Consider the following 72,089-nt stretch of genomic DNA (forward strand, 5'->3'; position numbering starts at 1 on the left):
ACATTTGGAACTTTAATCAGTCATAGTAAAATAAGAAAATGAGGGAGACAAAGAAGAAAGAGAGATAGAGAGGGAAACAAAAATTGTTGGCACCTCACTCAAATATACCAGTTTACTACCACTCAAGTTTTATGCATACCTTTCTTACAAGATACCACCTGACAGTCAGAAGACTTGCCCGAGGTTTGTCCGAGATCTGCCCGGGGCTTTCCAGAATCGAAATAGACTGAGTTATGTGTGCAGGCGAATGGGAAATCTTTTTACTAGGTCTTTAGAGGATGCATGAACATGCATAATATATCAATTTGATTGCAGTTATAGTAAAATGTCTCATTACATTATGATTGACATTACAGCTATTTGAGATGCACAGCTGTAAATTCCAATTTTTATACATTGAATGTTTCTGAAATTTGAGTGATTTATGTAAAAACAGGTATGTGAAACGGAGTTTACTGTAACCTCCTCACTTTATAATTGCCAAAATTGCACATTAAAAAAAAAATCACTAAAATCGCTTGGATAGTTAAAATTATCTAGGCTTGCATGATATGCCCCTTTTTTCCTCTACAAAGTCCCGCAAACACTGTCCGAAAGGAGGATGGATATTGATATTATTTCTTAGGAGAATAATTCATAGTTCAGTTGGAAGATATTTCTTTTTCTGATTACATAATTTATTGCCACAAAAAGTCAAGACGCTATGAGGGAAGGATAAGATCCGGCTTCCGTATAACGATGGGTGCATGGATATAGACGTTGATATTGCGGTACATGTGTAAATCTATGTATTTATGGTACGTTTTATTTTCCTTCCATACCTCCCACATGTTTGTTATATTTAGTTTTGACGGCAACTTGTTTTAAGTGACTGAGCTTTCGGGAATTTGGGGTGTAGATAATATCTTAAGATGGAGAATACCTACAAGAGATTCGCGTTGGTGTACGCTGCATAACGTTACGCAATTATTACGATGTTAATATACTCGTTGCTGTTATATTGTTTCGGGATTTTGTTATTGATTTATTCTCCTATACGTGCACTGTGAAACTATCAGACAGAATTCATGGTCGAAATGTGTATTCATGGAATGTACTTTAAAAAAATGAATAGTATTTTGCAAATGACTATAAAAATTATACCGTGCATAGCCTGCATTTTAGAGGTCGATATGGTAAAATCTTCCTTTTCATGATTAATGCCCAGACTATGATTTTTTAACGTTTTCATAGAAGCATACAATTATCATGCTCATTATGTAGAGCAGGGTGTCAATATTGCATAATTTTATTCTATATTGTATTTGTTTGTGTATCAATATCATAAGAGCAATATATACACGAGGAGGTTATAATCACTAGAATAAAATTGTAGGTGCTTTTTCATCATTGTTCATTGTTCTTCTTAGTCTCGTTATGAACAACTGTTGTTAGTAATTATATTATTATCATCTTTGCTATCATCCTTATTTTTTTTCCCATTTTCAATTTGAATTCAGTTGATAGTATAATACTTTGTTTCAACTCAACAACATGTAATACATATTTTGACAAATTAAGTATATTGTGTAACAATTTGTAATAAGTAGGTCCTATGTCATAAAATATTATACAAACAGTAATATGCACGAATTTATATAATAAATGAAAGAAACAATGCACGCATTCTATTATCATCACATCATCACATCATCATCATCATCTTTATCATTATTATCATCATCATCATCATCATCATCATCATCATCATCTTTCTTTTTTATAACAAGAGCAAAGTTCATCTAATCCGGTAATAATTGTTAGATAAGACAGTGCTACAGTCACAGGTGGATTGTTGCGTAATTCTATTTCATCTTGATTGTATTGTAATAAGGGGTTATGAAATATTTACCACTGGATGAATTGATAACTTTGTTGGCATGACATTGTTAATCTATGAATTTATCTACTGAAATAAGACCAAAAAACAAACAAACAAACACACACACACACACACACACATACACACACACACACACAAACGATTGTACCATGCACGGGCAATATTCTTCAACTTTACCCTATACACCAAACAAGTGAAAACTGTAAAAGAAAGAAAAAAAATGAAATGGGCATAGAGCATGTCAAAAACATATGATTAGAGAATAAAAGTAGGTATTACAGAGCTAGGAGATTCTGATTGCGTCTTATAACGCCTTTGAACTTCAAAGCTATTATGCTTCTGTTCATATCATAATTATTCAATAATAGTGAGCTTTTGTGTTTTTGCTTTCTTTTTCTTCTTTTTCTTTTTTATGTCTGGATTGGACGACAATTCATCATCATTGTAAACAAAAATATTTCAGTGCAAATTAAGGGTCGTGCTTGCAGACGTGCGATGTAGATACATTATATAATATATGTATTGATTTTCATTATTCATTCATCAATTCACTCATTTATTCTCACCCGCTTAACATAGACACACGCTACACGTCGTACATGCAGAAATTGTCAAGAAATTATTATACTCAGCTTATTGAGTAATTAAAAAAAAAAAAGAGAGTAAATGAAGTGTCCGTTAATCTATTAATAATCATTGATAAGAGGATGTACGGATGCATGAGGTATACCAAGTGTATAGCATGCTTAATCGAACACATGAAAATAAAATAATTTCTTATTGTGTTGTTACGCCAAGGGCAACATGAAAAGAACACACAAATAGAGATTGATATAAAGGGATCGAGTAGCAACAGACAAGCTAGAGAGGTGAAATGGAGAAAATAAATTGACCTCAAGCTGGTACGACAGAAAAGTACGAGAAGAATCACTTCTCTTGGCTTCAGGCGCTCGCATCGTTTTCATTCCACCGTCGGCTCTTGGCCATCCTTTCCCGAGATACCTCAAACAATCAATGTTCACCTTAGGCTATCTTTGTTTCCCTTTCCTCCGTTTCTCATTCGGCCTCTCACATATCATACCGTATTTCCGTCTCCCAGAATTAAACAGGAAAAATTACCGGTATGAAGTTCCTTTTTGGCTTCCCCTGGGATAAAGAACTGCTCGTAAAGTGCGATATCCATTGAACGAGACCATTGATATTCACTAGCTTTCCCCCTCTCTTTCCCGCACTCACGTTCTTGTTCACTCTCCCAATCAAAAGAAAACAATCGACTTGTACACTTCAGAGGCAAAGGAGGAGGAGAAGGAGGATGAGGGGAAATCCATCTAGCTTCTTGCGATCTTCGAGGCATGCGGGCGTGCGATCTTATCGGGTGTCCCCTGGGAAGGGACAGCGGCGGAGATCGGCGGGGAGAAAAAAAAAATGGGAAGAAAGACCGTTCACTTCTGTTGCGCCAGATATATGATGTATGGCTGTACATGCGTGTATGGTTAATAAAGAAGAAAAAATAAGTAAACTTGTCTTCTTGAGTCAAGAGTACTCCAAGAATCAAGTGAGGATAGTTACTCGAGATGGGGTCTTTGACGCGGGGCTCTTGGGTGGTTCTTCGATGCACCACGAGCCGCCATGCCCATAGAGGTGTAAATGGAAAGCAGTTCAAAAATGCACATTGTATGTACAAAGAGGAGGAAGGAGAGGGGGTAGTGTAATGTTATAAACGATTACTGTTCGTATGCTGCGTGATAAGGAAAATTATCAGAATTGAAATTCGACATCAACACGTGCTTTTAAGGGCATTCCGGACCAGTTAATATTAGTCTTTAAAAAAGAATAAAATTTTATATTCACAACACTGACAATTTGATCAAATCAGATAAAAAGTAGTGAAGTCGTGAAATTGTGAACTTTTGCTAATTTTTACAAGACAATTCAATTGAACAGTTGATATGAATATATCATTGAGTGAACTGATCATGTCATTATCTCACAATTTTCCATTGATCGTGTATAAAGAGAAATAACGATTTTTTAAAAAACACTCTTCATTAATTTTTCTCGTTCTTTTTTGTTTGTTATAAAAGTGTAAAGCATACATTTGGCTAAATGACCTCAAAATAATGATCATTCACGTTCATTATTAGTATTTAACTAATAATAGGGCATAATTGTATTTGAAATTTAAAAAAAATAGAAATTTCAAGAGTTTGTGTACAAACTATATGGCAATTAGTGAGTCGATGACGTCAGTCACTGATTTACATATTGACTGTTAAAGAAAGTGTTTTGTGAAATTCCAGGAACTTCAAAATTTCATAACTTCCTTGATTTTTATCCGATTCTGATCAAATTATAACTGCTGTGCTCAAGAATGTTTACTCTTTCTTACCAGACATTTCTTATTGACACTTTAAACTGGTCCGGATTCCCCTTTAACCATTCCAGATAAGATATTTTCTAGGGAAAAACAAACAAACAAACAAACAAACAAACAAACACAAAAACAGTTTCGTAACCATTAGATACATTGCTCTACGCTTCATGAGAAAACATTTAATGCACACACACAAGCACACACACACACGCACACATACTAGCACACACACATAATATATACGTGAATCATATATACATACATGTTGTTTACATCTTTCATCATGATTATGACATCCTTTTTTTCCATTATTTTGTTCATCTTAACTCTAATATCTCTTTTTTTTTGTAGAATTTGACTTTACTCAGAAAAATAAGTATTGATTGGTGAAATCAGCAAATTTTGTAACCAAGGTCATTAACATCGTCATGCAAAGAGAGATTTGATTAATAATGATGATTGATAATGATTATTTATGACCCACATAAACACAGGAAACAAAAATAATAACAGTAACACAGCAGGTCTCTGTTTCTCTTTCTATGCGTGTATATAGGTTTGTATGATATCTTATAATGTATATGTACTTATATGTATTTATTATATGATACATTTACGATATATGAATATGTATATATTTACATATATTTTCGTAAACATTTGCACCCATTATGGTAAGTTAAAGTAATGGCAATGATGACTGATATGATGACGAATGCAAATAGAGAATTGTGTCCACAAGGGCTGGAATAAGCAGAAACAGTCGAACGTTAAGGAGACACGATTTATTTAAGATCAGAATGGTGTAAGTTAAACTGTGATTGAAGTTTGACCCTTTAAACTCGTGGCTAAGTAAGGTATAAGGTCTGGTGTAAGACTGGATTCCGGGTGATTTAATCGGACAGAGCCAACACGGGAATCAGAACGACATACATCATGAACATTCGTCTTAATCACATGAATTGGAATGTGTGTAAACAACACAGACTCGCAACAAAAACATGACCTTAAAACGACTGCTTATACCTACAAATCGGAAACGATTCCACTGTTTGAACATCGACTAATTCGGATTTAAGCAACCGTAATGACATCGTCATTAGAATTAGTATACATTTGTTTAGCTATAATCAATGCAAGGGTGTTTTAAGTCCGCTGCATTCGTGTGGGTCAGAGCGACTTAATGGAAAGCAGATTACAAGGCGTAATCGGTCGCCGCGGCTCCAATCCAACCTCGCGCTCTCGCCTCACTCTCGCGGACTATACTGGGCGACTGTCGTTTGCACGCAGCCACGCACGACCTATCATGCTTGCAGCCATCGTAGCCTAGGGTACGTCGTCTTCAAATTGTTGCATTTTCACAGTTGTATACTTTTGCCAAGTAAATCCTTTGCTGTGTTGTTAGGGGCTGCTAGCGCTAAGTGCATTAACCGTACTCATGCAACAGATCAACACGCGTGATTTTGGAGCGCTAATCGCATCAGAGAATTGTCACAATTACCGATATTACGACACGAATCGGGTTGAGTTGAGTTGAGACCCAGTATGCCGCGTAGAAATACCACTGATTTTGTCTGAACAGTGAGCACTTTTTTCCTTTTTTTCTTGAGAAAGCGGAGAAACGGGTCATCCCTTCGAAATCCAGCCGCAGAGAGAGAAAACCGTGGCTGCCAGGCAAGGAAGCAACAGCTCATGCAAAAGTCGCATGACCTTTGTCAAGATTGGAGTTTAGACGTTCGCAGTTTAGGTTTTATTTGAAATCGTTCCTTGTAAATCATCTATGCTTAAAGGACAAAGGAGTTTTTAGATCCATTATCTACTTCGAAAATTCCACATTTTATACGTTATGCAGTTAACAAACTCCAGAGATGACAAAACGAACTTTAAAAAAATTGTGATGCGAATCGTCGCTGCAAATTGCTCTTTAAACTGAAATGAGTTGGTAACAACAAAAGCGAGATCTTATTTTCAAGCTCATTAGAAATCATTCGCATAAATCCCATCTGTATCGTTTCCATTTTTATTGAGCCTTTATTCCCAGCGCAAATGATATAGTTTGGTTTGTAATATGTTAAGGTATCTATTTCTCATGTAATAAAAGTTAACATTTACAAATTTACAGTTGACAAAGACTAGTGTAAAGCATGCGATTGGATAGCCCCACTCAGTGATGATTACATAGTATTTATAGCTAATTGTTTTGTGGTGAGGTTCATTGAAAAATGACATAAATGAGAATACAATTCAATAAATCAGAAAGAACAAAAAAGTAAGTGCTTTTCATTCGCATTTTAGCATTTGTACAAATCTTTGTACAAGAAATTATATTATGCATGTGTGTTTGTCCTTTATGTGTGTGCACGTGTGTTTGTGACAAAAGACGAAGGTCATTGGCAAAAGTGCGTCTAACGTTCCATTCAACAACCATTCGCATATCATTGGGCATTGTTGCATATCATTACTTGTAATCATTGAAAATATATCATCATAAATTGATTTAATGTACCGTTATGTCACGTAAATGAACACATACTCACAACTTGTTTACAGTTTACCCGTCTCTCGTGCTATGGTAAGAGAAAAACACAAAACAAGGATTAATAAACCTAGTTTTCACGTTGTGTCAAATCTTGCTTTTTTGCAGTTCTCATCAAGCTAAAAATATAACTTCATCACCCCAGTCCAGGCGTCGAGGTAACGACAGTCCTGGTGAAAACTGGCTTATTTCTGTCGCAGTTTCCATGAATAATATCGTCACTGATTATTAAAGGAGAGAGAGATAGAGAAGAAGTAATAATGGCTATTCCCCTCGCTCTGGACTTCTTTCTGTATAGGTGGAGGATGGATGCTGGTGGGTGCGTCCGAATTCTCCAGGTTGTACGATGGCTTCTAATGGCAGGGTATCGGCAAAGGCTTAGTCGGCTTTTAGCGTGGATTAGCGATGGGTGACAGAAAGAAAAAAAAACTCGCCGTTTTATATGCAAATGAGGGTTGAGGGAAATTATTTCGACGTTACATGAAATGAAACCGAACCACTCTCACGGTGACAAAATATGACGGGATGGAAGAGAACCTCCGTGCATACTGTCGAGTATAACCAGCATTTCTGGCTTAGAGCAACGCCGTTCAGAAATTATCATCTACCAAGAAGACCTGAGTTGATGTAAATATCAGAAAATGAAAAACAACAACACCAGCCTGATTCTGACTGTACTTGTTGCTTCATTACAACATTGTTTTTTTTTTATTTCTTCTGCAAAACATCCATTTCTTTTTTTTAAGGCAAGAAACAAAAACAAAAACAAACCAAACCAAAAGAGCGCATGAGAGAGGGAAGGAAAAGAGGAAATATACCCAATATATTCCTGCAAGCTATTTCGGTGAGGCAAGCTCGTGTTCGTATATACTGCCAATTAACATTTTCTTTTTCTTTTTTCGTTTTGAATTATGTCATGTATCAGTGCGTATGGTAGTTAGGTTTCCACAAGTTCCTTTCTATACAAACTTGTTATAATACCTGACATTCCAAATCGTCTCCTCTCTACTTCTCCCCGCCGCCATCAAATGAAGATGATTTCTCAACGCTTCGACGGACATCGGGAGCGATCGGTGAAGAACTCAAGCTCGCTGAATGCGCTGTATAAATGCATTTCAATTTGGTCGTAATCTGTCACCGCATCTCGCTCGCGAGTGCTCTCGCTCCACCCAGCCTCACGACGTGTTCTTTCCCCTCAGCGCCCCCATGCTTTCTCGGCAGACGACCGCCAGATTGGCCGCGCTGATTGCCAATACTATATGCAAGAAGTTCAAAGACAGAAAAAAAGGTCTCTGTCTGCACCCTCTTCTTTCTTCGAGGCTTTTTGATAAAAAAAGCACACACACACACGCGCGCGCACACACACACACATACACAAAACAAACAAAACAAACGACAACCCCTTCATTCAACGGTATATTGTTTCACCTTGGCGACGTAAATGGGGAAAAAGTGAGAAACATTGAAGGAATGACACTTTTAGAACCAGTCCTGTGAAGGTCAGATGGAAAGTGTAGGAGGCCACAAAAATAGCCTTGACCTTGCTTGTGGAGGTTTCCTTTACTAGCTCAAAATATAATGTTGGCATGACTGACAATTTGCCATTAGAGTGCGGAGGATGAGTGGGCATCTTCCGCGCTTCTTCTCCGAACATTTTCCTTGTCTGTTTACTTGTGGACGGGAATAGTAGATACTCCCTGTTGTCTCGGCGTCTTCGGGCCAAGATTTCAGTCAGTTATTTCCTGTCGATACGAACAAAGAAAAAAAAGCCTTGTGTGAAGACTGACTGAAAAGAAAAAAGAAAAGATCAACACATACATGATTTCGCACGAACATGAGAAATGTATTTTAAATTACCTCCTGTGTTTCAATCTATATATAGTACAGATGACTGGAATCAAGTCGGCGTGGTGTCTTCCTGGCGCCAAGATTGAAGTCACATAACCTCCCGGGGGATTCTTTGTATGAAATTGCTACGATAAAAAAAATAGAACTTAAGAGACATGTTATGAATGTTTAAAATGACTTTAGTGAAAGGGATTACTATGTCTTTCTGTATCAAACATGACTGAAGATGTCGCCCTATAGCAACAAAACTGAGATCATATTTCCTGCAGAAATGATGTAGCATTCTGACCATAAGTGCATGTAAAATGTTCAAAGTAGCTTGACTGAAATACAAACTTACATGATCCGCAAAGACGCCGATAACGTACTCTCCGCATGTTTTATCTCAAGATTGGTGTCAGATTGATTATTATTGCCCATACGTCTAATGATCGTTATGGAAATTTGTATGCCAAGTGTCTGAAATGGTTCTTTTGCCTCCAAACCACAAAATTGCATAAAGCTCATCCAACGATAAAAAAAAACATAACTTATCAACTATAACTATTCATTTGGAGGTGGTGGCGTCACTGATTATAAAATGACCAATTCGTGACGAAGATTTTAAGAAAAAGAAATGAAAGGGCATCGTTGCACTAAAACTTATATTAGTAATTATTCATGATTTTAAAAAAACTATAATGGCAAGTACATGCAATTTCTATTCATGGTTATAATGCTTATACATAATAGTGACTGGTATTGTTTCAAGTCGTGCATAATCTTTATTCTCTGTCTAGTGCCGAGTAACACATAAGATTCAACTTACCTATACGCTGAATTCACATTACGCCAAGTTCTTCGGAGAAAATTTAATATCAGTGATCCAATAATAGTTCGCTCATAAGCTTTTGACCCTGGTGGCTATGATGTTTTGAACAACTTATGATTAAATAAAAAATACAACAAGAAAAACAGGATTTGATACGTATTACACAGCATTATTGTTTACATAGATTAAGATAGATGCACATCGATCTACGATAACATGTTTCGAAATAACACTGAACTGTCTAGGCACGATAGGGAATAATATATACGTATACATACGTATATATCACATATAACTAAGTATATATATATATATATATATATATATATATATATATACTTTGCGCATTCAGCAAACGTTTCTTACAGCAAGAGGGATGCTCGTATGTCTCGTCTCAAGATCGGAACAATGACCAAAATAACCAATGATCAGCGAGATGAATGAATTTTATGACCTTCACTTTTTCCTCTGAGCTCTTCATGCCATCAGGGTCATATGATTTGTATTCGACCAACATAACAAACAACAGCCACGATGACTAGACGTAGGTAAGCAATCGGCAAATTATCATTTGTAAAGCAGTTTATCCCCACACGTCTACTGCGCTGTAACGTGACTGCAGTATAAATGGTGTAGAATTGAATTGAAGTCGGTATGAAAGTTGTAAACAAGCATTCAATAACAACTATACACGCGCCCGTTATTACGGTCTGCAGACGACTTCATGGCAATGAATAGATTTCTGAAGTGACTGAGAGCAAGAGCTGCATGAAGTGGGGTTATTTTCCCGCCTTAAATCCTAATCTAAATCCACTAACGGTTGTTTTCCGTGTTGACCTCACACATCGAACCATCGCTTAGTCCTTCCGATGGACATTGTCAGGGGTTTAATTTCAATTGTAGATAATCGCAAAGCTTGGTTTAGAGTATATGTCCACTTCTAATGGCGGCAACCTTTTGTGGTGTCTAATCGGCAGACAATCGAAAACACGAATGTAAGCTAGGCAAATCCAGATTCCCACCAGTTAAATCGAAAAGAGGATGTGTAACGAGTGGCGGTCTGGATTAGATTGATGTTTATCTCACCCACGTGGAGAATCGGCCATTTGGACGGGACTTAACATTAATGGCTGGATACTGAGCTTACTGCTGACCGAGGAGGTACTAAACGTTCCTACTGGGCTGACCTATCAAGTTAGGTGTTTTGATTAAGTCAGTCACATTTAATGGCGTGATCAGTTGCCTGTCTCCCTCTCTCTCTCTCCCCTAAGTAATCTTAATGTGAATGACCCAAGCCATTCAAAACAATATCCGTTATTGTTCAACTCTATACAAACCCCTACTAGACCATATAACAGAATAGGTTTTGATAATTTATCATCTTGCTTTATGACTTGACCAGTTTCCTTAGTATTTGTTTGTTAAAATATTTACCTTAATCTTCTGTATGTGTATTTGGCTGTGAGTGTTCGTTGTTGTTTTTTGTTTTTTGTTTTTTGGTTTTTGTTGTGTGTTCTGACGTATACTTGCTTCATGGAATTTAGACAAGTCATAATATGGCAGACAAGAAGTATGTAAACCAATAATGCATGTTATATAGCGATATGCTGTTCGTCTCTAAGAAGGAAAAGCTTTTGTGTGCAAGCGTACGTATGTCCGCATGAATATGTGTGAGAAAAACAGTAGGATGCAAATTGCAAGGTCTTTTAGTAAACACATCATACGAGCATGATACATCAAAAACGGGTAGAGCACACGTGCATGAGTACACGTTCACATTCACGCACCGATAGCTGAAGCCATATCATTCTGCGTTGCATTACACTTTGGCGGGTAGAGGTTCAGAAAACCTGGATAGAATCCCTTCTTGCCTTTCAAGTTTGGATCATTAGTCGTGAGAAATTCCACAACGCCCTACCCTCTCCCCAACCCCCCCCCCCCACTTTTCACTGATTCTCTTTTACACTTCAGCACAACCCACGCATTGTGCTCATTAATACAAGCCGAGTAAAAAAAAAAAAAGGAGCATAGAGTAAAGTGAGAGAGAATGAGTGGGGTGGGGTGGGGTTAAAGCTACACTCTCACTGGTATTAATCCTCGCCCCTTCTTCGGCCGACTTCTAGTGGTTTTGTTGTCTTTCATTTGCAGCCTGGATCCTCTTGGAGGCCTCTTCCCCGCCACATCTCGGCCATTCTCCTCTGCCTTTCGTTGTTTCTCAACCAACCATGCAGGAAACACTTGAAAAGCAGGGCCCACTCGGAACAATGCTGCTCATGGAACCATGAATGCTTGAATACTGACCAATCAAGACAGCACATACAAAAGAGTATATAAGAAAAAAGAAGAGATAAAAGAGGAAAGAGAGAAAGAGAGAGAGAGAAAATCGACTACGGGAAAAGAATTTAAGTTTCAGCGTTTTGGTGGTTTTTTTTTCTGTTTGGGGGTCTAAAAAATCAGGTTTTTAGCTATCACGTTACCACCAAATGGAGCTTAAAGACAAAATTATTTAATTGTAGAAGGTCCACATTCCTTTCATCTTATTTACAACGCTGTGATCAGTTTTCTACTTGATTTGATTGATTTATTCTCTGAATGGCAACACTTTACACATTTTAGCAATACCATCAAACATTATAATGCATATATGATATGGCACCACAACCATAACTATAAATTTCCTGCAACTTTCAAAAATTTTCATTACATGTCCTTCTGTAACATAATGACTGGCATTATATATTTCCATACAGAACGGTGCCGACAATAAGCTTGACCCCTTGGCATTGCTTGGTAACCGATAAAAATCTTACATTAATGCAATAGAACAAGAGTGTCCGACATGATTCCCGTAGAACAGAAGGATAACGAAAGAGACACAGACAGACAGACAGACAGACAAACAAACAAACAAACAGACAGACAGACAGACAGGGGGAGTAAAAAGGGGGATAATAGAAACATCCCAATTCTAGTCTTGCCAGATCAACTCGCGATACATACATGCGATGCCCGATAGTCCCGATAGTCAATATTTTGTCAGATTCTGATTCTACATTCTGGGAAATCCATTACTGTTTACAGAATTCTCTTTTTTATCATTGACGTTTATTTATAAGTTTAGTTCAGAGGATTGTAGTTGTCTACAGTTATTGTTGCAAATATTGCTATACTTCGCTTGTATGCTAATGCTAATGGCTGAACTGCAGAAGTTAGTGCATTGTGTAGTGACATAATCATAGAATCATAAGTCAATTGAAGTAGTAAATCATACAGTTATCAATATCAAATATTAGAGAGGAAGATACAATCGAATTGAGACAATTAATTTTCTCATATTGTTTACGACGACCTCAGCGTTGAACTTTATACTGCTTGGATCATCGAAAAAACGGCACTGTTGCATTCAAATTATTTCCGGCGATGTACTGCGAGTTAGAAATGTCTTTGCAAAATTGTGTTGGAGTTTATTGTAAGAACAATGATAATATTATGGTCAATTCTTGTGTATGTGAGAATATTTTCTTTTTCAACTGACATAGTGTTTCAAGTCTCAATGAGATGATTTTTGGAAGCAGATTGCACAGTTTGCGAGATTGGAGGATATGGTAATTGGACACACGTGATGAATTTCGTGACACATTACCTTCCTGTATATACCTTGGAGCAAAGTTCATAACGGATTGCAATAGAGTACTCTATTTTCTCTTCCAATGATGAGAAAGCTGTTTAATGAGAACAATACATCCCAAGTATATGTACCAGCGTTTACCACGAAAGGAGCAACGTTGCCAAAGGGACAATTTCCAATAGTATTATAGTCTGGTCTCTATCTTATTTCATTTGTACTTTTTTCGCCAGCGAAATTTCAACCTACAATTTGATTTGTATTTCTTCTTCTTCTTTTATCAGCAGTGGAGCCTACGTTGAGTCAAACTGGTGTAGAAGTCGAGCGCGCTAATTCATCACGATGGTCCATTAAATTGGATTTCCCGCCGGTACAGCGCGATGATACGTCTGGCAACGCCACTGGCCATGGCGCGTTGGTGCATCCGCCGAATGCTTTTCGCGCCAAGACTCGGGTACTGCGTAGCAACCGTCTACGGTAGAAAGTGAATTACTGGAACGATCGGGTTTGGGCAAACTTTACTTCTTCTGTTTTTTTTTTCCTCGCATGCGACATCATCAACACACATCGATCATAGTAATATGAAGAAAGCATAAAATATTGCGCACTTTTTTTTTTTCATACTGACACAATGACTCATGGGAAATCATGCTGTTGTTTTGCCCTATGATGCATTCGGGCGAATCATGGGTTGAAATACGTGATTCTTTTTGCGGATAAGAAAGAGAACATGTAATGAAAAACGTCTGGGTCAGTTGACAATGTCCTGGACGTGCCAACGCACCATTTCATTAATTTCAGAAAAGAAAAGCGCATAACCCACTCAGTGCACATGAAACAATGTCTAAAGAATATTTTGCTTGTAACATTGATTCCATGTGGGTTTCGCCCCATTCTCTTTTGACGCTTTCATGACACTTCTTATCACACTGGCAGTTATACTATGTTAAAGTATAATGTATTTTGTCCGTTGTCTAACACCCTGTCCAATATGGTTTGATGTAGGGTGCCTACAAACAAAAAACACATTTTAAAAGAAGTGTCAGCGAAGGAAAATAAACGCACACACACACACACACACACACACACACACACACACACACAAACAAACAAAAATCCGTAATCTATATGATTATCTCATTATCATCAGTGAGATCATGGCCCCTTTTGTAATTTCAAGCAATTAAATGTAACCATACAGGATCACTAGGGCCTATAATAATATTGTGCCTCTCTGGCCCCATCCAATTTACTTTTTCTTATAAATGTAACTTTTTTCGTGCGTGTGTGTGTGTGTGTGTGCATGTGCATGTGTGTATCATGTTTGCGTAGCTATGTTCATATATTTGTGTATATGTCCTTGTACACCTATACACCTTCCAAGGTAAATCGATTTATCAGGTGCACATAACCGAGAAAGCGCTTAAAGAGATTGGTAAAGCTCTAAACAAGAGAAATCATGGTTTCTTTTCTCTCTCCCTCTATCTCTCTCCATCACTCCCTTTCTCTCCTTCTGTCTCTCTTTCTCTTTATATCTCTCCCTTTCCCTTTCTCATTGCCACCACTGGCTACTCGAAATTTTCTAGAAGAAGAAGAAGAAGACAGCAGTTATTGTCCCCTGCCTGATCGGACCAGGGATTTAATTAGCCTTCACCTCCCGATTTCTTTTCATCAATGGTTTTTCACGGCCTGAGAATAGACAGGACGAAGACACAACGCCAACCTTAATCACCTCTTTCATTCTCCAGTCGGGCTGGGCTGGGATTTTCTCGTTCTTTTTCACAGAGAGAGGTTTACCGTGGATTCTTCTTGTGCGTTGACTCGGGAAAAAGGGAATGAAAAGAAGGCATATCGATGGAAAGATAGTTTGGAACTTCTTTCAAATCTGTTCCTTTCAACCTTTTCTTTCTTTCTTTCTTTCTTTCTTCCCAAGGCAATCGATTTCTCTTTTCCACCAGCCCGCGAGTGTTCCTGGCATCTTCCTATGAGAGTCTCTTCTTTTGTCTTCTTTTCACATGCCTTCACACACCATTCCTGGGAGATGGAAGCAATTAGTAGACCATCCAGTACGATAGATTTGACCATCTACAGTAGCCTATACAAGCAGAACCATTCCTTCCACGTATCACCGTAAACAAGTCAATATAGGCCAGTTTCCGTTCCCAGAACCCCCTGACCTATGTATGGGCTCATAAGGGGCGATCAGTGGGGAAAAAAAAATAAACTTCTTCCTTTCATTATCTGTATCACTTGATTTCAGTCCATATCGAAATGTTTTCTGATATGATGATAATATATTCATATATTATATATTTATATTATACATAATGTATTGTTAAATATGGCTTGCATTCTATGTCTGGTCACCGTACACACGGGCTGTTGCGACTATCTTTAAACAAATATATGAATCACTTTCGCGTCCACACATACAAACAGACAAAATCACACACAATATATAAACGTACACGAAAACAAACATTTCTTCCGTTCCTGTGTATGGGATGATTCATCTCGAATGCACATTACAGTGTATTTTCATTTAAGGTTACGATATTCAGCAGGCACTTATATAGAATGGTAAGACTGGAAGGAGTAAAATTACGTGGAACTAATCAGCAATAATAAAAAGTGGACTTCTCACCAGATTCCGATGTTTTAATTTCATTTGGCTTGTGAAATGTGCTCTCCGTTAATATGCTGCGCTTTTAACTGCTCTTTAACTGCTACTTCTTTGGCTGTTACCTCAAAGAAAGTCCATATTATAGTGAGTTTCAGGTACTGCAAAAAGTTTTGTGGAGCAAACACTTGGTTCTCATCATCAAACTTATATATCCCTCTACGTGTAAACTAGATTTCAAACCTGCAGCGTGGTATTGATTTCTATTGTTGTTTTAACTTATCAAGCATTTATCATGATCGACTTAGCAAAACAAAAATGAATTCATTATGGATACAAAAGAATGATAATACACATCCAATGCTAGTTTTTTTTTTTCATATCACATACTGGTATATTTTCACTTTGTATTCATTAACGGATACGTGTGTATTTCCAGATGATTTTTGTTTTGCTGCAATCACCTCAATTCGCTGACTGGAATTTAGCAACGTCCTCGGAAAAATAATAACATATTTTTAAACGTATCTGTGTGGGGTTGTGTTTGTGCTCGCATATTTGATGGCACATGCATTACTCACCAACTCTAGGCAGAAGCCGTCCTCTTCTGGAAATATTGTGAAAAGCGGAGGGAATTCATGCCAAATCAACCCTATATATATATATATATATATATATATATATATATATATATATATATATATATATACATATATATATAACATATAGTGTTTATACATATATATATATATATATATAATGATATACATGTATACACATACATAATATTTCATATGCAACTCTTGCCTCAGCGGATGCCACGTACATCAAGCCCAAGTCATATATCATTTGATATTTTTGCTTAAGTGCTTGTTGTTTTATTCTTTTCATTTGTATTCTTGAGTGCCTGCACTGTAGGGGCAGGAATGCCACGGAATTCCACTGCAGTATAACAGCGAAGGGACGGACCAATTGAACTTGCTGTTGAGCACGAAGCCAGAGGGTGTAATCTGTGGCCCACTGAATGGACTTCTACCCGCGATTGGGACTGATTCTCACTTCCTGCTTGGGTCCCCCATTCATATTCACCTCTTGCCCCAGTGCCCAAATTCAATAGACGCTATGGGGAGTGAGGGGGGGGGGGGGGGGAGAGGGGGTTCTTACAACACAAATGGGAGAGAACAAGAATTGTAGACTTTTTTGGGGGGAGGAGGAGGAGAGCACACGGAGAGTAAGTATGAAAGTGAAGGTGAATATATGCATGTGTTTATGTTTTTTAAGCGCATGCATTTATCACAAGAGAGAGAGAGAGAGAGAGACGAGGGAAGTGATTGGATGATTTAAGCAACACTTTAAATTGTCAATGTTTTGCGTAATTCTTGGTTATTGGAAAAGCCGCGCACTTTGACTTTAAACGGACAATTTTCATCTGGACCATGCACCTTGCCTTCCATTGAAAGGACATAATAACGTCAAAAAATAGTGGTAAAAAGATAAACACAAATTGTAATAAGCTTCTCAAAGTATCAATCTACAGTAGGCACCTATTAGTAATTCCGAACTACGATAACACCTTTTCAATCTCTCACTACATACAGTACAAATACATTATATATCACTTATATACATTAAGCATGATAAGCATGCCTTCTTCAGTTGATGACGATTGAATCGGACACTACTGAAGGAAGGCCATTTAATTCGAGAAGCCGGGTTGTTGTTTTTTCATTTTTTTTTCTCGCAAATTCGGCTTCGTTAGGATTCTTCTCCTTTCAAAAGTTAAGTTTGTTTAATCGGAAAAAAAAATAATCAGCGGAAAATATGGATGTGTCGTCGTAACCAAAATGTCATGGCCTTGGTGAGACGACTCTCCGTGTGACGATCATCCTACTGGTTGGTATTTGCGTCTCTGAATACATGAACAAGTTCGATCTGTTTTTCAAGACATTCATATACAAATAAATCCCTTACATCTGTAAGCCTACCTACTTGTTTTCATTAGTACACTACATAGTAACAATACCATGGAGGGGATTATCAGCTTGTCGCATGATACATTGTTGTTTTCTAGACCAAAAACTCTGCCATTACATTATTTTGTTGACTGTTCCTAACATCGATTACTTCTCGCCATTTATACAACAATATTCCTCTCTTCACGATGTCTTGATAGTGTGCATGGTTTTCTGATAACAAAATATCCACCTTGTCATACTGCAACTGGTGTCTTTTAAAGGATTGTACAGCAGTAAAATATATTGATGGATGATCTTCCCGCTGTGTCCTCGATCAAGAACAGTTCTCGAAGAGGATCGCTCTTAACAAGAACAAAATGTTAGCTTATGTTTTGGCTTTGACATGTTTGAGAAGCTCGTTTCAAAGCTGACACAGTTGTGACCAGACATTAATCCCCGTCTATTGATTACAATGGTGTGCTGAAAAAAATATATCTGTAAGCCAAAAAATCTTTTGAATGTCTTCTACACTAGGATCTAATGTTTCCTTCTATCTGCCAATGCATTATTTTTTCCTCTTCAATTCGAGCGTGTGTGTTTGTTATGAAAGACACTTCTCCCAAGTTGTGTCTCAAGTTTACATACGGATCACCAGCCGTTCAGATCGGAATATTGAAAATAACGCCTCGGATTCCGACAATTTATGCGTCGCAGATTGTCATGTCATGAAAGGGAGCGCGTTGAGCCTTTGTAATTCCGAGACAAAAGTGATTGTATTACCAGGCTTTTTTCTTGAATTTTCTTTTTTCTCTCTTCCTTTTCCGTTTTTTTTCTTCCCTATAAAAAAAAAATGTGGAAAAGACTGAGGTTTGGAGTTGACAACTGGGAAGAATGAAAGGGTGCCAAAGTAAACGCGGTCTGGGGTTCACAGGTGCGCTAGAGTTGGCTTGGCAGCGTCGATACCGCCGTGCTAACCCCATTTGATGAAAGGCGAAATTTGATAGAAAGTCCCGTTCTAAAGGCGTTACTATTATGATACGTCAGCCGACCACAAGTAAGAGAATTCTTGGGCCACAATAACCAGTGTGCAGCAACTTAAAGGGTGTAAACATGGGGGTAGCCAGTTTGAACTCGTCCAAGCGCCCGGAGCAATGAGGGGCATAAAAAGAGGAAAAATAAGGAAAAATGTCATCTTAAAAAAAAAAATGGCAAAAGGCTGACATGAGTCGGGGTTATAGGAGGCCCTGTTGAACGCCGTGGTTAGAGTTTGGTAGAGTGGTTATTCAAGACGTGGTTAGGGAAAGTTCGATGTCCTCATGATAGCTGATGAGAGTGGCACTGCCTTTGAATGTCTTATACATGAAGCATCTGAGCTTAACTAAAAGTAAATAATTCCTTTGAACAATGATGACACCATCAATCAACTAAATTGTCCTGATACTGGAATACTGTCTCTAATTATCATCATTCTTGCTACTCATCAAACTATACCATAATCAGCGAAAGATAACTTTTACGACATTACTCTGCATATTGTACACGGCAAACCGCTATGTTCTGGCAAAGGCGATCTATAGTACGCGACACCTGATTGGCGGATGTATTCCCGACTCAATGAATACATGCCGCGGGCATACCGAGAAGCTGAAAAGTGAGAGAAAGAGAGAGAGAGAAGTGGAGAGGGAGAGAGAGAAAAAAAGGTGCTCGTTGATGTGCCATATAGACCACCAGCCCGTGCCATACTTACATGGGTTCAGAAGTACACCCGTTAAGACCACTGGTCCTATGAGCGAAACGCGGTAGGAATTCTCAAGTCTTTTTATCATCAAGTAAAAGGTAAGGACTTAGAATTAACGTGGGACCAACATAATCTATCTACATCACTAATCACAGTTATCATATGCAGTGGATGCTCCTTACTAACGTTGTCTAAAGCTTAACAAGATTCTTCTAATATTTTTTTTCACTCCTGCTGGTGTGTCATACCAGGCTTATCGTCTGTCAAGCGGGTGCGAATGCCTGTCACCACCAGAGCTACGGCGCTCTAACCCCGAGCGTGGCGTGTCTGGGACCTGGTAGCCAAACGGAGGCGATTGAATCTCGTCGACCCGACGCCGAAGTGACCACTTAAACACCAAAACAAAAATCACCTCATATTGACTAGCCAGATGATTCTGACTTATTGTCGCACAATTCAATCGTGCTTCGCTAATGTACTGCTCATACATATGCGTGGTGCAATGTACATTAAAAACAACCACGAACACATAATTATTTCCAATGTTGTCTTAAGATTATGCGTAGTAATCCTATTTCTTCCATCGATCGTCTCTCAGTCATTTGATTTAATTGCTTCTCTATAGGAACCGGAACGTCTCTTGCACCATCTGCATGGTTTTTGGTAAAGTGCTGCAAGTAATAGTGTGCCTGGACAACCGGCAAACAAACAACTGGAAAACCGTCGGAATCTTAACTACTGAGGTGACAGCAACTTCACAAGTGGAGTGCAGGTAGGAACATAGAATATCTTCCTTTTTTTTTAATCAAGCATAATATCTAAGAAAAGTAATATTAAGGTTCAATACGGTGGTTTGATAAACACTGATAAAACAGAATAAGCCTAGAATAATTGATTTAGAGTTTACTTCGTTTGGAACTCGGAACGTTGTTTGGCACATTTCATGTTTCAAGTAGAAGTACATAATGTGCAAGACACACCAAAGTCTTTTAGCGACCGAGTCCGCCAGAAATTCTGGAAGCATTGAAGTATTTCATAAAGGAGATCAACAGGAAGACATATCCTTCTCTAGACTGTGAATTGTGCGTAAACATTTCTCGTCGTGACAGTGTACTGATGACGTTTATATTTTCGCTAATCCCCCCTGTCACGAGTTGTCCATAGTCACAAACCGTAAATACCGAAGAGGCATATGATGATATCAAAGTATTTTGATGATGGGCAAACTTCCATCGCTTTTGTGACAGAGCAAGAGGAAAAGGCTACCCTAGAGCATGAAAAGAAGTGATCTATTGCCCATAATTGGTCCCATTCATCTCGTTGATATCTGTTTTGATTATGACGTATTAGTCGCTCGTGAACCTCGATTGTCGACCGAACTAGCTGGCTGGAAAATTACTCTGTCAATAAGAAATGGAGTAATCTCCGGATAATCCAGCTTAAGTAGATTAAAATGCTTTGTGTAGCTCGCCTAGCTATTGAGGCTAACTTTTCATTGACAAGTAGCAGAGTATCGCACACAGTTGCTGAAAGGGGGTTACATGAGAACACAAACGTAGTAATTCTTGGCTGGATGTTTTTCTTTTTCTTTTGACCACCAGCCTTCTAAGATATTCCTGTAAAGGTTATGAAGAATGAAGAAAATGAGCTGTGGTACTGAGCGATCGGCGCGCGTTGGAAGAGTGCATGAGCGTACCAATGACGCGCGCATTTTAACGGTGATCATGCATACACTTACGGCTCATATCGAGAGATATCGTGACCATTGTATTCTCATGTCCCTCAAAAAACGATAAACAGAGACGGCAATTGCCTTGTCTTACATTTTTCAAAACGAAACATAGATAATCCTGTTTCATAATTGATAACAATCTCAGACATCTGTACCTATTCAAAACATGGCGTCGTATGAGCAGAAAAGTCAATTTGTTAATATTTTACCACATGCTATCATTTACGTGTGAGTGAACGCATCTGACGAAACAGTTTATTACGTAACCCTTCGAGCGATAAAGAGACAGATATTCTACCGTGTCTGGCAGTGTTACACATTTTGGTCAATTAAAGGGAAAAAAGTGGTAATGATGTATGCATGATACCAAAAAAATAAAAGCTTGATGTAGTAAAGATAATGGCATTTGTCTTGCAAATCTAAATGCTAATGCAATTAAGTGTTAAGTTCTGGATTCTCTACGGGGAAATCTATAACAGCTACTGATATACAGAAATTATTTCTTTTATGTAATTTTATTCTTATTCTATTATTCTTTTTTACAAAATCGAAGCTTTTCATATCATGTCCATTTTGGCCATTTTACAAAGTTACATTTTCTCCTGAAAATGGGAAATGAGGCTTACATCTCGTGTAACCGCAAATGCTACTTGAATGTGGTAAGCAACCACTATCTTTTTTTTTTCTCCAAGTCTTCTACACTTGCTAATTAGGTAACTGAGCAAATATTTTCTTAGTTCTGAATTAGTGGGTAATCAAGGAAGGCCAGAAATCATTAATTAACCCCGAGCCATTGTCTATGGCATCCCCAAATAGAGAGACCAGATAGTGCAAAGATTGGTGAGATAAGATCTGTGTGTTTCTCCCTGATGCCTTACTGACTGGTAGTTGGTTCCTGGTAACCTTGAAAGATTGGAAATTAACCATCAACGACATGTGAGCTTTCTTTCATAACTTTTGATTTAAAAAAAAATGAAGGAGTACGCGATCAAAATGAGAACAGGTTGACTGACATAAAGAAACGAAATGAAACGTGACCAGAACCGTATTTTCCAAGACTTCACGTTTCCCTTTATCCGTTACATCCCGTCTTAAACTTTATAATTTCGTAATCTCCGATTAGTGACTGCGACAACCAGTAAAATTTCATTTTATATTTTCTTACAATTTTTGTCTTAGAATTGGGATTCCAAGGTGACCGCAAGCTAATTTTTCAGCAGTCATTTTGATGGCATAACATACAGGTTATCAACACGAAATGTACTCAAACCAACTTATCACATTTTCATCTGCTTGATGCATCATGTTTCAACGAAATAACAAAAAGTATTACTCTGAACACTGTCATTTCCTGCCCAAATAGTTGCAATCTGTTTCGGCGACAGAGTGCCAACATAATTTAATCTACTTGTTTCACTGAATATGATAGGTGCACCATTATCACAGTCGTTTATGTAACTTTTCTAAACATAATCATTAGTGGCATATAGCAAGTTATCTTATGTGTCTCTATTTTTCCCCTGGTGGGGTAGGGGAGGGGTTGACGTGTTCGTTTCCTGACTAATTAGTAAAATTTGTTAACTGCGTTTGGCAGTAAACCAATTTTGGTTTGGGAATGAGTTCTACCTGGCAGTAAAATGATTACAAATCGCTTCTTATCGGATCTGTGTGGTTTTACAACTTTATCCAGTCGTGATAATTAGCCACACACTGCCCACCCTTAGAAAAATACCACTAATAGGTATATGGCCTCCACTGTCTGTCGTTCTGCTGACCATACTCGAAATAAATGGTGTCCACGCACCTATTACACTGACCATTGTCTGTTTGGTGAGCATGTGTGTGCGTGTGTGCGTGTGTGTGCTGTCCATTTGTGTGCATGTGTGTGCATACTCCTCGTGCAACCTCGTTGTCAATGTACACAAGCCAAGCACAAACGGACCAGAGTGTTTGCGTAATAGGTCCAGAAACTCAAACAAGGCTGTGTGATGCTGCCTCCGACGCCGAGAGAACACACAGAGAAAATGAACTGACTTATAACAGGACGCCAGAAAGGACGACACCCCTCCCCCGTTCGTCATCTCTAGATAGAGAGATAGACACATACACACACCCACAAACATACACACCCACCCACACACATACACCCCCCACACACACACTCATATACTTTTCCTCTTCTCAGTCTTGGTTCAATATACTCATTAAAAGAACGTCTCAGTGAAGAAAAGAAAAGAGTAAGAGACCATTTCAATCGCTTCTTTTATGCATGGATGGTGAAATAGGACACGCACCCTTCTTCAACCTTAGTCGCCATTTTTTCCCCTCTGGTCAAACGAGAAAAAGAAAAGGAAAACGAGAAAGTAAGAGTGAGAGAAAAAGAGAAAACTTTCTTCTGCTCGCTTTGTATTGGTGTGATCTTCAAAGGTGCTTTATACGTTATGATGAACACAAACACGCAGGGATCTGTATGAGCACGTTCTATTCACAGCCTGGCGATCTTACGTTGATCAAAAAGTTGCATTCAATCCAGGGGTAGTAGCAAAGTGTGCCTGATGTGTCCGAACGGACCCAAACATGTTAAGTCATCTACCTGAGACATAAAAGACGGCGTATAGGTGCACAACCTTCCTCTATAAAAAGCACTACTCATTTTGCACGTATATATTCAGCCCTGAAAGCATTGATGTAATGTGGAACGCACCTGTTTAATGTTGACACTCCTTTGCTTCTATATTTACCAATTATTCTCACTATCTTGCCACTATGGCATCGCTGAAAACATCCACTGCACTCTATGTGGAAAATGTATACATATCATATACAACACACCACATCATCATGGTTTCTCTCCACATGCAATAAACTAAGCGATGGTGGTTCGCGAATCTACTCCGTGTTTCTTTTAAGCGACTGGCTTTTCACGAGAACTAATTTACCCTTTGCTTTGACTTTGCCGCCAACCTTGCAAGATGCAATCTAATGTGTTTGTCAGCACCCATAGCTCAAAGAGGGTCGAAAGCCACCCCTTAGTTTCTTTTTTTCCATCTCTTTCTCTCTCATTTCCTATTGATGAGGTGGCGGGGAAGGGAGGGGGTGAGGGGTCTGGAATGGGGTTACGGGGCGCTGGTAAAGTATTGCCTTTTGCCGAAACAATTGATCGCGGTGAGGGTGTTTACCAAAGCTAGAAATCTTGCGCAAAATCGGAGGAGAACGAGAAAGTTGTCTCGATGCACTAACTTGGGCAAACACATGCAAATTTCGCTTCTCTGTCGTCGTAATGACGTGTTCGCAGCATAGCATGGACGTTGTGCACATCAGGAAGGCATGATTGACGAAAAAAGTCGAACACAACATATCAGTTTCCATGCCTAATACCGACCAATGTGATGAACGCAATGTTTGTATGCCAGATAAAAGGAAAGCACTTTGATAAATGTCACGCCATCACTTCATATTGATTCATTTCCGTTGTCATGGTTCTTACTCTGGTCAGTATCATCATCATCATCATCATCATCATCACCATCATTATCATCATCACCATCATCATCATCACCATCATCATCATCATTATCATCATCACCACCACCATCATCATCATCATCATCATCATCATCATCACATCATCATCATCATCATCATCATCATCATCATCATCATCACTATCTTCACTTTTTAATTGAAATAGTTGCAGCAGTAGCAGTAGCAGAAGTAGTACCAGAAGAGGTGCTATTATATATTTAGAATATGTAGAATTTCAAAAAACTGACATGCACATGGAACGACCTAAGTGGGAGCGGCAGCTAATGGTAGTTCATCAAAAATTCATTCATAAAGACCTCCCTCTCAAAACTACCACAAATGATATGTCTGCAATCGTATAAAACAAAACATAGGGAGAGGGGAAAATACAGGAGTGGCGAATACTAAGAATGCACAAAGAAGAATAATTGTGCAATCTTGCATGATCGATAACAAATAAAAAGTGAGAAATATGTGATGTCACTTATCCAGTTATCGAAATGAAGTAATTGGTCCCATAAAGTTATATCAAAACTTAATGACGGTCATACAGTTAGGATAACGGTTGACTCCTCCACAACCCGAGCACTTTGTGTGTGTGTGTGTATGTGTGTGTGTGTGTGTGTGTGTGTGAATGTGTCTGTGTGTCTGTGTGTCTGTGTGTCTGTGTGTGTGTTCTGCATAAAAATAGATATTAGGGGATGAAGGGTTATGATTTTAACGTTAAACAAATGCGATTTTCGTTCGATCAAAATTAAGTATAATTATGCTTTATGACAGCCTGTATGAGATTTTAGCTTACTGTAGGCTTCCGACTCTTGCTGTCTTTTCATTGTCTCCTTTGAGTGATTAAGTAGAAGTTTTTGAGCTTGATTAAGTTGAGCAAGGTGAATTTTGTTCTATAAGACTTACATCTAATCATGTTTGGTAATACTATTCAATAGATATAAATTAGTCTTTTATTTGTTTGTTTGTCCGGATCTACATAAAAACATTTATATTTTTGTTTATATTCGTGTCATTGTAAATATTGAACGAAATTCAAATGAAAAACTATAAAAAAAGATTTGTGTGTGTGTGTGTGTGTGTGTATGTGTGTGCGTATGTTTGGATTTTCATGTTGCTCTTGTGTCCATGCAGTAACTTGATACAGACAGTAAGCTGGTAATGAAATGAAAGTAATAATTGTTCCACTTATGAATTATCACGAAGCATACCAGTCGTATAAAATGAGCCACTGAGAAGAATAACTCTATGTGCTACCGATTAAAAGATAACTGCGTTAAATTATGGCGCCATTTTCAGCGCCGCGGTACCCGCTGGTAGAACAGGGAAGCATCACCTTTTGACAAAAAAAACTGACAGTTGATGTAACATTTTTTATATATATATACATATATATATGTATATAATATATGTATGATATTTATATATATATAATATATATTTATGATATAATATGTATATATATGTATATATATATATATATATATACATACATATGTATACATTATCTACAATATACACTAGTGTGTATATTCATAAGAAATAGAGAGAGAGAGAGAGAGAGAGAGAGTGAGAGACGGACAGACAGATAGAAAGATAGATAGATCATCGATAGATAGAATGATAGATATAGCTGTCTGGAAGATTACCCAACTCTAACTGGTTAAGTGTCCGAGAAAGTTCACACCTAGGCCTACTGTTGCATGCAACTAACCACATGTTTGGGTGATTCATTGCAGTACTGGTTGCTCACCTTAACTTATTGCAACAAAACAGCAACTTTAAGGATGAACTCATCTTAGGACAAATGTTATTGTACTTAGTCGTCTTCTTTTTCTGAATCTCCTGAAAAAAAAAGGCACAAAATGCAACAAGTTTATAGAATTTCCACTTGCGTTGGATGTACTAGTACTACCTTCAAGGTGCTTTCAGTTCGTTGCTGAAAATGCTAAAGCTTCGAGCTACGGTGGTGAAGCTTTGTTGTCTGGAAATCTCATGTTTTTTATATTCCTTTCTGTTAGAAGAAACTGAATGCACATAGATACACAAAGTTGATAGTGTGCATCGCATTTACACTGCATTCACAGGGGAAGAAATCGTTCTCTCACGCCTCGCTTGTTCATCAGCATTCGTGCGGAGTGTGAAAACGTTCATAAATAATTCCCACCAAAACTAAGGGCGCTGTCTGATAGACTGTTGCGTTTGTTCCCCGCATTATTAACGGTGCAGAGGACTTGAATTCGGAGAGCAAAACAAGGTATTCCTTTACAGTGGTTAGGTCAGAGAGAGAAAGAGAAAGAAAGAAAGAAAACAGCAGAATGTCGCGCGGAGGCAAAGGCTGTGTTCTACTATTGTTGTCCCCTACGGCCCAATAGGGTTTACACGAGTTAGAACTCTGGTTACATCCTGCAGAATGATAAACTATGCACTGATACGTGTTGGAAGCAGGCAGGCACGGCACACATTATAACCCTCTGCAGATTTGGTATGAAAAAGAGAGACAGACAGTCTAGACCGATCACACATGAAATTATGTGCAGTAGATGTGAATGTACAATATCTAAAGGACACCTTCCGATCTATTTCAAATTTGTCGTTAACTCTGGTGCGAGATAAGTTGCAGACGCGCTTATTCCTTACGAAGAATAATGCAAAACCAACACCTGGGCGAAGTTTTCTGTTGTTGCTTTATATTAGTCGTAACATTCTTCAAACTTTATGGATGATAGTGATTACAAGATTATTCCACCATGCCGTGAATCATTATCGCCTTTGGTAATGATTGCCTTCTTACATGGAAAATCTTACTCTGAGATGAAAAACTATAGTCATAGGTAGGGAGGTGTTGAAGACGAGACCTTTAACATCTATGACATAATGACATAGAGTCATTATATGCATTTGGTCCACTTGTCTTGAGATTGGGATTTAACAAAATCTATTTCAAGACGTAATGTTTTCTCCTCCCCCCCCCCCCCCCTCTCCCTCTCCCTCTCTCCTCTCCTCTCGGTTGGGGTTGGATGAGTTGGTCTGTAATGGTGGATATGTAGTTGTTGTGAACGGGTGAAAATAAATGAAAGACGAGAAACGAAGAAGAGAAATGAAATTCTATCCTCATCGGGAGAGAGAAGCTGGGATGGGAAAAGGCGGGAAAACGCCAGGTGGTCACACATTACAGCCATTTCTTCAGCGTTGAATTTCCAAAATAATCCGAAATATTATCGAGATTTTGGAACAACTCGCGGTACTTCAAAGAATGTCGCGAAGAGACAGGAAAAGGAAGTGACAAGAAGCAAATTTTTCTTGAGCCAAAAAAAAAAATCGAGTTGCACTCCAACAGTTCAAACAATGCGAATAAAGCACAAAGTTAAGTTACTTTGTAAAGGTTGGAGTCTTGTCTGACACCAACGATGCAGGTTAGCATGTTTTTTTTTCTTTTTTTTTTTTCGTTTACCTTCCATAAAGTTAATCGAAATAGTTAGCTATGATTGCAAAAGGAACAGCATAATAGTTATAGACATCAAGAATGTTTTATAGTCCAACAAACGGCGAGCAAACATTGGTAAAGGAGAAAGTGCAGTTTTAACCACGCATATTCAACCTATACATCCATATACAAAGTAAAAGCTACACACTAAAGAGGATAGACACACACAGACACACACGCACACACACGTACACACCTATCACACATAATGATATCATGAGCATCTTCATTTTGGGGATTAAATGCATTGTGTTTACCATAAATACCTTTTTTTTCACCAAAATTATCGGATTTTGCGTTACGAACACTGGCGTCTTCTTGGTCTATTTAAACGCGGAATTAATAACTCTTGCATATCAAAGTACATCATATGAACAATTATTTGTGTCAAATAATAGATTTCATGATAAGTAATTTTATTCTGTAGTATCATATTTACGATTGTTACAGCTATTGGCTATAAGAGAATGTGTTAGAACTTTAGAATGACAAATGAGACATGTACAAAACAAGGAATTGAACGTTGTTACATAATCATGTAAGAAATGAGACAACCAGCCTTTTGGAGGTATAGCATCGATGACCCATCCGCGTGCCAGATCATTTCGGTCTCGAGTTGAAAATTTGATGGGCTGGATTTATTTGTGTGTTTTAGTATTCATTGCGCCTCTCTCCTCAGATTGGTGATGTTGTCAGAAGTACGCGTTCATGCTCACGCATGTTATAATGTAAGACGTTTCTCATTGATACCGTGATTGTGATGTTGCCAAGAGCTAAACACACACGGAGACAGAAAAGGGGGGTGGACGGGAAAAGGAGGGAAGCAGAGAGAAAGGAGGAAAAAACGCTTGTCCGTTTGGGAAATGAGCTGACATTTTAGTAAAGTAGATCATCTGTCACGAAATCTCGTGAGGGGTACCGGTGGGACGGCCTGATACCCCGGTGAGGGCCCGCCTCGTACCCGCTTCAACGACCACTCGGCGCTCAGCCATCTAGAGCTTGATTAAAATCTCTGCTGTCCGAGCTTTCACGAGTCGGACTGAGGCAGGCATCTCTATCGCCCCGCGCACGCTGTGTGATGGAAGGCGTATCACGGGGTGATAGAAATAGAGAGCTGAAAAAAAAAAAGAAATAGAAAGAGGGAGAGAGGGAAAAAATGAGAGAAAGAGAAAAAAAAGGATGGAAAAGATGGTAGGGTGCAGGGAAGGGGTTTGTATCTTGGATAATTAATTGAAGTTGCTTGGCTCTCTCACGATTGATTTGACTGCCGACGGTGAGGGAGAAACCATGGAACGCCCTCCCTAGATATGAATCGTCCATAGTCCCATATGCTCCGTCCGATCATTGCGACTACTGACTAGTACCTATGACACCTAATTGAATTAATTGTTAACGAGCTAGCGGTGTTTATACCTGATTACTGGGGATTGATGATTAATTAATTGGGTTAGGGTCCCATGCACAAGAAAGGGGCGAATCGCTCTTCGAAGGGGAGGAACGATATGGAAATTAATTTTACACCTGATGAGATATTCGAATAACAACTCCAGCGACCGACAAAAATCAAGTGAAGATGAAGGAAGGGCGATATAAGGGAAAGAACGAACAGACGCAGGAAGAATCTGGCCTGACTTTGAATGAAACTGGCTGGAATCTATGTGAGACAAATCAACCGGAAAAGGCTTTTACCCTGTGAGTGAGCATTTAGGCATTTAAGCAACGGTGTCTGCGGGGATATAGTGGGCCTCATTTATACAAGTTTTCCCCAGAGTGAGAGGGAAATCGGGGGACTAAACATATAAAACGAAAAAAAAATCACAGCTCTTTTTTTTGGGGGGGGGGGGGGCAAGAGAACTAACATGAATTCGCTTCTAGTAAGAGACCATAAACAAGAAGACCAATTGAAATGGACGGTTAGCACGCACCGCAAAGGTGATGACAAAGTTCATTTTGTTGTATTTTGTTTGATTTTTTTTTTTTAGTTGGGATGACGTCATTCCCCTCTCAGTCGTTTACTTCGTCGACTCCACATTACGCTCTTTGTTGTGTAATCATCTCAATTTCAAGCACTAATATCATTTTTCATGATTATATGGATATGCCACAGATTGCCAGATGAATCCATGCTGAAGTGGAATAAAAATGACCGAGGCTTAGAATCTTAACTGTTAAAAGATATAAAGTGGTCTAAAGATTAGGATTATACCCTGCCATGTACTGTCTGACTAGTACGTCAAGTATGTGTGTGTTAGTGTGGATGTGTTTATGTTAAAAAAAAATCCATGGTGAAGTCGATCTATTGATAAGTCATTACACACACTGATGAACGCTCATGCAAATGCAGACACAATAAGCCCTCGAATATTTTGGCGTACCTGGTAAAAACTCCAAAATATCTCGTATCATACGGAAGATATCATAATGTATTTCAGTATTTCACATTATCATGAAATTACATTTTTACCATGATTAGTGATTTTCATTCTATTCGGGTTGACAGTTTTCGTCGTGCCAAATACTGGCCTGACTCAAATGCCCTTTCTTACCCTCTTCTAGCACCTGAGCAAGTGCTCTGAGTTAAAAACTCAATAACTGGTGATTTTGTTCATCCCATTAGACTAGGATAACATCTGTTCGATAGTGTTAGCATCAAGGCATCAACAAAACAAATTAAAGACTGGTTTTCGAATAACATGATTTTATGAGCCAGACTAGAAGTTCTTTTAGAGATTAGTTGTGGAGAATTCCAAGTTGATTTCCTCTGCTGCCATTTGTTACAGGGACACCTCGCCAAAATTTAACAGCTTAATGTTTACGGCCAAGTCACGTTTTCGCGTACATGGTTATTGATAGAAGAGAGGCTACAATGTGTTATGTGACAATACGTACGGTTGCAAGATTGCCCGTAACTTTGTGTGGGAAATGAAGAGATGTGCGATTCAACACAGTCGGAACATTTAGTTGCATTTATTTGCCATTCATTGGTTAGGGTTAGTTGGGTAAATCTGCCTAAACCGGCTTAGTGCACGGTGATCCCATAAAGACGCTCGAGCCAGCGGCCGCCGCAGGGCGGACTGCACATCTCTCCCTTTCTCGCTCACTTTTCTCTTACAGTCTGTTTGTCTGCTTGTCTGTTTCTCACTCTCTCTCCCTCTCTGCCACTTCTACATTTTCTGTACTTTCTCTCCCTCCCTCTCTGTCTCAACAGCTCGATGAGTTATCTCTATAAAAACGCAGACATACAGAGACTCTGCTTTTTGTACGGTAGCGTGCAGTTTCGCAAAATATGCGTGACGTTGACGCCTTTTGTATAACGTGACAGTTGCGAGCACCAACTACCACCCCTGGTCCCACCTCTCCGCTTTCATCCTACGCTGGTCAGCGATGATAATGATCATAATAATGATCATGATGGTGATTATGATTATGATAATGATACTCATTATCATCATTACCGTCATCACACTAATTACATGAACCAATAACATGGTCTGATTTGCCCATTGCACCCTAATGTTAGCATTCTTTGTGGGTCCTTCATAATCGTTACCTCGGCGCCACTGTGGTACCCATTACCTTACCCTGGTTAATAGGGACATCATGGGTACATACTCGTGTCCAAGGATGTTTGCATTGGGCAAGAATGCCAGTCAGGATCTGTTTAAGTTAAAGGTCCCGAGACTTCTCCAACATGCAACACCACATCATCGTACTCTGTAACCTCCTGAACTTCAAGGGGCCTGACTCGACTGTCATTCATGCTATTTTCTGGTTTCTTATTAGGTGATCCGAGTATCCTCTCGGATCACCCTCTCTATCTATTCTCCTTTACGGGATGGATATATCATGATTTACAAGGATGACTTTTGGAAGTTACTGTAAGCGTGGTCACCATGCCAACGGGTCCTGTGCTTGGAATTGATTGGTAATTGTCTCGCTGCTGCCATAATAACGGTATAGTGTAAATTGACCTTATCACACAGCACTTCACGGACCAGTGCCCAACAGGACTGTAGAATTATTGACATTTTGCATGGGCGCAAAAAAAAAGTGATATGTCATTATGAAAAACAAGACCGCAAAGAGGATGAAAGGGAAACGAGCTACGAGCCGATATGTTCAGCAGGTGGTTCCTTGAAAGATGCGGTGTGTCCACATCTACTCGACTTACCGTGATGCGTTACTGATGAATTCCTATTTTATGAGCGATTATATCCCATACAGAAGGAAAAACGTGAAATTAAAAGGACGAAGTTCATTCATGATGTGCGCACTTTTTTGTGATGTGCCATGTTGGTGATACTAAAATTACATGTACATGTTATAATATAATCTCTGGGCTCAGTTAATGCATAAGATGATACTAACGTGAGATGTAACAAATACGTCAGCTTCCTGTACACGGAAATCATTTCAGTTGACATTGGAACTTAAACAGTCATTCTGAATTGTGTTACGTCAAAATGTTCGAGGACTACATAGGGGACAATGTATATGTGTATATATGTATACATGTGCGTGTGTGTGTCCTCGAGCGCTCATATCACTTCGAGATTGTGTTAGGATCCGACAGTCACACGCATAATTTTTTCATCAAACAATCATACAATGATATGACCTTCTCATTGTTCCAATAACTGTCGGAGGTGACTTTTCTTCCAAATGTGTGCGAAATCGTCGGTGATTTGGTCAGTATGATGTTCAGATGATTAACACATTTCTTCCCCAATGTACTATCATGCTAAGCAAATGTGAAGCCCATGTTGTAATCAATTTACATTTGAAAACTTTTTTCCCTCAGTAACTGCAGCTCACTCGATTCATTTTTCTTGCCTATTCTTAAAGCTCTTGAGCACAGATCTAAGTCGATTAGCTTTGTGTCGTGTCGAGGCGCGACACTTCACTGGTTGCCCCGAAAACCTTTTCCCTCTAAGAAAGCTTTGTTTAAGGCGTCCTTGTCTTTTTGCAGCCACACAACGCAGCCATAGCTGCCTCGAATACCCGAAATGCGCCCATTTTTCTGTGCCTTATCCACGCAGGATTATCTATCCCCTCTCCTATCACTATTCTGTACGCCTGGGTTGTAGGTGCTTCAAGGAGTATTATTAAGGACATTCTCTAAACCCAACGTGTGCTTTCTATGTTTGGATGCGTGTGTGAGAGTTTATTAGTGTGTGTGTGTGTGTGTGTGTGTGTGTCTACGTGAAATGTAGAATTCCCAAAGCGTTTACATCACTTTATCATATGTGAATTATGATAAATTTGTTGAACGTAAAATTCTTCAGCATCTTCTCACTGACTGTGACATAAGCCTGCTATTATATAAGTTAATATTAGTTATTGAAAATGTCTATTATATATTATTACAAAAATCAAGGAACTTTTCAACACTGTCGTAAAATGGAATATACACATAAACCATTATTGACAGCTCTGAAATCTCTATGTTATTGCTCTCTTTTCAAGTTAGTCACTCCACTTCAAAATATAAAAACGAGTTGCAGTTAGTACGTTCTCTGAGAAAATACCACGAGACAAGGCATATTCAAAGGGTTTTTATATAACACATTTCTTGTTTTCAACCAAACCAATTGATTCCTTTTAACATGTCAACGCTTGACCTGCAAGGACCTTTAAGCGTTTAATCAAATTTGGTCGTTCGTGAATTCAAGCTGACATGATTTGATGATCAAGGGTGTGAATTCAAATCTTACTTTAAGGAATTACCAAATTTGGCGAAATAATTTGAACAAACCAAGAACGGTTTATTATTCTCAAACGATCCTTTGCATTTATCTAAATAAGCCGCCAACCATTTACTTGATTAAAAAGATGCTCTACTTATTTTCTGGTTGATTTTGATTTATACCAAAGCTGTTATCATTTTGGATGCCATTGTTTACCATTTGAACTGTCATGTGCCCCCCATGTATGCATAATATTCCGGTGACACTTATAACACAAACCTCTATCCATCAAATACGGCCAATAGATTTAATTCTCCTGTCTATTGTGTTGCTGATCTGAAAGGTATGTGGCTCCTATTTCCTTTTAAGCTTTTTCTCAAAAAGTTATATTTCAATAAAGAGAGAAAGAACTAATATATAAATATAAATATATATATATATATATATATATATATATATATATATATATATATATATTCATATATGTAATATACATTTCTTGTTGATGCTTCCTCTCTCATAGTTCCTTCTATACTTCTCTCTCGTTTACTATCCCTTCACCTCACCTCTTCTCCCCAAGCCTTATTCCGGCTCTTCAACCTTCCTCGAGATGTCGGCCGTTGCAGACGATGGTATTAACCGCCTGAATAATAATTGTGTGAGATGCGTTCCCGCCAATGAGATTAAAGTCGCCGTGAGAGTTCCAATTTGACACAGAGCGCGTGATTGGAACGGAGAGAGAGCCACTTCTCAAACCGACTTATTCACATTCCAATGGGCAGCGGGCGAGATGGCGGGTTTGGTTATATGGACGACATGGAAAGTTGTTAATGAGGGACTACAGTTCGAAGTGATTGATAACCGAATATCGCATCCATGTAGGAAAAATAGAGCTGTAACCGAGGAGAAAACAACGTGAAACATTTCGAATTGAATATTATCTTATTGACTCTGTCAAGACAATATTAAAGGGGAAATTATCAAAGCATAATGATAATACGACATACGGATCACTCGACAATTTGGTTGGGTTGCACACGTTAACAAAAAACAAAAACAAAAACAAGCGAACACCCAAGAAAACATCGCATCCTACAGGTTTATGATGAGAGTGATTAGCACACATGAATTATGATTATCATTCTAAGTGCATAACAATACATTAACTTTTGTACAAGGATAATGTACTCTAAAGGGGGTTCAGATAATATCAATTTCTCTCGGTTGCCCTTCATCGCACTTTCCAAAGTTTTTACATTCTAGCGCCTTACCAAGACAAAATAAGAAAGTCGGTCATAAAACGAAACTAGGGCTAAAAGTCCACAAAGGTTAAAATCAGAGCTCACTCTCTCAGATGAATCATACTGCTTCACTGCATGCGGAGCACCACAACGAAAATATATTTTGCATCTTATCAAATACGTTATTTGCATACACTCTTCGCATCAGTATTTCCAAACCTAGAACAACATGGAAGGCGACTGGGAGAATATTTCAGAGAGTGCAGCAAGAGATGGATACGTGTGATAACAGAAGTCGTGCTGCTATCTCGTCTGAGTCTCTTGCCCTCTTCGGCCCCGATCCCCTCCCGTCGGCTCTCCTCCTCCCCCCGATACTCGCAGCGTCCCGGGCGGGCTCGCTCCCGACTGCTCTCGGGTGACTGAACTTTTAACGATGCGCAAAACATTAATAGGATAAGCTCGAATCGGGAAAGATGGGGGGACGGGAAGAAAGAGAGGGAGAGAGAGAAAAGATGAAGAGGAGCAATTCTAAGATATTTCATCAAATATTTTCACTTGACGGTAGCCTTATTCTAAAGACCGCAATATATGAGTTTATACCCTTAGGTAAGGCACTATTAGGCAAATCAATTTTGCCGAGAACCACAGAATTGGATTAATCATTACTAGGCGGTGGATTTTTTATGTTATTCCCAGGTCATTTTCCCGGTTCTGCAGGGAGCGATGGTCAACGATACCCAACTGATTGTCAAATCCATGTAAGGCTGCAGTTAATGGTGACTACAATTAGGAATATTTATCATTCCCCTCCAAGTTGGCGTCGTCAGAGAGGTAGAAAGTTGTTGAACTGACCAGATGGTGGTTATTGAAACACAATTTTATGGAAGATAAGATTAACCGGTACTACAATTTTGCTCTTCCTTTATTTAAAATATTACAGAGATAACACATTCTATCACAGATAGCAATGTGAGGAAGGACGATGTACGAAAAGATAACACACATCCACGCACGCTGCAATACGGTGTGTTCGTGAATTCGTTTGCTGGAACTCCAACATGTGCAATGTCAAATTAATGTCATGCAAGCAGAAACAAAAACATAGTAGTTGGTACAAGTTGTGATCTACAGAGTTACCCCTGGTGTTTTACACGGATGTGTAACAATTTAAACTTAACTCAATACAAAGAATGTGCCGCGTGCAATTCCGTAATTTGGCAGTTACCGGAAGAAAAAACAAACACACCAAAGGTGTATAATTTGGGCTCTTGACTTGGGAATATATCTGATCTTATCACGCCTGATAGAAAAAGAGGGAATATACAGGAGACCGCAATGAAGCAGTAACAATGACTTCTCCAGTACCTCCTTATTTGACCAGTGTCAAGAGGGAATACTTCATCGTGTTTGATTTTCATAACGAGTCAATATTGCTTGAAATGTCGATAAACGTTCTGCACGCGACAGCCTCGTCTACAGGTTCTCCAATGGAGCTTTTCTCCATGAAACTTCGCACACACACACACACACACACACACGTCTGTATCGGTTCGAATAATCATCAGACATTCTTGTCTAAATCGAATTATAATATGCATAGTATATTATGATATACGTATACATATAAACATAATACAAACGACAAAAAGAGATATATGAAATAAATATATAAGATAAACCATAGAAAATTTATTTTCTCGAATTATCGCTCGAATGCCTTTATCACGTCTGGTGTGTTTATATGTATCAAAGAGTTTGTCAATAAATTTTCCGCTATTTTTATACACACAAACACATACACACACACACACACACACACACACACACACACACACAAAGTATGATATAATAAACATGTATCCCGTTGCTATGGTCTGTACTTATATACGGGGTCATCAAACCGGAACAGACACATGCTGTGTTTGTGTATGGTATTTTATTTGATTTTCATTCAAATCATCAATTGGTATAAAAGCATACTAACTAGGGTTTTCAGCACGTAGTTAAACACAAACATACACACGCACACACACACGAAAACACACATATACACACAAAAGCAAAGTATATAATATTCTACCCAGAGCCACACTCCCTGTGCCTTTACAAGTTCATAGTACATGACACTATGCAACCATGAGCATACGTAGAAAATAACCCAGCGGTGATGCTTCTTGGATGGAAATGTGTTGTTTGAGGGTCAGAGTACGGTTTCGTATTAGATATCAATTATTACCCTGATTTCTTTCCGGCTTTTGCTAGCAATCCGAAAAAGAGAATCAAAAGAATTTAAAAAGAAAGTGTGGTTAAGAGTGACGTAACCTAACAGGAATTCAGGTTTGTAAGCACGGGACGAGTGGGATGCAAAATACATGAAATAGTACTGGTGGTGGTGGAGTAGGGTCAGTAAACAGGATGTGTGGTTGAGTGTCTTGAGGGTAGAATTGATGCCTTGGGAGTCCAAGAGGAAAGTATTCTATTCTCATGTAGAGACTTGTGAAGGCGATGGTGGTGTTTTCTGCAGCTGGCGCCGAAAGCGTCATTCTCATTTCTCTCTGACCATGTTTGTTGACTATATCACTCAGCCACATATTCCGAGAAAGTTTCTAATCTTTCCATTCCCATTGGAGTATTTCATACCTAGATGCTCCTCGTCGTGACTTTAGAGATGATTATGATGAGGAACAATGAATTAGGGAGAGGAGAAAAAAAAGATTGTCCAGATACAAACAAACAAAAAGAGGGGGAAATAGAAGTAAGACTTATGCGGGCAGGAAGGACTGATGGTTAGCCCAGAAAGTCCCGCCACAGTGGAACCCGTCCATTCTCTTTGCTCGCCTTTACTGGACAGTGTGTCTTGTCTTGTCAATGAGACACTATTGTCACTTGCCCGGAGGACGACTCGGCTGCGGGATTGGAAGCCCTAGTAGTACGGGGATGAGCGGATCGAGCTGTATCAATCGCGTTAGGACCGCCGTACACGTGGGGATTTAGCGCTCCCCACTCCGCTCCGCCATTGAGCAGCGATGCGGGAAGCACTATGACTGTACGCCCCACGCAGCAGTTCACACAAATCGCTTATGTGTGACGGCAGTCGGGATTGGTCGTTCCCAATCACGTGACTAGGCGTTCAGAGCTGGTAAATGATTGGCCGCTTGCCCACGAAAGCACGAAAAGGAGACAAGTAAAGAAAAGAATGGCTCCCGTACTTCTGCTAAAGCGTTACGTACACACAAACTTCTCTCCGACTTAAGGTTTTCATCGTCGAGTTCTTTCAAGCACGTTATGTCCGCGTAGAGAGGGCTAGAGGCATCACACTTGACCGCTACTTCGTGTATGCCCGTCGCTAGACCGAGTTCTCGGCCGGCTTCTCTATCTCTCTACCCCTCTCGCTGTCTCTCCCTTTCTCTTATCCAGTCTGCCAATATTAATACCCGACTTAATCCGAATATGTGTGCTTAACGAGTAATCTCATAACCATCTATTGAACGTCGAGTAATTATCGTCAACTCTCTCTCGCTCTCTCAACTACACATCACAATTGGCAGTACATTCATCATCCTTAACTCCAGTGTGTGCCAGTTTTTATTTCGTGATCTGATTTTGTCTCTTCGAATCATTGCCAATCGCTTGCCACGATTGGTACATCCTACGCAGAACTGCATGCATGTGCATCTGGAACTGTTCCTACTTTACCAATCCGAATATCTGTAATCATTTAGAGCAATGTGTACACTCTGAGAAGTAACGGCGGTATCGGACTATCATTATCAGCCACGCGGATACATTGGCAAAAGTGTTTCCTTGTCTTGAACATTGTAGAGAAAAAGAATACACACTAAGTGTCATCAGAAGAGCCAGTTGATGCAAGAGTTTGGGCAGACAGATTTTCCGAGGCAACATCTCACCACGGAATCTTATCCCTTTTTCCAGTTTGTCAGGCGGCTCGAGCCCACCACCGCCAAGCTGGATCACTCTGCGCTGACGGGTCCCCGGACCTTCCCGGTCGCGAGCATGGCGTACACCATACCGCCAGTGCCGCCGCACCACCACCAAAACAAGATGAACGCCATCAACTCCCCGTACACGGTCAACGGGCGTTCGCTGGCGTCGCCAAACGTGGAACTCATGCACCCCGCTATGTCATATCCAAGTAAGTTCAAAGTTACGAATGCAAGTCCAAAGCATATGAGTTACTGGTTTTTTTTTACTGATATTTCATAGGTATTTGATTTTATTCGATAGGTTTTTTGTTCCCTGATCTGGTCATGATTTTCCATTTTCTACATCTTTTCAGCGTTACTTGAAAGATAGCTTGAAGTTAACATGAAAGCGGTGGTAAGGGTTCATCTTTGCTTTATAATTATCATCAAGATAAAAACAAGGAAATCGAAAATGTCCTTCATTGGCTTACTGTTGTATCAATATCCTATCATCTTTGTGTTTGTTCAAATAGTGTTGTTCCTTTTTTTTTTCTTATCACACTTCATTACGGAATTTTCGCGAAGGGTTAAGGCGCAAAATAATAACAATGATCAGACAATGAATATCACGTCTCAAAGTTGCATGGCTGCATATTGTCATCGATTATCATCTTTTATCTCCTCTTTGATAAACGACAGATGAACGTAACAAAGGGTACTAGTACCTTTCTTTGGTAATCATGAACTCAGTTTTAACCAGAATTATTGCATGTCACATTCTCGCGAATAATAACTAAGTGTGCATGTACCTGAAAAATGCTGAAATAAACAATAAACCAAATCAAACCAAACATACAAAAATGGCAAAACTTACTCTGTAAAATCATTTCAATCCTGAGCCTACATCACATCCATTTACAGTGTGTTTGGTGACCCAAGTTTTGTATTATTTTGTTTTTATGCAACATCACCGGAGTATGAATTGAATGATATTGTTAATAAACTCATGGTATGAATATTGAATAGTCAACATCAAGCAACTATTACAGGAGGACTTTTATTTGTGCTTTCAATGCAGTAAAACATAAATAGGAATCACCTACTGGTGCAATATTTGCACTCAGGGGGTAATGTTGACCTAACATATTACCTGTAATACCCTGTATGCAGTGCTCGCTATTTTATCTTCATTGCAACTAAGCCGCAATTTGTTACTCACAGGAAGACTGGTTAAGTTGTATCAGGAGCAATAATCTAGTCTTTGACAAATTCCACTGAATAATAATAGGCTCTCTAACACGCGTTGCATTATTCATTCTCTTTTTGTGAAATCGTAAGTTATATATTGTAAGCACGTTATTATGGCTGGATTTATTTATTTTCTGAGCTCTTGTGAACGGTAAGACCTTTCAGCCACAGGCTATTTTTCAAATAAGTCCGACAGATCAAACTAATTCTTCGATGGAATAGAATAGGCTAACAATCGCATAAATTGAATATTTTCACTTAAGGATGATCAAAATTGAATGACGCGTGAGTTGAAGTGCGTTTTTTTTTTTTATATCCCAATCTTCCGCTTTCTCCTACCTTTCTAAGATCTAGCGTCAGAAGTTTATTCTGCATAATGTGAAAGAAAGAAATGGTTGTATCTTAGTTGAGCACCCCCTTCCCATTTTGTAAATCTTCCACGTGAGCCAGCACAAAATTCACCTTAGAACGCTGTTTAAGAAACCACCACGGACAAAGTCTACATAGAACGTTTATTTTAAGTTAGAGATACATGAATATTGGCAAAATCCTGCTCAGCTGTTAAGCTCGACTACAATGTAAATGTAAAAGAACATAACATTCGAATTAATGTACTTGTTAACACGGATTATTTAAGTTTATCCCAAATGGTTGTAAAGCCGATGGTTACTGTTACCAAGAATACATAAATATAATTGAACACCGGTAGAAATTGCAGAGAATCGATATTATGCCTGGTCTTACATAATTTTATTTCAAAATTGACCACTTTCTCGGTAATATATTTTATTCTGTTCTGTTGCATCAATCTCACACTAAATATAGCCACTGTCGCTTAAGCTGCTTTTCATTTATAATCATTGTGAAGATTGTGAAAGTCATGCGGATGACAAATATCAAAAGTATGTTTTGGTTTCCGCTCACCATGTTCTGAGAATCATTGCTTTGCTGATCACAATTCTAATTAGTGACAGTCACGGCCTCTGCTTATCATGAATTCTGGCAACAGAAAGAGAAAGTGTGTTTGGGTATTTCACGTTATTGCAATTTCACTTTTAAATTTTATAGCTGTGTTCTCCAATCGCTTTATAAAAAAGAACACTTTTTGTGTGTTCTGTACGATTAAAGGAATGTCGCTACAATGAATTATAATGGAAGCTCATAATCTATCAAGATCGCAAGGTACAACAGAAGATTATAAGCGACAGGGATGTGATTAAGATTTACTAGCTTAATTTCGAAGCCAAATATCTTGATGTTTTTGTAGATATATTGCAAGAAGCTGATTTCAGTCGGAAGTTCCAGTCAGTGGCTAAATCAATGTTAAACGCCCGACGGGATTAACACTTTTGGCCGGCTCTCGAACGGACCGGATCCATGTGTCGGCTCCATTGTTTCTCCTTAACATTCCTGTCCTTTAAATATCTACATCTAAAATGAATAGACGTTCTTGAACCAATCACAATACTAATTCCACCTTCAACTTTCAAACCACCGTAACCCAGAGACATGGTACACCATCTTAGCTCCTTGCTTTTGTTCGTTGTTAATTTAGAATCCGAGGCCCTTTTTCCCCCCATCACAAAACACCCCTTCGTTAAAACTCCAAACACAGGCGAGTATATCGATTGATTTGAGGGGGTAAGGGTACCAATGACTTGGAATGGGGTCCGTGGAACAAGGGGGAAGGGGTGTATCATTGTTCTCATTGCTTTCAGAGCCGGAATCCTATGGAATAACTTTGACTGTAGGGACCAGGACCTAATCAACGCACCTCATACGACCACATAAGCTTTCTCAGCAGCCTCTATTCAGGCCCGATCGATCCGGGCTCTGGCTTTTACTTTCCTTTCATTACCCCATGCACATGTGTCGTTACAATAGGTTTGCTGCTAGCTTTTGAGGAAAGTTATTTCTCCCTTTTCACATACTAGAGGCATACCACCAACTTGTCTTTTTGTGACGATTAAAAGCCGCGAAGGAATATCGATAAAACCATTTCAACACAACATGTTTGGTCATCGCAGGTCTTGTGATTTACGGAGCTAGTACCCCCTACTAGATGAAAACAAAGCTAACATAGACCACTGCGTTATGGGGCCAAAGAGCATAATCGTCTGTGATCAATTTCATAAATAGGAATATACCGTACGTATATTAACCTCATGGTAATCAAAACACCTGATCGAAGTTATGTAACACTGGTAACAACGGAAATAATACATTGTATGCCGACGGTTTCCTTGTATCAATGTCGTCTTTCGAACTTATCAAACTTTTCTGGACTTCATAATTCACTGACATTAAGATGGGAATGTTCAGAATGCATATGCACGTACATGTTTTGATCTTTTTCGCTTTATTCTTCGAATTTGATGCAAGGAAAAGCAGAGCCATTTTATTGTTTGCTAACAAAGAATCAAAACCTGCAACGACTATTAAAACGTAATTACAAGAAAATGTTTATCAACCACACAATGAATCGTCGATCTTGTTCAATCGGCGAAAATAATTGTTGTTACATCGCTGCTCAATTCGCATGTAAGAACTGTTGTATCCCACTATTCTTCTTAGTGTCAGCTTATTTTTAGCTTTCCAGATCAAAGCAAGAAATACACACGTTGTATGTTCTTTATCCCGTGGTTATAGTTGTAAAACAACATTGTATAGAGACAATAGTCATGAGTATCACACAGTATTGTACCACGGGCTCTCAACTTTTTGCTAATGGTAAACAAAATTCCATCATATTTCTCTCTTTCTCAATGTTTAAAAAGATTTTTCTAATACTACCGCCAGTGGCAAATGCGTGAATTAATGTCTTCGTATATAATATGAAGTCTCTGCTGTGAACCTTATCATTACTTGGCACATAATACTTGTATTACTATAATCTAACATTATGGTACTTTTTACCAGTCAGTCATAGTTTCATTGAAAAGGTGTTTTGCTAATTCGACAGGTTAGAGATTCGTTTAATGTTTACAGTGCACATGGAGTGAATAATTCTAAATATGTTCCTCGCTTACTGGTTAGATAGCTTTTAAAAATGTCCACATGACGCAAAAGAAATAAAAGATACACCTGACCGATCTGTTTGGAAAGAATAGAAGTGTGAAAGTTGAACAGTTCCGGCGATGCAAAAAAAAACTGTGCAGAGAGCGCTTATGATTTTTAGATATACTGGTATATATTATGATATCGAACTGTGAAGATTACAAGTCAAAATTCAGTGCACGGTGAAATTAGTGAAAACTGCCCAATGGCAAGGAATATTTAATTATTTGTACAGACTTATCAAATGGGAATTGTTTATGCTTAGCAACAACTTTTCGGAAATTTCGAATTTTTTTCAGATGAATTATAAAAATGCCCGACGTACTCTCTTAAAAAAAAATCGAGTGAAAATATTCACTCTTAAAAGAGTGAATACAAAAAAGAGTGAATTTAGAGTGAAATTGGAGTGAATTTTGAGTGAAAATGTTCATTTTCACTCATTTTGGAGTGACCTCAGGGATCACTCGAAGATTTTGGAGTGATCTCTGAGGTCACTCTAAAACGAGTGAAAATGAACATTTTCACTCAAAATTCACTCCAATTTCACTCTAAATTCACTCTTTTTTGTATTCACTCTTTTAAGAGTGAATATTTTCACTCGATTTTTTTAGAGAGTATGCATTTTTCGGGTTTTATGGACGAATTCTTTCGCATTCTACTCATGGTTAGCGATCATTGCTACAGAACTACATCTGCCTTTATGTATGCTTATCTTATCAAACGTTAAACGAAAACAATGACCTCAAAATGACACGTGGCTCTATAATGAATAAAGACATGAAACTAAAAAATAAAATGAAGGAGAGTGAGCTGTACAGGTTATGTGACTTTTTTGTTGTGGGGGGGGGGGGGTACTTTCATAGCGTCAATGACAACGGGTGGGACTACCAGTTGTATGAGTGGTTAAATGAGATCAGCTATAGCCATTTATGAAGACTAGGTTTAACTATTCTAGTACTTAACTTGATCCCATCTAACACGGATAATCCTGATGAGCTGTTATCCCACACCATCACCGGTGTCTGTATCTGGAAAGGATTTTGATATGGCTATTTCATGCAATTATGCGACTTGTGGCAATCAACATCTTGTGTTTACGCCACACTCAACATTGAGCAGCCATTCTTAAATACTGAACATGGTTGAATAATCCATTAGAAGTCTATTATGATGTGGAAGTGCAACGAGATTACACGTCTTCATCAAGAATAAACTGTTGCTAAAAGACCTAGATAAAATGAAAGTTAATAAGGCTTTCATCATCACTCACAAGATCATTATTTACCAAATTAGCATAAGTTTTGTTTGTCTTCAGTCTCGCCCTGTCTATCCTATTACTTCGCACTTTCATTGTTGATTGTCTTTGTGTTTTGTGTTTACTCCCCCTTCTACAACGTGTCTACGCGTCGTTTATTTATCTTGTTTATATGTTTTCATGTCATACCTCCTGTTCTTGTGTTCTTTTCGCACTTTATGTTTTCACGTTTTTGCAATTGCTTTCTCTGCACGAACTGAACTTCGTCTATGCCGCACGAAACACGAATATTGAGGTATCAACCGAATACAAGTTGACACATCAACAGACGCCATCTGCCTCACAAACATCCGGTGATGAAACAAACAAGTAAACATAGTTAATGAATGATTCTCTGAATTCTGCGAAAAACGTTATCGTGGGCGCCTTGTTCTGCTACTTCCTAGTGACGTCATACCCCTATGACGGCGGGCGAAAGATGCTCGTTCGAAAGCAGCCGGAGTTTCGGTCCGCGGAGAGCACCTCGCTCGCCTGAAATGGCGGGTGTAAATTGAGAACAATTTGAGGGTGGGATAGTATGGACACTCCAGAGCCCCGGGGGATCGCTTTCGGATAAGATACTCCCCCAATTAACGTAATCGCAAGAAGAGCGGAGGTAAACGGTGTCATCTTCGATTTCACACTATGGAGACATTGCCCCATCACGCCACTGAGGACGTGCTTCGTTTTGAGTCCTCACTGTTTAACTGCTTCGGTGTAGTCACTCTGGATAGACTTGTTGCGCTTTTCCGCTTTTCCGCAGTCATGTCATCATAAAGACCGAATAACGTCCCAATCTCCCTAAAAAAAACCTAACCACAAAGAAATCGCACAAAAAAATCATACTTAAACAAGGGGGGAAACCCACAAAACCCATGTGCACATACAGAGGGGGAAAACAACACAGAAGTTCTAATCAATTAAAATGCTTATATTTCGTCACCATTTTTGGAAACATGAATCCGTCAATACACTGTCGAATACGACAAAAGTGATATTTGTTCGACCGGTGTATCGTAATTATCAAAATAGAAGTAAGCATGCTGACATGGGTTTGACTCATAACGGCTGTACTAATGACGTGCTATATGAGAATTATGACTACTAATCTGTGATATGGCCCAAAAATATCCGATGGCAACATTTCCTTCTTGTTCTGGAGAATAGAATTCTAATAAGACTTCAAATCTCGTAGCAGATCCAAAACTGTAAAATCGCATGACAGATCAATGTTTATCAATTTTGTCTAACCAATCACACTTCATGACATGGTGTATAGTTTTGATTTTTGGCCATGATGTATAAAAATGAATTAATGTAAATTCGTTTGCAGCACGATATGAACACAAATCGAGATTGTAACACTCGTTAGTATTATTCAATCTGAATATGTTCTTCAAGAAATAGGGTCTTTAAATACATGGTAAGTTAGCATGGCTCATCTATCTGACCTAAAGAAGAGACTAGTTAAATCTAAGGGGTACTCCTGTCTTATTTGTTGTTTTTATTTCACAATATTCCAATGCAGCACAATCCTAACCATTTCTTGACTACTTCAATATCATGAATATTGAACTACTTTTTTTATTCTTATAGTTTGAGGGTCGTTAATCAAGCAAAAACTTCTAGATGCTGCCCCTCCCCCTCCCCCTGATGGTCAGGGTGAATGAACCAGATTATCAAATATAAATAAGCGCAGCTAAATAAGAGGAGCATGTTCCCACGCGTTTCGGCGCCGGAACAGACTGGCAATAAATTACATTTATGACCATTTAATGATGGCTATGCAAACCATGCCAATTGACATGGTCCGTTTATAGTTTGTACATCTCCTGTCCCCAGTCATTTAACACTGAGTTGACCAAGCCCCAGTTCGTGTGATTGTTCTTTTCACATTATAATACTACTTGAATGGCCACCATGGATTAGCCTACCTCTTTAACTAACAAGGTGCGAACGGACCAGTCTTTTCATTTACTCCCAGATTCTTACAAAAAGTTGCTGGTCTGGGCATTGTTTCTCCCTTCGGTGGTATGCGAGAGGTGTATTGTTCGAGGAATGGCGTGGCTGACAGTCACCTTTTATCTCCTATTCTCCCCCTTCCTTGTTTCCACGAATTTTTCTCGGGCGGCGGTTTGTGTTGTCAAGTGGTCAATCGGCGACTCATCTTGTTCATGCACGAGTAATGTCGGTGGTACTCCTCTCGTAGTTTTCCCTTTTTCGTGGCGATCACAATCACACGCACTCAAGGCTATCAATCCCTTCCACATAGATGGATGAGTTAGCGTCTTGAGCAAGGGTTAAGTTATTGCCACCATATCCAGTTGAATTCGATCTCCACAGCCATCCGAATCATATCACGATCATTTCTAAGAACATGGCTGCCACTTCAAGCCAAGTGATCAAACTTGAACCGGAGGAAAAGGAAGAGATCATGAAGATCGCACACGTGAGATCTGAGGCCAGCTCACCTGGTGCAGGCGATCCTTGCAGGCCCATGTTGGCGCCACTTGATGCTTATGGCGCCACCAGAATACCGTATCCAGTATCATTCCACTATAACTACCAGCACCCTTACCCCGCTGCCTTTTTTGGCGAGGGTGCCGTCGCGCTGCCTAGCGTACCCCAACAGCACCCCTTGTACCCGCCCCAACTGCCCGCGCAGCCTTCCAGTGAAAGGACATCGTCTACTGGTAAGCCGAGAGAATCACCGAAATCACCACACACGGTTGTTCTCACTCCAAAAACTCGTTAAGAATTTAAGTTTGAAACTTGGTGAGTTTAATGTTTTGAATTTGAATGGTGCATTGACATTTTGTAGGCGTAGAGGGGGATGGGGGTCATTACACTTGTTGCTTTGGGTCAATAACAGACAACAATCACGGTAAACCTAAATAACGTATTCTTGAACAGAGGGTACACTTTGTGAAATTAGCTGAAAAAGTTACAATCACAGTAAAACTCGAAATAAGACTGATATTTTCGAATTGCATGCGGATTTGAAGTACAGCGACAAGAGGAATGTTAAGGAGCATTGTCATGTATCAATGCCGCCAGGGATTTCGTAAATTTCCCTAAAATCAACATTGGATCGCTTAGCTGGCATGCAGCTTATACTTAAGTCTTCTAATAGCATTAGTAGTCGGTCTAATACCCTTGATACAATCAGGCACGAGTGCGAGCCAGTCGATTGCAGTGCATGTGTACCTACTATTTGTGTAACTAATTCACTAGTCCTTTGAGAGAGGTGCCTCAATTGATTCATGACGATGGCCAATTAAAGCAATTATGATGATGATAATCATGATAAAACAATCTACACTTGAACTAACCATAATACCGCCTACAATAGTCCCACCAAGGCCCATGCCGACTTGTATCGCGTATATGAATCAACAACCCAAGCAGGACGGCGAACGATTTTCAAAGATCAATTCTATAAAACCCATTGTCCTCGAATAGTCTAGTGATAGTAACATGAACATGATTTTCGTTTCAGGTAACGGGTAGTTGACGGGGGAGGTTTTTATCTGCAAAGATTAATTGACATTTTGATCTTAAGGTGTAATGGCATGTGTTTGTTTGATGTACGTCCTACTTTGCAGTCAGGACTGCTCTCACTTTATTTACGACTCATTTTTGAGGTCTATCACCAAAAAGAAAACAATGTCTTGATCTGTCGCAGACAATTTTGCCTTGACTATTCTTCAAAAAAAATATTACCACTTTCGTTGAAATGGTTTCATAGGCTTTGCCCCTAAAAGACACAACCAAAGAGTCTATGTACATCGCCCTAGATTGGCCATGTCAGGTAGTGACAATGTGTTCCACAACCGAGTAAACATCACTGCTTTTGGCGGCCCTATTTTCTACAAGCTCACAATCGCGACGATCTAGTCAATATTTGGAGCGGCGTGCCTAAAATATTGTTATCGTTACACCAACCTACGTAGGATACGTCTTTTACTCTGATCTCTTCACCACATCTCGTCAGAAAGGCGAAGAGTTGAATAAAGTTTCTTTTCGTAGATCGGTTACTATCTCGGCAATCTTGCTAGTAGATGGCGGCCATTTCCCCTATTAGAGTGATATCGTGAATATAACTTTCATAGATGCCATAACATTCACCTGCGTTTATACAAGCTTCTCCGCGCCCACAAATAATCTTGGCCGCACTTGTTGATTTACAGGGAATTCTTTTGACGTTCAAGATTGTATCACGACCCAAACCAATTATTAGATCATAAAGGCACCTACAATATGCAACTCAAAGAGTTCAATAGACCGATACCGCCATAGAACAACACATACTTCTCTTGTAAGCGTGTGTAGCGGTTTCTTTGTGAAAGTTAGCCTTCTTGCAAAACTGTTGGTTGATGTGGTTCTTTTCTCTTCTCCATTCCTTGCTGCTGGATTGTCATGTAGTTGGGCTTTGTCAGGAGCGTGTCTGAACCGACTCGTATCCGTGCCCAGAGAGTGACCACGCCGGCTTCGAATCTCGAGTTTGGTGCCCAAGGTCACCAAGAGCGTTTTCGCCATTCTAGGTAGACCAGACTACCAGCGCAATTTGCCGCCCTCTAAAAAAAGGAGACCAATTATCCACTTTTGTAAAGGCCCATTCTGTGGAACCTAAACTTGAGAGTTTGTCTTGGCCATGCAGCTCCATTGACGAGCGACATCTGATAGCGCTGTAGCCTATCGGCGCTGGGTCGGCCTCCTTCTGAGCAACCCGTCCGCTGTTCTCTCTCCATCACTACCCACAATGGACAGGGGGCTAAAGGTGGCCTGCTTTAAGGTTGCCGACGCCCACAAAACTTCGTCGATTCTTTCCAGTCCCAAATGTTTCATTTTTTATGATAGCTGTCACCTAGAAAAAAAAAAGAGGAGAAAAGAATAAAGCTGTTATTGTCGTGTGTATGATCACGCGTGTTCATTGTGCTCTAAGCATTTTCAAACGGTGAAGAGAGAGATAGGAGTACGTGGCTCGGGTCCTAGTCCACATTGCCGGCAAACGCTGGTGACATTGAACTTGCACCTCGACATTTACTTCCAAACACCCCACGTCTTTGTCCAAATTGGCACGACTAGAAGATCACACACCGCTTTGCTTTCTACGCTATTGTCTCCGGTTTCAGCCCAATTTTCTCTTTTCATTAGCTAATTGCCATCGAGACGGCTAGACGAGGTGGTCTTTTACATTGGTATAAATTGCACGCCAGAATACTAGCAAGTTTTGCCACCCTCTTACTTTTTTTTCTAAGTTAATGTCATTTAATAAGAAAATCAAACTCGCCTGACAACCCATGGAGGGCATTGGTGAATTCCAGCAATCGAGTGAAATTGAGCTGTCTAATTCAACTTTGCTAATATTCTTTCCAAATATCAGGACACCACAAACGCAAGGAACAAGTAACATTTCTCTAACACATTCGGTATAGTCTTAAACTAAATTGGTAACACTTAAGTACTCTGTATAGAACAGTGCGGTGTGAGTTCATGCTGCTTTTGTTTTTAAAAACTGAGTGACATGGTAAAGAACCCAAACATAAATGTATCATTGCATTTTCATACATTTCAATGATGACAAATGAGTATGGGGACTACTTTCTTATGCAAGTTGATAAAGGAGTGATGAGAATCCATACGACAGCTGAGTATAGGAGATGTTTTCTCTCGCTTCCTGGGTCTTTGCTCTCGGAGCTGCATCTGCGTGATTTGAACCTGATAATTTTGTAGAACTGTTGTTTAATAATAAACTTTTTTCCATACAAGACAATCGCTTAAAACTAATTTGTGAACGCTTGGATTGGTAGCTGGATCATCAATGACATATTGAAAATGCTACCACACCGCATTGGATTAAAGCAAGTTTAGTTTGAGCTCTGAAACAGTGGAGCAGTTTTAGAGTCGTCCTTGGTAGAAACCATGAAATAAATCGTATAATCTTTCTCTTCTTTGTTTATTCCTTTCATGCACAGATCCTCCGAGAAAGCAGAGGCGAGAGCGCACCACGTTCACCCGAGCCCAGCTAGATGTACTGGAGACATTGTTCAGCCGGACGAGGTATCCCGATATCTTCATGAGAGAGGAGGTGGCTATGAAGATCAACCTTCCAGAATCACGAGTACAGGTGCGACCATTTTCGTCTCTTTCTTTATTCTTATTCTACAAACCTTTCCAAAAATGTTGTGTGTACGCTTTCAGAGAGTGGGCGCAATGTAGCGAAACAACCACTGAATAATCATCTAACAACAAAGTAGCTGGTGATGCAGCTTTCTCCTCTTCTGCTCCGAGACTATGGAACAAACCCCCTCCTTACTTTCCAACAGTTGAATAATTCAAATACAGTTTGAGGACATACTAATATGAAGTCTCATGTACTCATTGAACTTGTCTTGAAGTTTGTACACACTTTGACTCCAATACTGATCAACGGACGACATTCCTAAAGCGTTTGAGTCCTGTGGAAAAGGCGTCGTAAGGATAATTATAAACTATAACAAAACGAGGGATATAATTACCGACTAAGTTTTGCAAGTTTTCACTCCTAGTCACCAGGTGATGTCAATACGAGGACTTTGACATTTAGTCCAAAGGCGTCTTGAAGACGTTTTACTTTCTCAAAGAGAGCAAAGGGTACCACTCTGTCTTTATTTTCTGTAAATTGTGACGTCTTGAAAAAGAATTATTATCTACTATGATCATTAATATGATCATAAATATAACAATAACATAATTTCTATACCTCTGGTATGTAACATAGAGCTAGGAGGAACCTATCCTTATATATACATATCTAAAAACAAACAAACAATCAAACAAACATGTGAGCGTTATAAAAACAATATCCTTTCTTTCTCGACTGTATGGTGAATATAAACCCCGGCTGAGGGGAGGAGGATTTAAGTAATGCATGCGCGCGTGTATTGGGTGAATGTGTAAATGTTTCACAATATCTAGTACTCGGAAGCCTATAAGCACGGTTTAAACATCCCTGAATGTAGTTAGACAAACCAAAATGGCTGTCAGACCAATGATGTCAAGCATACCCAGACGGGCTTGTCCATGAAATATTAAGCATGTTAGGCGAGGGACGTTCTCATTCAACAGGGTACAAAGAACGACATACGTCCTCAGAGTGTCTGTACATAGAAATATTGTGAACAACTTCTCCAACGCCGTGTATATCCGCCTGTCCATCTGTCCATTTTGATTTTCTTTTATATATATATATCTCTCCCTCTCTCTCTCTCTCTCTCTCTCTTTCTTTGTCTTTGTCTTTCTTACCCTCTCTGTCTCTCCTAAAGTAGTCAAGGTCGGTCGTGCCAACAAAGCCCCAACATTTTAATAGCAACTCTTTGTTTTACAACAGTGCAAAACGTTGCCTTGAAACACAAAGGACAATAAACGACGTGTTTGATCGATTTTTGAACATATAGATTTTGCTGTAACTAAATGCATACACGACGGCAACCCTGTTATGAACGAAATTCCGTGACTTTTTTTGTGTAGAAAAAAAAAGTGCCAAGAGTTCGGCGGTGTAATGTTTGAAATTTGTCGGGGTAAATTCTGCGTGGACTGCCGCGTACAGGTGTTTCTTGATACAATATAGTGAGAGATTACCTTGACTGGTTGAGGAGTAATTCTGGATGTGGCGATATTAACAGTTTTCCTTCCAGTATGATTTTCACAAGTGACGAGAGTTTACTCGTAAATAATACAGGAACTTGAGCCAATAATGCTACTAATCTACATTCGGAAAACAAAGGTGTAATAACACACGTCAAGCACTTCGTATTATATCGTGATTCATGCAAAGACTGGATGTGATTTCAAATTATCTTTTGAGGCTTTGCAAAAATGTTGACATAATTGGAACCGTTTGTCTTCCTGCGAGAATGTAATGAGTTCGACATGAGAAGCAGTTACATTAGAATTCAGAGAAATTATCAAGAAAACGCTTTCTGTAGGGGCACCAAGTTTAAATTACCGACATGCAATGAATACATTGAAGGAGTTGATATAAGGTTAACGAAATTTAAGTGGATTGGATGATTATAATGATTTAGTAATGCTTTCTGCGCCTCTTTGGACTGCGCCTTGCTAAATATACTATCACTTATCAATTCAAGTGACACCAATAATAACGATGTTAATTACAGCAATGCATCGTCATGGATATAGACAGTAGATATCGCAAATGATGACAATGCCTTTATAGAGAAACGCAAACTTTTCAAGAGTGAAAACTACGGAGAAAAAAAGAAGCATGTACGAGTTATCGACATCCAAAGAGTTACTGCCACAACAAAGGTCGATTGAGAGACGTGCATAATACACCCACCCATCAATCAATCCACCTCAGCATTCCAAACGTTTGATTTTGCAGTCACGCGGGTTGTGCGTCACTTCGTGGCAGGCTTTGGAGAAAAAAAAGTTGGAGAGGAAGAAAGCGGCGCAGTAAAACCGAACAACCTTACTCTTTTGACGACATTCATTGATTCTGAATGCAGTTATGCTGCAGAGTTAAAAATTTGCTAATTCGCTGGCAATTCAGTGGTTGCATCAGGGTTGTATTATGACGACATCATGATATCGTGTAAACTTTCAATTCTCATCATGTTGCCTTTAAGTAAGGACATATCGCAGCAGTGCTTGTGTTATTCCCGTGGTGCTGTAGATGTAACTCGAGCACACTATGGACGACGCACCAGTTTCTTGGAACGACACGTAACTAGCCATGGGCCATGCGATCCATTCATTAATGGTCCTAACCAAGCAAGTTGTGAATGTGATATTTACACTGACCTGTACAGGTTTATGAATAAGACTGGAGTCCTCTGGAATGAATCGACGAGGATTGTTATGATGTCATTTGTCTCTTCCTGTAGGAAGAGAGAAGTGGTCGATCAAAAAACTCTCACTCAAGATCAACGGGAGATGTGAACGTATAAACAAACTTATTGCCGTCTATTAACCATGCCCGGTTATTTTCATACGGTTGACATTGAATGAAACACCTCGCGTTCCATAAAAGACCTATACAAGCGAACAATCACAAAAGTTGGGTTCTTTCACCACCATCACCTAACCTCACTTAATCTTTCTCTCTCTCTCTCTCTCTCTCTCTCTCTCTCTCTCTCTCTCTCTCTCTTCTCTCTCTCTCTCTCTCTCTCTCTTAGCATTCATACAACCACCACGCGCAGTTTCGGCATATGTTTTGATTTCCTGCATTACGACTGCTAAATAAACCCTAATACCTTGTATTCCTTTGTGCAAACCATTTTCCTGTGTACATGAAGGTTTACGCAGTTAATCCGTCCGACGGGACAAGGCGATTTACTGGTCGATGTCGCGCTCAAGTTTTACTTCTGTCGTTGTTTTTTCGGGGAGATGGTGAAAATTGTCGGATGAACTTCAAGCCGCCTCATTTAAATGCACATCGGAATAATGTCTGTATCACGTGGTTTTTTCTCTCTCTCTACCCCCCCCCCCCCCTCTCTCTCTCTCTCTCTTTCTATCTCTATTTCCTCAACGGTAACTTGGCAATTCGTTACATTTTGAAGGGGGTAAAGCTCGGTATTTTGGCATGTGAAAACAGAATTGGAATCTCATGTTTCTAGTTGTTCCTTGTAAGATTGTCGGTGTAACCAAGAGGAAGAGAATGGGGCTGCATTGTGGGGCGGGTGCTCGAGCCGCAGGGGCTATATGGGCTTGCACACAATGGATCGATCTTACATTCAAACAGTGGAAGACCCATGCAGAGCCTTGGGCTGTAGGCTGCGTGAATAAGTGCTGGCTTGTCTAATTAGCCCCGCTTTCAATGTGCCGTCGAGGCAGGTCCCCCCTCACCATGCATGCATGGGCTCGGCAGTCCCTCGATAAAGTCTTGGTCCAAACTAGCTCGCCTACTAGTGGAATGTCATTTTAGGCCTGGTATTGCATGCTCACAGGTTCTGATCCACGTGTGGGTATGGAGTGTCTGAGAGCCCAGGTGTGGGATTTTTTTTCGTTCTTTTTAAACTCCTTTCCCCCCATTTTCGCCGAACCTTTTGTCGGCTTCTACCCTGAATAAGATTGAGAAATGGACGTGGAAGTGCCCCGGGGTGTGAACGTGTGGTAAGGGGTGAGTGGGAGTCTAGCAACCATGACTTGTTAATGTGTTCTCAACTCAAGTTGCCTTCGCGTCGCGGTGACCCTGGTGAACTTCGCCACAACTCCCCTTTCCACGGCTCCATTTTTACACGGTAATTGACCGAAATTTGAATCCCAAGTCTCGATTAGAAAACTCTATTGGTATTGTGCGTTGCCGACTGGGCCGTCCATTGTTGGAGCGCCTGTTTTGTGCGACGTCCAAATGTTAAGAGAAGAGAGTGAAAGAAGGGGAAAAAAAGTGACAGCAATCTGGAACACCGACCCTGTGGTCCTTTGAAACGTGCTAGAATTGAAGGGTATTCCTACTTGAAGTGCGCACTACTTTCTGAAACCTATCCCAGAAAGTCGACACTAGTAATTTTAAAAGCTCCCGTCTCGAACGGTGCTCTTATTTGTTAAGCATAGAAACGCGGCCTACTTATCGGTCACTCAACTTGCCAGTGCCAGTGTTGAAGCAAGGGCCTTTTTCTCCCAGTCCCCGGTGTTCTCACCAACCTTCTTCCGTGCCTGTTTCCACAGTCCCATCCACAAACACTCACGATGCAAAACATCAGGTCGAAACGAAACGCAACTCAGCGTGCAGAGGAGAATAAGGGGATAGCGGTGGTGAACAGTGGCAGAGGACCTGGATGAATACTATTCTCGAATTGAGTTCAATGATCTTTCTGTAGGTCTCCCAGAGCCAAAGTTTCTCTCACCATCCCCCCCCCCCCCCACTTTCTCTCTCTCTCTTTGACAAGGTTTACGGTAAAGAACGTATGACTATGTCGAACAGGAGTTCATTCAAATTCTAATGGCTATTTTCATTGTTAAGAATATGAAGGGAGGTGATAGCCGGCATGTATTCTAATAAGATTCCAATTAAAAGACACTCATCTGTCGCTGTCAGAGAAATACGATTCTATTTTTTCTATAACTAATTTGTTGCTTCGAGATAGTAAACATACAATATTGTTCGTTTATTTCATTGGAAATAATCATTAAAGCGGAAGATATCAATTGCCAATCGACATGAAGTCTTGCTCATGCTAGTCGGCCTAAAAATCGCAAAGCTTATCATTCTAAAAAAGAAAGAAAAAGAAGACCACCTGTACTTCAATTACCGACATGACTGTGTTCCATGTAACATAAGAGAATAAGAGTATATAGAGTACTTCTAGTACTCTTAGTCCTTTTGGTTTTGAATATTGTTATCTCAGTGATTTGACTCTTCAAAGTTTTCGCGTTGGTACACACTTTGTTGGCGAACAACATTTGACAAAATTATCAGGGCACCGGTGAAGGTATAAAATCTACTGACCTTTTTTTTTTTATCTATTTCAGGCGATTTCGAAAACTGAAGGCATCAAACATTTTGCATTCTCCCGAATGTGCAGCAAACCACCACAATTACCACCAGCACCACCACACCACACCACCACACCACACCACCACCACACCACACCACCACCACACCACACCACCACGACCACCACCACCACCACCACAGCAACAACAACAACAACAACAACAACAACAACAACAGCAGCAGCAACAGCAACAACAACAATAACAATGATAATAATAATGATGATAATGATAATAATGATAATAATGATAACAATAATAATAATAGTAATAATGATGATAATAATAATAATAATAATAACAATAATAATAACAACAACACATAATTTGATCAATCATCATGACACGTTTTCTTTCTTTTTCCTTTAAAAGTCTTTGTATATGTCTCTTTCGCGTATATAGCATCTCCCCCTGGCGAAGATGACAATGCGTTTTACAGTGAATGAGAAAGGGTTGGACCTAAACAAACTTCCATTAGGAGCACTTTGCTCCGAACGTTTGTAAATACAACCTGGCAGGGCTACAATAGAAGAGAATTCAAGATGAAGTTCTGACAATCGAGAAGCCAAGAGCAACACATTGTGAGGGGAAAACCGTATATACGGTAGAAAATTGTCAGATGGACCGTTAAAAACATCTCTGTCCAAACGAAGCCTTATAAAATTTAGCTCTTTGCTGTTTTCTCTTTATTCGTCCTTTAGTGAATGCCCTTCAGTTTCCTTTGCTTCAAACAATCTCTACGGGTCCGGCTGGTTTCAATATTTCTGACCCTTGTCCACTCTTAGAATAGATTTCCTGCACACTAATTTCTACCCCCATCATTGGACATTGCTTACACGCGAGCAAAAACTATTGCCAGCCTCAAGAAAGCGACATTTTAGATGACACGTCGTTGATTAGCATTCCAATTAGTCGTGTTGTCCGACCTATTATCGGCCGAATCCCAACCACGGCAGAGCAGTTTTTCGTCAAGTACATAATGGGCATCATATGGAGTCGGAACCCACTCATGTCGCTAATTGATAATATCTTTATCACATTCTGGGCTTTCTGTCATCTGCCACCGGATATCAGAGCGATCATGAGTCTCTTAAGTATTATTTAAGATTCGGGGGAAATTCTGTTTGGATGTTGACAGGGGCAGGGGAGGAAATTCATTTTTTTTTTGCTCAACAAATATACTTTAAGTAGTCGTATAGAGCACAATAGTACTCAGCAAGAATATTGGGACTGTGCTCAATAGTGGGGCTTCGAAATGAAACGTCGTGTTTTGCGGAATACTTTCTTTTTAAGAATAGACTGTCACTTACGCACGTCCCCGATCTAATTAAGTGACAATAATTGCATGATTTGATCGTTAGCCGTGTCAAGGATGATTTGAAAACGATTTCTAGGAGCCAGTAAGAGCATCTAGTCAGGGACATTACGAGTCATTACATCTTTAACTCAACCTTGTAAAGAAAATAGAATAGTGAACCACCTTGTATAGAAAGGTCACGGGACAGAAATCTGGAGTGTCAGCAGCATATTACATATGAGTTCATAACTACTCATCATCTGATAAGGAATGCAATTATCTTTCAAAGCAGACTTGCGCATAGAGACAATGATAAAGCATATTTAACATATTGTTTAAAATTGCGGCACAATTTGAGAAATTTTGCAACATTGCTGGTTGAGCGGTATCATGATGGTACTCATGTGCCTGAAGAAACCACTCCATAACACAAACGTTTTGAGAATTATGTTGTCAATCTCGAGAAGTCTACGAACATCCATTATCGCCATGCTGAGAAGCCATTCAAGCTGAAAGGTTTATCGCGACACTAAAGTCAATGGGAAAAAACACATTGAGAATAGCAAGTCCGATTACACACAGATCCTTACTTTATTTAAGGCACTTTAGGGCTGGAATCTCAAATCTCATCTGTATTAATTCATAATTTCTTATATACACAAAATCAGAGTTTGACAGTATGAAAGACACTGGAGATCAGATATTACGAACTGTTCACATTGTTGAATGATATGTATATGTCACACACACATATACAGACAGACAGACAGATAGATAAATAGATAAATATACATACATACATACATACATACATACATACATACATACATACATAAATCTACTGAAAATAATGAAGTTAAAATGCAGACCAATGTGAATTCAGAGGATTTTAGCCAGTTGGTTCACACGTCCTAATATACTCTATCGAAATAATTGCGCATTGTGAGTTCTGATGGTGTTGGCTTCATTCCAGTACACGAAACGCATGAAAATAGTTTGAATTGTATAATAAACGAAATTCTTGTTGATCATGTCGAATGCGAGGATAAATGGCGCTCTCGACAAAGGAAAAAACTGAAACGGATTACTACTTTGAGCAGTAAGCAGGTGAGCAGGTAGTCATGAAGGCATATTAACGCGATAACACTGCGGCTCATCATTATGGTGTTGAAAGTACGCACAACACACACACACGGACCCACACACACACACCCACTCAAATAAGTTCTCTGTACACAGTGATTCGCTTTGTGCCTATATGTGTGTGTTGGCATTTGAATCAATACAGCTATCGTTGTTACGTAACTATTTTGATACAAAGAGATACCTCTTCACACGCTATTCATCATTTTTCACCTGACATGGGAAGATATATTTTATTGTATTCGACGAATTTCACTTGATTTGCAGACATGTATTAAAAAATAAACACAAAAAAGAAAGAAACCAAAACAAAAAGACATCTGTCGAGAGCCGCAGGTAGATATAGATGCGGAAGCTAGGCTTTTCCAATAGAGTCAATTAAACCATGCCCTTCAACAACGTGAACATGATCATCACAAACCCTACCAAAGCAAAAATGAAACATAAAAACAAAACTAAAAGCTAAAAAAAAACCCACCTCAAACCAGCCATGACAATTTGAAAACGTTGACATGGATGGACGTATTGGATGAGATAATGATCAATGTCGGTGGTCATTACTGCGATGAAATAGGATCATTGAAAGTAACATACTAGATTTTCGTTTCTACCTGCAGTAGCCAAAACCTACTGAGTATATTATGATTCTTAAAAACCATTGCTTCAGTGTTAATTTATGTATATGTGTTGGATGTATAGGATGTTGTCTGTCTTATCCGGTAGAAATCAGGCATTGTCATTGTCAATCGATAAATAGCTGGACTTATACATCCCACCAGCCCCATGGTTAGTGTGTGTTGACTAGACCCAAGCCGCCAGCTCGTGGTTATCAATACACAGGGCGTATTGCGTTGGTCCGATCTCAGCCCGGACTTTAATGCGTTGTCGTGTGTGCTGTGCAATTATTGACTCTGATTTCGAAGGGTTGAAGGACCGCTCTTGTTAGCGCCTGGCCATGCCTTGTGTACTACTAACCTCCCTGGTCAGCCGCAGACATTGCATGGAATTCAATTGACAGAGAAAGCTACAACCTTTTGTGATTTGTGTGAGAAATGGCGAACTTCATGCGTATGATATAAAGTGTCTAATTAACGAAAGTAAAGTAATTACAGTGCTACAGATTATACATATCATCCTATGAATGTATTATGCGCGTGTGAAAAGACGTATGATTTTTAAAAAATATGTCAAATGACATTTATGGTTTCTTTAAAGTATTCTGCTGGTAATATTACTACATCACATTCATATCATTTTCTAACAAAGTGTTTCATGTGTTTGCTTGTCGATTACAGGTATGGTTCAAGAATAGGAGAGCGAAATGTCGGCAACAGCAGCAGCAACAACAAAATGGCAGCAACAATAACAGCTCGGCCAACAAGCCACGCCCTGCTAAGAAGAAGACGCCCCCACCGACATCGCGAGATTCAGACGCACCGGCCAGCACGTCGAGTGAGACACCGCCTTTCAAGGCCTCGCCCTCTGTGTCGTCCAGCATGCCAAATAACAACAGCATTTGGAGCCCTGCCTCTATTGCACCCCAGCCTGTCATGTCCAGCGACCATTTACCAGCGAACATGAGCAATAACAGTTGTATGCAGCATTCCTACCCTATGACCAACGCACAGCCGGCTGCAGGCTACACCGCCGCGCAGGGCTACCAGTCCCCGTACTTCGGGCCCGGCCTCGACTACCTCTCCGCCCACATGCCGCAGTTTCCCGGCGCCATCAACCACCAGATGGCTTCCAGTGCTATGAACAACAGCCCGATGACGACCATGGCGTCGCAGCTGCCTCCACCACCCCACCACCCTCACATGCCGATGGGCGCCATGACTAGCGCCGAGTGCATTGACGGCAAAGAACAGACGCAGTGGAAGTTCCAGTCCTTGTAGAACTGCAATATGACAACGTGTGGAGAGAGCAAGCGATTTGGAGTTGGAATGAAAATGGCAATGTTTTAACTTATGATGACGCAATTCAAGCAAGCACGAAAGCCGCGAAGAGTATGCTTTGAGGCAGGATATAGATAACGCATCATCGTGTCAGATCAAGCACTTTGTTATCTCTCAAGGAACTCGTCCGGCAAGTTATTAGATTGAAATCGATTCGCTGAGAACACAGAATATGCAGCTTTCCTTGAAGTCAAAAGTCTGGACATTCTCTCATCACAAGGAAATAAGTTGAAAAAAAAGTGTTATGAATAATGTGCTGCCTCATCGAAGGTTGTCAAAGTCGGTATAGTGACTGGACTGTGCTCGTGACAATCTAAACAAGGTTCCTCCTCATTCGCATAGGAACAAAACCTGCTCATTATATCCGTGAACGATGAATAAAAGACGATCGCTGTTATTGTCGAGGCAGATGTATGTGAGATGCATGAGCATCGATTGTGGCCAGTGTAAGGTTCGACGTTGAGCGAAATCAGAGGCCTTCGATGCTTGAACAAAGACGCTATCTGGAGCGTAACATTACCGTCACCAGAACTAGCCCACCGATGAAGAATGGGTATTATGCACTGTAAATGTATAAAAATTTATTTATTACACAAGAGTTAACAGACTGTCGAAGTGTGACAACGAATCAGCGCAGAATTTCGTATTTATACTTGCAGTAACATAACTCTAAGATGCTTCAGTGGACATTGTCCCTTGAGACAGTAATACCACGTCACTAACAACTTACAATCAACTCTTATTCCAAACCAAAATAACCAGCTCAGATAATTATGTATGTGTTGTCGGATAATACGTTCAAATCAAATTTATGCGTAACATGATATGGACATGAAAAAGTCCTCGTATTTTTTTTTTTGTTATAATTCGTCAAACCGTTATTGTATAGCACTGTTTTTCATTTTTCATACCAATATGTCCAAACCACGGCGCATACAGTTTGGTTGAGCTTAGATCTATTTTTTTTTTGTCTTGTTCAGGAAAACAGGGTAAGTTTAATGATCATCGTTTCATCGTTATTGTGTTGTCTCCAAGAATACCTTGTAATATTTCAATGTTAACTTATACTGGAGATGAAAGACACATTCATTACTTGGAAAATACAACACGCATGTTTAATCAAAGTCATACGCACTAGGACTCCGAACTGACGTTGACTGGAACTACAACGCTGGCCCGGGCCTTGTAATACTAATATTTAAAAAAAAAAGTTGGTAAAACCGAGGGTTTGGGATTTTGTCAACACCAAAAACGATCTGTCCTAACACGTCTAACATCTAGATTTCAAGTATTTATGATTGTGTAGATTTTTTTTTTGTCTCCCTATCATGTTTTTGTTTTCTCTTTCTGTTTGTTTGACCACAGACCGCATAGTGTGTTTGCAGCATGTTATAGTTTGTTTCCTTATCTTAACATGTCATCTAAAACTCCAAACTTTCGTAGGTTTTTGTCTCGAGCATAAGGGATCCTACCATTTTAAGTGTACATACAAGTATATCTATATTCTGACAAATCAATCACTTGTTTCCTATCATTCCGTGTTGCTTTAGTCTGAGACGATTAATTTAGATTTTAGTTTCTGTCTATCTTTCAAATCTGTGTAAGCTTCTTCGATTGTTTCTAACATGTCATGATGTTAGGGATGTAAATGCACATTTTTTGAATGAAATCATTAAGAATCGCACTGAAAATTACCTCTTTGCTTCTTGTTTCATTAAAAAAAAAGAATAGATTTGTATATCTCTGCATGATGAGTGATGAGATGAAAGCGGTTACTGGCTTAGTATTTACCTGAAATCTAGCACTGATTGATTACACAGTAGAAAGCCAAATGCATATTCACACACTCTCTCCAACGAGCATATAATAGATTGCATACACACATACATTAGAGACATACACACATGAAGGCCTACATGAATACATACATTCATACATACATACATACATACACACATACATACGTATGGAGTGTTGCGATGGAATGGGAAGAGAGAGAAAATACACCTAAAATAATTCAGCAAAGTAAACCCAGCAGTGCCATTGTATAAAATTATACTTGTCTACAAACACGCACACACACACATTCACACGTGTGCACACACGCAGATGCACACACATCTCTCTCTCTCTCTCTTTCTCTCTCTCTCTCTCTCATATTATATATATATATATATATATATATATATATATATATATATATACATATATATTATACGTTGCAAATTTGATTGTTTTAAGGCAAACACTTCAAAATTTCAATTTATTATGCATGGTTTGCTCTGACTGAAGTTCAGTCTCTATAACTATCGTAGGTACAGTATTTCAACTTACGCCGAATTCTTTGATGGATGCGTTCTTGTGGTTTCTGTGTGTAGGTGTGAGTGTGTATGTGTGTGTGTGTGTGTGTTTTCTGGAGATACAACATATATCATTTAAACGTATAACATATGATACATAAACATGACAATATATATGCATAATGTCCGGTAACTCGGTCGAAAGAATAGGCTATTAGTGAACATGCTGCAACGTCTGCGAGGAGTCATTCCTCCGTCACACCTATAATATATATATATATATATATATATATATATATATATATATATATATATATATATGCTTATCATATATCAGCAAACAGTTTCTGCTTGGAGTCTACGAAGACATTGGTTCACAACAGTATAGTGATTAAGGAAACTCAGTGAAAGACGTCGTTTTAATGAGGGGGGGGGGGGTGCCTAAGGGAGAAGAAAATATCTCGGCGATTAATCCACCAGAATATAATTCCTTTTCACGTGTAAATGATGACAATAGCGATATATTTCCGAAAACTCACTCGTATGGAAGGCAACATCTTTCACCGCAGAAATGTCCAGAAAGACAATGAAATATTAAACTCTTGTGTTTATTTCATCTCTTTGAAGTTTTAATGAATATTTGAAACTCAACGTCACCGCTTTTACTACTTTGGAGCAAAGCACCGTGCACGACAATGTCTGAGCTATGCTTAAGATAGACGTTGCATTTGCTCGGTAACATTTTTGAATGTGTTTAACTTAATCAGCAATGACAAACTCCACATTTCTACATAGTGTGACCGTCCAGTGAGACATTTTAATAAAACTGAAACACTGTTGAATGCGCTTGTACATAACTCAATAATTACAAACTCCACACAGTGAGACACTTGATAAAGCTGGAACACTATATGAATAGAATACGTTTGTCTAGCTAACTCAATCATTACAAACTCCATTTTCTACACAGTGTGACTGTCCAGTCGAACGTTAGATATACTGCTGGAACACTACTGAATATACTTGTGTAGGTAGCTCATTAATGACAAAACTCCACACTCTAAATCAATCACAATTCTATACAATGTGACCATCCACTGAGACATTTCATAAATCTGGAACACCATTCAATGCGTGCAATGTGTAGATAACACATAATAACAATCTTCACGCTCAGTCCGCTGAATAGTACTCTGTCCAATCTTTTTTTTTTACAGTCACATGATAACTGAACAGGGGCGGATCCAGGAATTCTTTAAGGGGGGGGGGGGCGTGACTAATATTTCTGGTGCCACTTCTGGGTTTCATTTCATTGTTTTTCTTTTTATTTCTTTTGTTTTTTATGAAAAATAAAGGGGGGCGTGCACCGGTTGCGCCCCCCTCTGGATCCGCCACTGCTGAATATTTTTCACTTTCTGTGCTGATAATCACACAGAGTATCTTTTTGCCGTGCATGATCTGTTTGGTTTTTTTTTTTTTTCAATTAAACAAAACAAACATACAGAACGTTTTTGAATATATAAAGCATAAGTATCAATATCAATTACAAGTACTAATTCTGGGAGGAAAAATAACAAATACGAAGTTTTCAACAGATTTAAGTCGTAACAATGAATGATGACACATTATGCTATTTGCAAGTTGGAAATGAGCAGTTCGGTAAAGCATGTATTCGTGCACAAGCGTTCAACCGATCCAATCATACGAAAAAGATCATTTGTCCATAATTACCTCACCATATGGATACTTCTAGATGTATTCTTAATATGATACAAACTACTAGCATACATTTATGACAGGAATGGCCGTTATTAACAGGTGTTTGAGAATGTCTTTCAATCCTTTCAATAGATTACAATACATCTACAAAAGAAAAAGATGAATGCGAAAAAGAAAATCAAGAGATGGCGCTATTCCTCTTCAAGGACTGGAAGTTGCGACTCAACATATTGCGCGTTTGACGTTCCTTGTTGAATAGTGTGAAAAGGAAATAATACTAGCTTATCAATTTAAGAAAAAATACACAATTTATGTTTCCGTAAAGCATTTGGAAGACGCAGTAGTGGTGTGACAGCCTTCATGATACATTCTCCGCCCCTCGTTGGAAATATGTAAAGGTCAGAGAAAACAAAATTCAACACCAAGAGACGAAAAAAAACAACAACAAAAAAACAAACAAACAAACAAAACATTTATTTCAGTTTTCATTCGATCATCTTCAAAAAGAGTCACTAAGAGTTAAAATCATTTTCATCTCATCGAGAATATCAACAACTTTATATCCTACATATCTTCTTACGGATTTAATAGTTGTCTAAGACAGGTTTATCATTCTATTTCTCTATCATGTCCAGATTGGTGACATTTTCCAGTTCTCTCTTATTTTCGTCAATGTTCATTGATATCGATTTTAGTATTTTAGCTACAAGACAAAAAAAAAAATCCATATCAACTATTGGATAATGGAGCTGTCTATTCTTGATTGTAATTCATTATTTACTGTTTACTATTTATTTACTTATTTATCTATTTATTTATTTATTTATCCATCCATCCATCCATTCATTGATTTATTTATTTATTTATTTATTTATTTATTTATTTATTTATTCATTCATTCATTCATTCATTCATTCATTCATTCATTCATTCATTCATTCATTCATTCATTCATTCATTCATTCATTCATTCATTTATCATTCATTCATTCATTCATTCATTCATTCACTCATTGCTTTATTCTAACTAAGCTCTTCGTTCAAGCTACACAGATCCCTTTTATATTGAATTTTAGTACACTCCAAAGCTTGAGATGAGTTTTCACGAACGAAAACGAAAACAAAACTCTGAATAGTTTTCAATTATTTGTTCGGTCATTGTTGTTCCTTAATTCATCTTTCTTCATTTTGAAAACATGCAGCTTGTCCTGTAATTTGACGAAGTACATTTTAATCACGTACTGGTATTATGAGGAGTTTTTACCCATTTTTGTAACTGGGCAGTCTATCTATCAAATGCGTTCATCTTTTAGAAATGAAAACTAAACAAACATTGGCGTTATGTAGGACACTCCTCCACAAGTTTTGCAGATTCTTTGTTCATGTTTTACAAGTCAAAGTCAACAACAGGAGATGGCACCACACATGGAAATGTTAAGATGATATCTAAGTAGAAAGTAAAATACAAAATGTACTTTCATCAACATGCAGCAGTGACTGATATAAAGTAAGCTGCTCATAGAACTCGTGGTGTCGTTTCGCGTGAGCAGCTGTAGGAAGATAGTGTACGCCAGATGGATAGTGAAATAGCGTCCTCTGTCGACGCTTGGACGCCCTCGTTGTTCATCGCACTCCAGATTTGACTGAATGCTTTGTGTATCATGCTGACGAAACAATATGTTATAATAACTATGTCAACTTGCTTTAAAAGAATTTACGAAGTTCACATTATAATATGTTGAGCTGAATGAGGCAGGAAAATTCTCCTAACAAATCATAAGTTGCTCTGAGATGGCCAATACTTTCTGATGTCACGTAAAGATTGTTACTCAGATATGCGATTTCAGCAACGTTTCACCATAAGTGTTTGACGGGACCCTAGAACAGCAATCCTTGGTACATCTTTGCAGTTTTGAGGACTGTTTCTACACGAATATAACGGTTTGTATGGACTCTCAGTTTTAGCCTCTATCTTGCCGTTAATGATCTCAGCTTTCATTCTAACGATTGGATGTAAAATGATATCCTTGCAATTATGCCGAGAAAAAACCCGACTCTCAAAATTTGATAGTACGATACGGATCAAGATTCAAAATTTGTTATCAAGGTATAACATTAAAATTTACCCTGAAAATGTCATTCACAATTATCCTAACGATGAAACATGATTTTTCTCATAAGCGTTTCGATAGGAATTTCTACTTAACAGAGACGTCATCTCGCTGAGCCGTTGCACCTATAATATGCGAGTGGTAGCTATGGTCATTGAATAGGGAAGTCCTGACAATCCTTGTTCCTACAAGTCCGCCCTCTCTTGCTGACAAAGTTATAGGTTATGTGCAGTCGTTCTTTGTTGTTTGTACACTATTCAATTAACTAATAGGGGAGGGGTGTTAAATGAATAAAAAAATAGTAATATAAGTTGTTATTGTAGAGAAATAGACGCAAACAACGAGTAATTGCAGCCACCAACAATAGCAGTTTCCCATACAGACGCAGACACAAATAAACACACACACACATACACATACATGTTAAAGGGATCGTATAGTTTTGGTTGAGACCTAATTTCAGGTTTCGAACTTTTTTGTGAGATAATGAGAAACCTCTTATAAAATATGAAAAAGCATGTAATTCCATGAGGAATTCAACGTTTATTTGATGAAAATTGGTTTTGAAATGGCTGAGGTATCCACAACAGAGCGATTCAAATAAAGTGTGGGACCCACACTTTACGATCGCTTAGTTTTACTTTGTTTTTGGATGTTTCAGTCATTCCAAACCCGATTTCCATCAAATAAACTTTGGATTCCTCTTAAAATGGTATATACTCTGTATCATTTCATGAGTGCTTTCTTGGTATCATGCAAAAACTTAAAAGCCCAATTCTCATCTCCACCAATACTGTAACATCCCTTTAAATGATATGCCTATTTTGTGTGAGCACGTGTGTCTTATATACGTTTTCACGGGACATTTCGCTGATACGTAATTTTGTTAATGTATGCTGTCAAGAAAATGGATCAATGGCGTATGGTAAATGGTCCAACAGATGCTTCGTATCCGCTCCAAATAGAACGGGTTTTGATAGAAATGAGCTATTATGTTTATTGCCCATAATGTGCTACATAATGCCATTAATTATCCCATTGCCACCACATGCAAGGAGCATACCTGTTGTGCCTGTATCATATACAGTGTACGAGCCAATTTTGCCACTGGACAACAGAATTGCGTACTTTTTTATAGCCTTTTTCCGTGTGTACTCACTCTCATTTTCTCCACTGCAATGATATTTTCACCCCTATATACTTTGTGATCTCCTCCGTTGTAAAAACATGCTCTTGTCCAGTCGGATATCGATCCTTTCGCGGTCATTGTCCTTCAATCTCGTGATGCTTGACAGTCGGTTTTCTGATGTACAGGCTGTGATCTTTCAGCCTGGCCACCACAGTACCTTTTGTCGTCCTAAAACGTCATTATTTTTTAAACAAGTAGAAATTAGACTTATATACGCTCCAAATAAATAAACAAAATGTGTATGGCACCGATGCGTTTTGCTCATGACAATGATGTCGATTTATTCGTCTTGTCCCATCAGAAAAAATGTGACAATATTATCATCTTGATGAGATATGATTTTGTTTTAGCATTGAATGAATCAAATCGTTTATCTCCAACACATCCATCAGTTTCAAGGTTTATTGATCATTATTATGTTCCCACAGTGTAACCTACTTACCGGATCATAAATTTGTTGTTTCCAGCATGTGAGTCGGGGACCCTGTTAATGATACAATTTAATATTATAATGGGCATACAAATCATCGAATATGTCATCCATAACGAGGGCTATCATGACGCATTATTGACAATAAATGTACTTTTTTTGCGGTTATAGCTCTCTGTGATATTGGCACTATTTTTCTTCAATAGGGAGGGAAGAAGGACAGGCAAAAAAAGAAACAAAGAAATACTTCTCTCCCTGTCTGGAAGATGTTGTTGTTGTGTTTGTGTGTGATATGGCAGACGACCACGTAAGACCGTTACTCTTAAAATATCATGTTCATCAAGAATTTGGGTCCTAGCTCGCTTGTTTGTTTGTTTTGTGGCCCACGAATCACCGAAAGTCACCTATAAAGCCACAAAAAGTTGTGATCGCGATGACCATCCGGCAAGAAATCATTGCTTCACTAGTCATGTGCGAGCGATTCTGAAGCCTTGATTTAATTAGATCACATTGTGCACAGTTTTCATGCGACTACTATCATTATCATCACAATCCTCATTAGCATCATTTTGGCATTATCACATTGTCTTTGCTGCACAGGGATGTTATTTTGCTGCTTTTCTTTTATCAAGATTGGATAAAAAGACATCATTTTCGCATCCTTTCGCTCTTTTGCTGTGTACGGCCATGAATGAGAATGCATCCCCCCTCCTATAGGAATAGTGGAAGTAGTGGAAGAAACAAATAAAGCATACAGTATATAAGGTAGTTTACAGCGTGTCACAACTTCGGACAAAGTACTCCGGGAAAAATACGGTTAAAGGGGAATTCCCGCCATGTTGAAATCTGTCTAAGAGTTAAATCTTGCAGGCACATCGATGAAAATTGATTAAAACCGGACGAAAATTAAGGAGTTATGTTATTGTGAAGTTTCTTTTATCAACACGAAACAGTCGATATGAATATGCATGTAATGAATTGATGTCATCCCCTCACAACTTGCCATTTATACAGTAAGTTTTGAAATTTCCAGGTTATCGTTCAAATACAGTTATGTTCCACTCAAAAATAACGATTTATCTTAGTGATCATTATTCTAAAGTTATTCAAGAAGGGCAAAACATTATATTTTGCGCCTCTATAGCAGAAAATGGAATGTTGGAAATTTTTTATTTTTTTTTTGTACACGAACAATGGAAATTTTAAGGTGATGACATCATCACTTCACTCAATTACATAATTAGTATCAACTGTTTTGCAAAATCAGCAAATCTGTGAAATTTTATAACTTCCTTACTTTTTATCAGATTTTAACCAAATATACACTGCTGTGGTTGTCCTAATTCTATTCTTTCTTTTCAGACTAAATATCAACTGTTTCGGAATTCCCTTTTAATCAATAGGTATACATGGATGATGTTCGTTATGCCGAATGTTCGTTGATCCGAGATTGAAATAAGGTTCGTTATCCGGATGTTCGTTACTGCGAAACACACAAATTCCGTATACATATAGAAGTTCGTTATTTCGAATATGAAAAAGGATTCGTTGATCCGAACATTTTTGTGGCGTTATTCCGAAGGTTCGTAAATCCGAAAACGAAATAAGGTTAGTTATTCCAAAGATTCGTTGATCACAGAATGAGATAAAGTTCGTTATTCCAAAGATTCGTTGATATAGAAATGAAATAAGGTTTCTTATTCCGAAGGTTCGTTAAGCCGGAAATGTGAAGACGGTGCGCACAAACGAACCTCCGAAATTACGATATTTATTTTCGGATGAACAAACCTTCGGAATAACGAACTTTTTTTACATTCTCGGATTAATGAACCGCCGAAATAACGAACCTCTTTTTTCAACGAACCTTCAGAATAAGGAACCTTAGAAGTTCATTTTCGAATTGACGAACCTTCGGAATTTAACGAACTGGAACTCTTCAACATACACTTCAAGTATAATTATATCAAGTATGTTATGACAATGTTTTATGAAGATAACGAAAGTGTTCAATGCAAATCATAAGAATATTACTAAAAATAGTACGTTCAGTCCTCACTCTTGTTCTTAAAGGTTTTTTTCACATTAGTTAGAATCACAATTTCAATGCCGACAGTCATACTTTCCTACACAAAGTTTGTGGACCTGGGCCTCATGTTTCTGAGAGCCCTGTTCTTGGCGAAAATGTTAACGTGGCATATTTTCACGTTCAATCTGTCCGATGTATAATAGTCGTTCCCGTTTCCTCCGCAGGCTCAGTCACCAGTGACATTGATAACGCCCTACTTCATAATGGGATTCGTCGTTTGTGGACTTCTACGCAATGTGTTGGCGTCGCGTGGGTACGTACAAACATGGTAATGGATTGGCACAAAGGCTAGGAAGGACAACCAACAAAGGGACCCAGTCTCGCGCCGTGCTCTACCCAGATCAGGCGGGTGAGGTATAATCACAAATGTAATGCTACCCGACGACCGACGACTATGTTAGTGCCTCAGAATTCGAACTACCCGCGGCTACCCAGTTACGTAAAATGATGCACATGGAACAAATATGATTACAATTTATAATATCCCTGTTATTTCCTCGTAGGGATATAGTATCATTGAATATATGATGGGCTTACCTTGAAAATGCATTTTCGTGCCCGTCATCGCCTTCAGAAAGATGATTGATGACAGAGGCTGTCCTAATCATCGGCCCTTCCCCGAGCCTCTAACGACATCAACATTCTTCCGCACTGCGACAGAACGCTAACCGCATCATGCGGAGAACTCCGATCACTCCTCATGCTTACACCGTCTAGTCATCCCATTCGAATTCCCTTCTAGTGCATCGTCTCTTGTGTCTTAAAGCGTAAAGCAACTCCATATCGCTAGAATCTAATCTGTCAACTATAAGAGCAAAAAATCACGAAAATTCCGTATGAAATAAGAAGCAATTGATTTTTATTTTGTTTACCCAGGTTCTCAAGGAACGTATAGATTATGCAAATTAAACGAATTGTTCACATCTCTAGTATATATATATATATTTTTTTTTTCAAGTGGAATAAAATCCATCGCATAAAAACCATGTTTCTACTACAGGTTACAATAAGTCCTTGGAAGAAGAAGCTATGGTTACCAAATCATCAGCTATATAGTTGATACCATGATAGTATTGAGGAAGACAACCATTAGAAAGGACAATCCTTTTGGTAAGTAGTCAAAACCGATCACACAACATGCAGAACTTTGAAATTTGACATTCCCATTCTATATCCGATTGAAATGAACGTTCTCTACCATCCTGTTTGTTTAATTCTAATTTTCATGCTAATGAATATTCGTTAATCTCTACTTCAGATATAGGGCAGTACTTCAGATATGGGGCGGTACTTCACTTTAAAGGTTATAACAGAGTATACGGATCAGCATTGACCGATGCATGATGGGTAGATGCTAGCAAGTATCACTGTGAATGAAATGCATCTTCTGGGAAAATGTAAAGTAAACCTGGCTGGAATTTTTCTGATGAGCAGGGACGGGGTTCATCCTTCTCTCCTCCTCACTCAGATCGTCCAAGCAATAGATTCCCGGATATGAAAGGCAAACGTGTAATCACTATCATACATTAACAGGACAGTAATGGTGTCGAATAGGTATATCTCGGAAACCCACAATTTTCAAAGGTGCATTGGTATACTCAAAGATGATTTGGAGTAGTTAAAAGAGGCAATGACGAATTATTCAAAATGTCAAACATCAGGATATCATTACCTTACATCTCTCTCACTGGCTGGTTAGTAAAGATATATATCGTGAAGATAATGTTTTAGATCATCCGTGTTAAGACTTTACAACACTTTCATTTCT

The 72,089-nt window shown here is 39.0% G+C and overlaps 1 protein-coding gene across 1 annotated transcript; it reads left to right on the top strand.

Moving 5' to 3' along the window:
* The first annotated feature begins 39,081 nt into the window (after window positions 1–39,081).
* On the top strand, window positions 39,082–60,426 carry LOC139731526 (homeobox protein OTX-like). The gene is made up of 3 exons (XM_071642409.1): window positions 39,082–39,220; window positions 50,568–50,719; window positions 59,827–60,426. The coding sequence occupies exons 1-3, from the start codon at window positions 39,082–39,084 to the stop codon at window positions 60,424–60,426; spliced, it is 891 nt and encodes a 296-aa protein (XP_071498510.1).
* Window positions 60,427–72,089: the final 11,663 nt, after the last annotated feature.

Source organism: Diadema antillarum, unplaced genomic scaffold (genome assembly GCF_040938485.1).
Source record: "Diadema antillarum isolate AM-2024a unplaced genomic scaffold, OU_Dant_1.0 seq00000377_RagTag, whole genome shotgun sequence".
Classification (NCBI taxonomy): Eukaryota; Metazoa; Echinodermata; class Echinoidea; order Diadematoida; family Diadematidae; genus Diadema; species Diadema antillarum.

Coding starts and splice junctions, on each gene's coding strand:
- LOC139731526 (XM_071642409.1), top strand. CDS start 39,082: ATGGCGTACACCATACCGCCAGTGCCGCCGCACCACCACCAAAACAAG. Junction 39,221..50,567: donor CCCCGCTATGTCATATCCAA/GTAAGTTCAAAG, acceptor TTTCATGCACAG/ATCCTCCGAGAAAGCAGAGG. Junction 50,720..59,826: donor TTCCAGAATCACGAGTACAG/GTGCGACCATTT, acceptor TGTCGATTACAG/GTATGGTTCAAGAATAGGAG.